The sequence below is a fragment of the Pseudopodoces humilis genome, chromosome 19 (genome assembly GCF_049639895.1).
Source record: "Pseudopodoces humilis isolate 2021_Gansu_Grassland_sample_001 chromosome 19, ASM4963989v1, whole genome shotgun sequence".
Lineage (NCBI taxonomy): Eukaryota > Metazoa > Chordata > Aves > Passeriformes > Paridae > Pseudopodoces > Pseudopodoces humilis.
In genome coordinates, this window is record NC_142218.1 from 10075236 (window position 1) to 10125996 (window position 50761).

Consider the following 50761-nt stretch of genomic DNA (forward strand, 5'->3'; position numbering starts at 1 on the left):
GGAAGGGCTGCAGTGAGCATCCCTGCTCGCAACATCCAGGAGCCAGGCCGGGTTGTTCCTGGCACACAGGTGGAGAACAGGGACAAAACAGAGACCAGAGAAGTGCCAGAGCCAATTCCTGCTGCACTCCCACTTCCTTTACCTTCAGTTATTTCTATTTAAACGTGGGGTTTTTGCCTGTTCACAAGAACGAAGGCAAAGCACAGCCAGCCAAGGGCAGCGTCCTTTGCTCCTAGCACCTTCCCATCTCCGCAACCCTAAAATCCCATTCAGAGAGCCCCGGCTGGGGGGGAGCAGGGGAGGAGTGTCCGGCACTGCCTGGGCAGCCTCGCATGCACCCAGCCGGGCGGGAGCGGGACCGGGAGCGGGAGCGGGACCGGGAGCGGGACCGGGAGCGGGAGCGGGACCGGGAGCGGGACCGGGAGCGGGACCGGGAGAGCGGCGGGAATGGGAGCGGAGAGAGAGTGGGAGCGCTGCGGGAGCGGGAGCGCTGCGGTCGGTCCTGGACCGGGACCGGGATCAGGAGAGCTGCGGGCGCTGCGGGATCGGGATCGGGATCGGGATCGGGATCGGGATCGGGACCGGGGGCGGTCCAGGAGCTGCGGGATCGGGATCGGGATCGGGACCGGGGGCGGTCCGGGAGCTGCGGGATCGGGATCGGGACCGGGGGCGGTCCGGGAGCTGCGGGCCGTGCTGCGGGCTGGCAGTGCCGCCTGCTGGGCAGAGCCGGGCCGGACCGGGGCCGCTCCCCGAGCGCGGGGGATGAGGTTCAGCCTCCCCAGGGCACAGCGGGTTTGCCTCTGATGGCCGTGGAGGCACGGGCAGGGGAGCGGGGACAGCCGGCAGCTCCAGCAGCCGGGATGGAGCGGCGGGAGTCCCGCGGGGCTGCTGCTGCTGTCACGGAATTTCACAGGAGCGAAACTTTCCCACGATGAAAGATTATTGAGACAGCCGTCATCTTCCTCCCGTCTTCACGGTTTGGAAGAGCTCGTTGGATGACGAGGAAGGAGCACGGATCTGCTGAGGGAACCCGGGGAGCTGGGCAAAAGGAGGTTCAGGGGGACCTTTTCCCTCTCTACAAGCCCCTGGAAGGAGGCGGTAGCCAGGTGGGGTTGGTCTCTTCTCCCAGGTACCGAGTGACAAGAGGAAAACGGCCTCAAGCTGCACCAGGGGAGGTCTGGATTGGAGGTTAGGTAAAAATTTTCACTGGGTGGGTTATCAATCACTGGAACGAGCTAGCCAGGGTAGTGGTGGGGTCACCAGGGTCGCAGGGCTGATTTATCCCAGCTCGAAGCGTTCACCATGGCCATGGGAAATGGATCAGGACCATCACTGATGCCTTCCCCTCTCAGCCCTGGGCAGACAGCACAACATCTGCCCCTTAGACCAGCCTGGAGGGGAGAGCAATAACCCACTGAACACGGTGGTGAATTGGATAAATCTGTGTTTTAAAAATTACCAGCAAAGAAAAGAATAAAAAAGGAGAGAAGTTGAAATGCAATCCCACAGTGAGGCCCCTCAGACTGTAGGGAGGTTGCTTGGGATCGGGAGAAATGAAGGAGGGAGGGAACTTTCATGGACTATAAAATAATCGCCTCCCTATGACAGTCCCTTGATAAGCAAAATGTGCAGAAGTCCTGCCAAGAATAATGAAGTCCTCAAATCCTTTTCTTCCCACAAAGATCTCTTTCCCTCACATTGCACGACATCACCACAGAATGCACCTTAAATTCAATAATTTTAATACCTTTTATGTTGCCTTTTTTCATTAGACATTGTCATCTGTATCTCATGCTGGGTGTGTTTGAGGGGCTGGCAGATACACATATTTCACAGTTAGGGCAACCCCATATCTGAAAAAAACAAAAACTAGTTTTGTCAGCTCTGAGCAAAGTGCTCCTCTGAGCAAGTTGTTGAAGTAAATTAAACTTTACATGCTGTACTTGATCCAGCCCTGGAATTTCTCTGCTCCTACCATTCCCTGGCTTGCTGTTACCTCCTCACCATGCTACAGAAAGATGGATAATTGCTGAGGTCCATTAATTCTCAAAATTATGTTTGTCAGTCTTTTGTTCAAGTCATTCTTGACAGGTAATTGCATGTATTGATTTGGTGATATGCAGGCAGCCTCAGACTTGAATTATTCTGCTGTAAGGAAGAAATCTGAGCCCTGCAAGCAGCTCTGGATCTCCGCAGAGGTTTCCATGTGAAGGTTCAGCCCTGCCTGAGGTGCCGTGTTTGCAGGAGCACACATGGCAGCGTTCAGCAGCCTTTAAATAACTGCACAGGAGTTTGGTTCGTGACTCCAAGTGGCATTTGTGTACCAGAACCAGCAGTCTCTGCTTTTTGCAGAGTTCATCCCTTTTGTTGCCACGCTTCCATTCAGTACAAGAAGGAGGTTTTACACAGTAATCTTCAAAAATGCACTGAAATTACCCTTAGAGTGCATGAGTTACATCCCACAGAGCAATGGAGCAGAAGGGAATCTGTCCCAAGAGCAGATCAGTTCTTCTGGGAGGCTGGAAACTCACACTTGTTTTGTTCAGATAAATTTCAGCTCTGATGTCACCAGTGCTGTGATGTAGGTAGGACATCTGGGCCAGCGCAGAGGTTTCCCAGAGCAAGGGGTTCAGAGCCCAGCTTGGGCTCACACAGGTCAGGGGCTGGATTTGAAATTGCACAGGAATCTGAGAGAGAGATGATGTCACCATTTCTGTTCACTTTTAGTCCATCAGAAACAGCAATGAGTGGTTCCCTTATTGCCTGGCAGACCAAATGATTCCGGTAACAGACCCCTGCAACTCCTTTGCTTCCTGACACTTAAAAATCTGCACATGCTGAATCATCCTCACAGCACAGAACACTGATCTCAGCTCTCAGACCCTCCAGGCCTCCCCAAGCCTCAGCCTCCCACCAAACTCACTAGTAAAATTACAGTCTCTGTTTCTCTCAAGGCTTAATTTGTAAAATTTTGTAAGAAGTGAATTTGTGCAAGTTGAGCCATAAGTATAAATCTCCATCTCAGGGGGAGAAAAAAATCTCCCACCACACAAAGGTTCTTCTGTTGCATGTGTAAGGGAGACAGGCAGAAAAGGTAGGAAGTCCCACAAGCTCAGAGCAAGAGGGAACTGTGCTGGGAACTCAGCTGGCTGCAATGCAGGATCCAAAATCTCCAGAAACAGAGACATGCACATCAGATGTTTCCTCCTCACAACCTTCTGCTGCGGCATTGCCTTCATGGCAATAGATAATTTGAAGGTGTTTTAATCCATGCCCTTTTCATGAGCCTGAGCATCACCTTCTCTGCAGTGAAATGCTTTCAGCTGCAATCTGGTCTGTAAGCAGTGCCCATTTATAGTGCTGGCTTTGGAAACACAGCTTCACTCCTCAGTCCACCGCAGGAAAACTCATTCCAAGCATTACTGAAGTCTTGCTTCAATCCTCTTTTGGGGTTTTAAGTGGGATGGGCATTTTGTGTAGGTCCTTCCCAGGATTAGATGTGACCTGAATGTGTGAAGAAGGCAGAAAAAGAACCCTGGCAGTCTCACATGCAGCTCTGCAGTTCACAGCCAGGAGCTCAGAGGGAACGGGGACAGGGACAGCTTGGGTGTTCAGAACAGAGCATAGGGACAAGCCTTCACACTTTTGAAAGGAGGCTGTGAAGTTGTGGATAGATTTAGCAAATCCAGCAAGCAGAAGCGATTCTTGGAAGCGAGAAATTTGGGGAGTTCCTTTGCTCCTTTATCTCAAGCAAAGTTTACTGTAGAATTTTTGAGCCAAAATGCAAGTTCCTTTTGCATCACTTGGGTACCACAGCTTTCTGCTCTGCCTTGAACATTATCACCAACACTTCAGGAGTTCCCTAGGCTGTGCTGCACACCCTGCTCATACCAAACTTGCTGCTGAATGTGCTGAACTCCAATGGGACCTCTCCAGAAAGCACATTTTCCAAGATTCTCCAGTGAAAATTACTGATTTATTAATAATAGCATTTAATGCAGCACCATGTGCTTCAGGGAAGAGAGTTTGATCCATTCATTCACAAATCCTCCTGTAAACAGTACACAGCATTTTCCTGACTGGAGCACAGGGCCCTTCTAGTGCAGAGAGATGTGATTAAATCAATCAGCTGTGTGTTTTTTACATACTCTGTGTCATGCAGGAGAACCCAAGTCATTCTCCACGGCACACAGGGCTGCTGGCAGTGTTTGCCTCCTGAGGAGCAGCAGCTGATTTTGCTGTAACTGTGAACATGCAGCAAGAGCAGAGGATTGTGTCACCCATCAGGGTGAGCACATGGCAATCCAGGGAATACTGCTACTCTGCTCCAGCAGCAGCCAAAAGAAACCAGGACTCCCAACTGGAACCCTCTGGAGGCAGATTAAAACCATCACAGGCTGCACAGCTGGCGGCACTGACAGCTTGAGTCAAACCTGTCTCACGGGTTTGGGATGCAGGAGGAGAGCAACAGGGATGGATGTGCCAGCAGGGAGCAGGAGTGGTCCAACATGTGAATGTGGTTAGGAAGGGTTTCACCATTCCCTCCACATGTAACACAAGCAGGGAATGGCACCTGCAGGTGTTTTCTCAGGCAGACCGAACAGGAGGGAGAAGGTGAGTTTAGGAGAATGTGTACTCCCGAAAAGGTCAGTGGCTGGTCTTTATATGGATATGGTGAGTGTGATGCTGAGCTCCAAAGAGTGCTGGTGCCCCCAGGTGTGCTGATTTCAGGAGAGAATTTTAAAAGGGTAAACTATGACAGAAAGTTTGTGACAAGAATTAAAGCCTGTTGAGAAGGAACAGTAAGTTCTAGATGCACATTGCATTTCTGTGTCGTCCTCCAGACTTCCAGAGACCTGCCTGGTCCCTGTGAGGTCTCTTGGATCCCCTTTCCCACCCTGCTTAGGCTGGAAAAATGTGTGCAGCAGCTTCTGGTTCCTTATCTTAAGACCAATAGTTCCTCCAACTGGAAGCTGCACTTCTGGTTCCCAGCCTAAATATACTTATGACCTGTTTATCTTTGCTTGATTTGGGGCCATGATTTTGCAAAAATGTAACAGCCAGCCCACATAAGTATTTTAAAATGCTGTCTCATCTCAGATGCTTAGACCAGATCCTGCAGTTCTTGCATGGAGAAAAATCCTTGTGACCTTGGTGACTCTACTCCCCAAATAGTATTGGAAAAAGAATTTGCAGGCTTGTCTTATTTCACACCAGCTCCTTATTCCAGAAGCCCCTGACTGCTCAGACATGTATCCAAACAACCCAGGGCTTCCTTTAAGGTAGAGCAGAAGTTCCAGGAGCAAAATGAGTGAGTTGAGTATTGGTGGATCAGAGTAACGTTTTACATTTGTGCAATAATATCATTGTAAGAGCAGAACTCCCTGCCTTTCTCTTTGTCCAGGGATTTCATGGTGGTTAAGGTTGGAAAAGGCTTCAGCCAGAACTTGAAGCTGCTGTGCAGCAGCAGGGTGGAGAGTCCAGCCTTTCTCCAAACCAGCATCTCTGTGTATGAATGAGAGAACATACATGAGCATGGGCTTCCTTCATTCCCCGCTCCAGGGATTCCCTCACTGCAGAAGACAGGGAGAAAAGGTTGTTCAGGGTTGTACCCAATCACTGCCTTTTGTGGGGGTGATGCTGATGTGCCACTCATCTGTTTCAGCATCACATTCTCTGAAACACAGCACTGTGCTCACTGTACTCAAACACTGTGAGTTGTCAGACGCAGATAAAAGCTCCCCAACATTAACAGCAGCAACATTCCAACCGCTAAATTCAGCTTTGAAGTTAGCAACTCACTAAGCCATGGAGGCTGCTCCTTTCTGCGCTGACTCAGTGGGACGATTTACATCCCACAGCTATTTTTACAGAGAAAGAATGAGAAAAAAGCCACACATTTATTTTTCAAAATCCAGTCTTGGGTTCTAGAGAATTGTTTGCAGCAAGCCTAGATAGGTTTCCATTCCTATTCATCCCCTGGCTTATTTGATGAGCTTGCCAGCAGGAAGGATTTTAATTCCTTTTTATCCCAAACTATTTTTTCCACAGCTGTGATATGAAATGGTTCTGCCAAATAATTTAGGCTAAAAATCTGACCTATATTGAATAGTATAAGATGCTGAGCATGTTCTTAGGATTTTAAGGGCAGAATTTGTATTTCACTGTAGGATTTTTAATGGAAGCCTACAAGAAAACATTGTCTCACATCTCCTTAGTCTTATTATTATTATTAATAGTATTATTGTTATTATTATATGTTACTAATACTATAAGACGTGTTGATGGCTCACTTGCAACAGCATACAAAAAAGGATCTTGTGAAACAGCCATATGAAAAAACATAGAACCTGTATGTGTTTTATAGGACAGTTTCAAAACCTGTCTTTTACTCGGTGCCCATATTTCAGGCCATATCATCAGACATTGGTTTGATTGCTGGTGTAGACTGCAAGCGTTATTAAGTGTTGCCACGTGACTTCTTTAAGCCTATTTGGCAAAAGCATTCACCACCCTAAGGGTCCCGTGCTGCAAATACAGTAATTGCAACTTTTAATGGCAAACATCTCGAATGGCAAATTTGGTCTGTACTTTAAAATATGTACTGTGTGGGCAAAATCCTGCTTGGGAGCACAAGCTGCTTCAGGGCATGAGAGGTGGGAAGCACGGGAAGGCTTCATTTCGGTTTCAGAGGAACACAGAGGCCACCAGCACCCACACACTGCTGTTCTCAGCTCCAAAGGCTTCATCACACCCAGCACAGCTCCCAAACCTCCCCTTCCAGGCCCAACGGCATGGACATTGTCAGTGCACATCAGCATCCTCTGAGGAAAGGGCAGAGCTTTCTGCCTTGGCAGGCGGTCAGAGCATCATCCCGGGATGTGACAGCCGTGGGTTCAAGTGCCTGCGGGGAATGTTTATCCCGTGCAGTATAAACACAGCCGGCCGGGAAGCAACGTATTGCGCAGAAATGCTTTGAGTCACTTTGTGGAGATAAATACTAAGTTTATGTCCTCCCAGCCCCGGGTCTGCCTTGCCCATATAGGGCCCAGGATCAGCGCTGCCTTGGCTTTGCTTCAGGAGCTGGAAGAGTGAGCATCCATCCCTCCGCACGGGCTTCGGGGCTGCTGCTGGGGCTGGGGGCTGTGCACGGGGGTCTGAGCCCTGGGCTCCACCTCAGCCCTGCCGGCCGGGGCTCGGCTCCGGAGCCGCTGGGATGGAACGAGAGCATCAATCACCTTCATCCGCTTTTAGAGAGCGCTTTGACCTGCTCAAACGCCTGCTATGCGTTTAGCAGATGTGTCCTCCTGCCTCCAGGAAGGTCAGGACCTCTTGGGAACTAGCGGCCACCAGTGTTACTGATGGTTTGGGTGGGGAGCTGAGGGGAGGAGAAGTTTTTTTAAAGTAACACAAAGGGACGAGGTGAGTGGTCGTGCGGGGACACTGTGGGCTGGTGGCTGCGGCAGGGAAGTCGCCCCGGTGGAAAGGGGAGGTGCCGGGGGTGCCGGGGCCGCCCGCTCCCCGCGGGGCTCCCGCCGCTTCCCCCGCCGGCGGCGCCAGCACCCGGCACGGCCCCGCGGCCCGGGGGCGGGGCCTCGCGCTGGCAGCCAATGGGCGGGGGGCCACCGCCGGGCTCATTTGCATTCGGGCGCGACGCAGCCAATGGGCGCGCGAGCCGCCGGCCGCGCTGCGCTCCAGCCGCCCCGCCCGGGCGGCCGCGGCCCTTGCGGAGAATGGCCCCGGCCTCGGCGTGCGGCTCCCCGCCTCCCCGCCCGCCCCGCGACCGCCCGCCGCCGCGCAGGGGGGGCCACTCCCGGCGGAGGCAGGCCGCCCTCTTCTTCCTCAACAACATCTCCCTGGACGGGCGGCCGCCCTGCCCGCCCGCCGAGAAGCCGCCGCTGCCCGCCGGCCCGGGCGACGGGGAAGAGGCGGCGGGGGGGGCGGCCGGGGGCCCCCCGCGCCTGCTGCCCCCGCCGCCCGTATGCCAGCCGCCGCCCGCCCTGCTGCTGCCCGGCGTGCCCGCGCTCGCAGCCGCCGGAGCCAAGGGGGATGCGGACCCCGCCCGCGGGAGCATCTTCCTGCCGCAGCTGCTGCTGGGCGGCCCGCTGTGCCCGCCGCCCCCGGCGCCGCCCGCCCTGCCGGGGATGCTGGCGGCCCCCAAGCCGGGCGCCCCGGGGCTGCTGAGCCCCACGCAGAGCGCGGCGGGCGGCGGCTTCGCGCTGGAGGCGCAGCGGCAGAGGTGAGTGAGGGGACGGGGCTCTCCGGGCCAGCCCACAGCCCCCGCCCCCGCCGCGCTGACCCCGCGGGGCGTGGGAAGCGCCGGGACCCCCGCGGGCCTGGGAAGAGCCGGACTTTCCCAGGGCCCTCGGCCGGCCGGCGGCTCCGGGAGGGGGGAGCGGGGCATGGGAAACGGGCGCCCCCGGGGAGAGCGGCCGTGGGAGGCGGCGCCGGCCCCGCGGTGGCCCCGGGAGGGAGCACCTGCCCCGGGGCCCGGCCGGAGGTGCGCGGGGATCCGGCCGGAGAGCGCTGCCCGGCCCGCACCGCCTCGGCAGCGCCGCTCGGGCCCGGAGACGCGGAGGATGCCCCGGCCGGCGCAGCGGCGGGTGAGGGGAATCTGCGGAGGGGATCTCTCGCTGAGGCTCTCTTTGCAGGTCTGCGGTACCCTGAACCCTGCCTTCTGCTTTTCCCCAGCCCGGTTTCTGCATTTCTCTGTTTCCAGATGAAGCTGACAGGGTCACTGCTAGGCAGGACGCTTCCTCCGTGCACTCCGGCCACACTGCTGGTGTCGTGCCTTCTCCTGCTCTGTGCTGCTTGTCGCTGCAACTTGTATTAATGAATGCTTGTGCACAGGGAACTTGGAGTCAGCCTCGGGGGAGGATGCTCTGGCCTTCAGAGCAGTATTACCATTGCATTTCCAAGGGACTTCTGTCAGGCTGAAAGTGCTGGTTTTCTAATCGACTGGAAGGAAGGCTCTTGCTCAGATCATGGGGATTTGAGCTCTGAAAGAACTCTTTTCAGGCCGTTTCTTGCATAAACAGTTCTGTAAAGTGAGCTGGCCCTCTGAGCCTGCAGATAGGCAGCTGTATCAAAGGCTTTAAGTCTCTGTGGTCTTTACAGCGGCTTCGAGAGCTTTGTTAGTGAGCTGAAATAGAGATGTTGTCAGTGTTTGAAAGCTGGGCAGTTTGCTAATGCAGTTGATGGGTATCCCCTTTCAGTGTGCATCCCACAGTGGAGAACCCTCAGCTTGGGGGTTCAGGTGAATTTGAAGAGAAGTAGCTGTTTGTCCATAATGTGGGGGGGTCCTCATGTGTTGTCCCTCCTGGGGTGTTTTCCTCTTGAACCCTTATTTACCACTCATTGCTTTTCTTGTCATGGACAAAACCTTTCCCTCCTTGTTTGTTGGAAAAATGAAGCTGTGGCTACCAGCTGGGTGCCCTGCATTGTGCACTTGTGTGCCGCTTGTTGAGCAGGAAAGCCTGGAGTGAGGGTGCTGCTGTGGAACAGTTCCTACCCAGCACTCCTGGTCCACAAAAGCCAGCACAGGAGGTGCTGTGTGATTTAATTTCATTGCTTTAATATTGTAGGCGAAGCTCTTGAGGGCAAGTTTTGCATTAAGAGTTTCAAAGCACATTTCCCTTTGTGGATATGGCTTTCGTTGTGCCTGTGTGTACGGAGTTCTGGAGAGATGATCCTTCCCCTTTCCCATGCCAAGTCAACAGGACACTAAGAAAATATTCCTAGGATCCTCTCATTTTATGTCCTTCCTGCCTCTTTCCTTGGCATCAGGTTTGAGTTGTTCCACCACAGTAATTCGAATCAATCTGGCTGAAAAGAATGATGAATCAGAAATAAAAGGTAGAGCGAAATACAAGAGGCAGTCAAGGGAATCAAAAGGCTTCTGTCTGAGTAATGACAAAATAAACCATGATTTTTTTGCTTGGAAGATTTGGCTGGAACGGTATATTGTATTGATCAGTTTGCATGCTACTTTTGAGGGTGATTTGGAGTGAGAGTTCATCTGGTTTTCATCTTGAAAGAAAAAGCATCCACTGAAACCATCAGACAGAAGATCCACATCTTTACATGGACACACACATCTTCTGACAAAAGGACAGTTTTGTGCTGCCTGTGGAGATGTGTTAGATCCAGTGTACCACATCCCAGTCACATTGGCCATGGGTGAAATGGACCATCCCTCTGTAACAACAGTTTCACTGTCAACTTCCAGGGTGAGGGATTTGTCACTTTATTTTTCACTGGACAGTTTCATGCTTTGGTCTGTGGCAGAGTATTTCTTCATCCCCCTTGAGCAGAGGCATCTCTTCTTGTTGTAAATACACAAGGAATGATTCGGGGAATCACTGGAGGAATGTCCTGCAGGACAGTGGTGCTTTTACTCCTTCCCCTTCTGTGTTGGGTGAGCTATTTGCAATCTGAGATTCCAAAGTCAGCAATTACAAAATGGATCTTATTGGGAGATGGGAATCTGAGAATTGTTTTGCCATACAGCAGTGTTTCTATTCTAGATAATTAACTGCCTGCACCATGCAGAGGTACAGGCGAGTGAAGTTGGCGGAGAGAAGGGGGAAGCGGAATCTGCACTGCCATTCTGGGCTTTTCATCCTTGGAGCCCACTTTAGGCAGCTGTTCTCTTCAGAGTCCTTTTTAAGTCACTGACAAGAGCTGCTTTGAATTTTCCTCAGATGCGTGAGGATCACTGGCTGCAGGCTCCCTCTCTCTGTGTTCAGTGACCAGTCTTGTGCCATGTCTGGGGATTTCATCGTGCTGGGACTTGCCCCAATCATGGAGGTCTCTATCTACTATCATATCTCTATCTCTACGTACTGACAGTATCATTGGGCAGAGTTTTATTACAAAACTTGATCTTGTTTGACTTGATTGAGAGGTTGCAAGAAGCTGATGACACCGGCCAGCATGGCTCAGGGCAGGGTGTGACGGCACCTCTGCTCGAGCTGGGGGTGGGTTAGTTATTGGTAACAGGCAGGATCTGCACTGCAGCCCAGGGAACAAGAGATCTGCTCACCTGATGTAACCTGGAGTTCCCTGGAGTTCCTCCTTTATTGTCAGGTCTTTTAGGATAGAAACTTAGCAGAGGAGACACCGTTCAAATCTGGTTGCTCAGTTTCATTGTGCTACTGGCTGAGCATTGTAAACTTAATGACTTTAACCTTCCACTTTCATTTTCCTAAGGAGTCTTCTGTTTACAGGATCTTAAATTACAATGCTGTGTTATGCCAGCTTGCCTGATGTGCTTGCCATCCCTCTTCCCTTCTCCTTTTCCATCTTGCTCTTTTGTTCTTTTAAAGAACGAGCCTCACAGAAAGCAGTGGAGGGAGGCAGCAAACAAGGAACAAATCGGCATTCACAGATTTTTAATGAATTTCTGCAGCTGGGTCTGAAACTGACAGAGCTTTTTGGGAAAACACAGATAGCAGAGAGCCTTGGAAATAGCCAGGTTATGAAAGCATTAAAAATGGAAACAACAGCCCTGAATGTCAATGCTTGTTGTGCTTCTGAGGTTTTGTTACAGTGTAATGTAAAAGCAGCTGGTTTTGCCATAATTTGCTGCATTTTGCTGCGCCTAAGAATAAACACAGAGACGAAATTATTTGTGACTGATGCTTTAATGTCCTTGGAGTTCAGTGGTCAGGGAGCTGAACTGAGTGTTCGTGATAGCTCAGTCATTTCTGATTTATCAGCAAATTTAGGTCATTTTGAAAGTGGGAGTTTAAACAGTAGTTGATAACAGCAACACTTTGGACCTACTCTGTTTTTGAGTGTTAATTGGATGCCAAATTGCTGACATAGGTGTGATCAGATTAGTTCTGTGGGTGGAAGAGCAGAAATGCTTCGTCAGGATTTTGTACTTATGGTAGTTAATGTGTTGTTTTGTCCTACTGTCAGCTTAGCTTGTGGTCACTTCAAGAAATATAAATATTTTTATAAAAACTCCCCTGCTAATAAACAGATATTGTTGAAATGGATGAAATAAAAAGTCTTACTTTAAATTTTGAACCTAATTTGGAATAAGCTGGGCACATGGTGCTTTTCAGGAAGCAGCAAGCTCTGTCAAAGATGGCAAGCTTTGACCTTTCAGAGGTGAACAGTAGACTGGAATGTGCTGCTCGAGGCTGAAAATGAGCATATTCTAAACCTGAACTTCATTTAAAAGTCAGCTGAAACGTTAAGGCCACAGTCTCCTCCCCAGGCTGCTTCACCACATTTCTCTCATATTCTTGACTGCAGGTGTATTACACGTGTCCAAGATTAATTTTTTTATAGCTGCCTGTAGACATTCCCAGCCAGGTATATTACAGAAGTAAGCTGTATGGCTAGCAGGAAACTTGGAGATCAGAACATCTAAGTCCTTGTATCCTGTGCACTCCTGTGAAAGGGTCTGGGTCAGGCAATCCGAGACACTTCCAACACCAAGGTTATTTGACCTCTTCAATTTAGATAGTCTGGAGGCTTTAAAGTACCTTTGCTCTCCAGGCAGGAGTAGTCTGTGCACAATTAACTGTATTTGCAGCTGATTTTACCTGTGGATGGATTCTGCAGCTTTTCAGAGTGATACAGGAGGCCTGGCAGCAGGTTTTGGGATGCTGCAGGTTTGGGGATTCCAGCTCAAAGCTCTTCTCTGCTGGAAGTGTTGAGGGTAGTCAGAATGATGTTGTCTTGCTTCAAGTCAAGGACTCAACAGCCAAGAATGAAAACGCTACTGAATTAAATATAAAAACCAGAATAACTTAATTTTGGGAATCCCATTTAGACCTCCAGTGAGCAAGTCCTGTAGGAGTGTTACAGTATAGTATATTAAATGTAATTATTTAGTTATATATAGTATATTAAATATATAGTATATTAAATACTGTGTTCTGTTTTCCATCTGTCAGCCAGTTAAAGCTGTGATGCTGTCAGCCTGAGCAAGCTTGAAGATATTTTCGAGCCTTCTTTTGAAGGTTGTTCTGAAGGTGTCTGGCTCTGTAGTTGGAGTTTTAAAAATGCACAATGAAATTTGGGCTCTTTAATGAGCACAAGGTATTGTTGATAGAGGAGGTGACTGCAGATGGAGGGTGCTCAGCTAAAGCCACTCAGTCAACCCAGTTCTTCAGACAGAGCTCCAAACTCCTGGCCTTTGGTTTACAGCTGTTGAGTATTTAACCTGCTGTAATTGGAATTCACCTGGAATTACTGTAGCCTACTGTAATAGGAATTTACCTATTCCCTGAGAAGGAAGAACCTTCAGCTGGCCCTCTGTTTCACAAGACACAGCAAGCCCTTAAAGCTTGCTGTCAGCTGCCCCTGCTGCTGAGGCTGTGATCCCGGGAGCTCCTCTCCAGGGAATGCTCCTCTTGTGCCAGCTCTTGCTCAGGTGGTGGTACCCAAGCTGCCTCAGAGTTGGGTAGCTGGTTCACTTTGGAATCCCCACAGCATGGACTGAACTGCTGCTGGTCAGGGCTGCTTGCTCAACAGCGAGGACAGATTTGCACTTGCCCTGTTGTGGTTGCTGCAGTTTAAGCATAAAATTTTGCCCTAGTAAAGCTACACCCTTTTGGCTGTGCGTTGAAGGGGATGGCTGATGCAATGGGGAAAACCAGGTGCCCATAAAAACACTGTGGGACCTCTCTAAACTTGCTTTGATTTGGTTTCCTCCAGTCACCAGTTTTAATTTTCTCCTTCCCAGTTAGGATATTCTCTTTTTTTTTTTCCTTCTTCCTTTATTTTGCAGCTTGGCAGTTTATTGTGCTGAAGGCTTTTATTTAGCAAGGCACATGATGAAATGACAGCATCATCTCTCAGTGAAGTGCATGAATATTTCTAGCGTAATGCCCACGGTGTCATCAAGGACACACTTTGCATTTCATGTGCCTGTTTTGGTCAGCAGCTCGGGGCTGAGTAAGCAGAGCACAAAGCACAGGGGGCAGCCAGGTTGGTGAGCTGTGAACACCTCCAGAAACTGGGAGAAATTTGGAGAAATGTTGGTAGTGTTCTGGCCGGCACATCTAGTCTGCTTTGTGAGAAGCAGCAGGGATTTTAGGAGTGAGCTTCAGGAGAGGGCCATGGGCACAGCAAACCCTACATCTGGCTTGGTGGTTCTGTTGCAACAGCTGGGCTTTCACAATACTTACTGGAAGGCATTATTTTCTCTTTGCATTGTCTAAACACTCTGAGCACCAAAAGAACGTGATTTATGAAACTCAATGAATATAAAGCTCATTCTCTATTAGGTTTTAATCATATGTGGTTGTGAATCAGCAATGAAGTAGCAGCTGCTGTGAAGATTATCTAATTTCTTTCCTTGTTAGTATTTAAAACTCTCCAGGCTTAGTGAGCTTCCCACTTACTCGGCCTCCACCTTCATTCAAATTATACTTCATTTCTGTTCATTCTCATCTGTTCCACAGGCTATGTGACACATTCTTCCCTTGCATGTGGCTTTGCTGGTGTTGGAGAGTGCAGGATTTTCTCCTGGCTGGAAAGCCCCTGGTGCCCTTTGAGTTTTACAAACAAACCTTGAGTAGGAACACAAAGGTGAAAGAATTAGGCCTCCTCCTTCATCCTGGGCTCTCACAGAGGGACCTGTTCTGTAGCCTAAAAGTACTTCTCATGCTCATGTGGCTGATTGCAGTTTACCCCTTAAAATGAGGATTACTGGATGAATAAGTTAAACTAGCCCTGCTGTGAGACTTGTATTTATTTTCTGGCATGTTGGTACTTAAATGTCAGAAAAGAGCTCCTGGGATGGTGGCCTGCAATCCAAATGCACATTTGTGGTGCCATAAAACAGCGAGTAGCTGACTTTGTGAAGAAGCAGCACTGAGCTGTACACTTACTGTTGGTTGATGCCAAGTGTCTTTCTTCTCTGCCACTGCCTCTCAAGGAACATCTGAGCTGAAATCATCCACCCATGGAAATGGCCTGCTTGGTGCTGGGCACTTCATGGTACAGATCCTTTGTGAAGTCATTTGTTTTACCAAAGACGTGGTTTTGGTGTGATTCAGTGTAAATGCAGTCTTGGGCTTCTTTTGGCTTTAATTACTGAGAACTTGTTGCTATCAGCGAGCTGTACTCAATCTGCTTTTGAGCAGGAAACTCATTAGTGTGAGCGCCGAGGGTGGTGAGGCACAGGGCACTGATAGCGGAACAGGGATGCTCCCGCTCAGGATGCACTGAAATCAGTGAATGTCTCCTGGGCTGCAGAAGAAATGGCAGCTGCTAAAAAGCAGGCTTAAATACAAGGAGTAGCTTTCTTAATCTCCTAATGCCTGTATTTTGCCTAGTGAAGCTCAAGAACAGTTCATATCTGTTTGTTGTCTTCCCCATAAGGAATAAAAACAATACAGCTTAATCTTTAAAATAGGTCTTGGAAAAACAAAGCTGACAGGTATATCTTCCTGTTGTAAACAGGATTTAGGATCTGGATTTCTTGTGCAAATTACCTTTGACAGTTGTTTCTAAGCTAGTGCTTCCAAAAACCAGTAAATGATTTTTTTGTCCTTGTTATATTAATAACTCAGCCTCTTGACAGATGGGATCATACTGAGACCTGTGAAGGACATTACAAAGGGACATCATATTAAAATAAAACTCAAGTGAGAAACAGGAAACCAAATTCTATTAGGCCCTAATTTTACACAGTAATTAAAAATCCTTGACCTCCCCCATTCCACTCATCTGTTAGCAGTATGGATGGCTAAAGAGCAACAGAGGATATCGGCCCTGCTGCTAATTTTAGCCCAGTGCCCGGGGTGCGTGCATGGGAAGGGCCACGGATGCAGCTCCACTGGAAACAAATCCACACTGCTGGGCCCCTTGGAGGAGGGCTTGGGCCATGTCCAGCTTTGGCAGTGGCTTTGAACACTCCTGTTGCAGGGCTTGGTGATCCTGGAGGTGATGAGAGCAAGAGATCACAGCATGAGATGAACTCGGGGTGCTGTGTTGGTGGAAGCATTTCAATGTTGGTTGAACTCTGGATGTGTGGTGGGCTCAGAGTGCAGCCCTGTGCCTGAGAGAGAGGGGGATTAATCAGGATGGGGGAGAAGCACTGTGAGATTTTAGAAACTTCCAGTTTTACCCTTCAGGAAGCCAGCTCGTTTGTTCACCTGCTGTGGCAGAAATGCAGGAACTAGAAGGGCAAAATGGAGGGAAGCTTCAAAGTGCACACAGGCTTAAGAAAAACCATCAGCCACTGTCAGGCCCAGTATTTGGGTAAGGCCCAACTTTAAGGGGTTAAAATGAGATTTGTGGGGGCTGTTTGTTGCAGCATCTGTGAGTGCAGACTGGGGTCATGGGTGCCCAAAGGAGTGCCTTAGAGGAGTGTGAGTGGCCCAGGAGCAGGAGTGAAAGAGGCTTGTCTGTTCCTGAAGTCACATCTGACAGCATCCCGTGCATTCAGTACCTGCTGAAGAACGGTCAACTCACACACTTGCAACTGCAGGAACATCCCAAAGCTTTACCTGTGTCCTCCTGAGTGTCTGCAGGTAGCCCAATGCAGGTGGGAAGAGGGAGAAAACTCTTGGCAGTCCATCAGAAAGGTCAGTGTTCTCTAATCTGGAGCAGCGACTTAACAAGCTTTCTCCTTTCCATTCGGAAGACAGGCCATGCAGGGATTACCACTGCTATACATAGATTGCTCTTAGCTGTGTCCTGTCCTGCTGGGAGCACTGTAAGAGCTGTGTCAACCTCAGGGCTGGGGATCCCACTGCTGCTTATCCAGTGTGCAGTGTCTGCAGAGAGATCCAATGGAAGCACTCAAACACTGGGTTTCCTCAATGGGAGATCCATCAAAAGAATAAATGTGTGGGCTGGCTGGTGCTTCCCAGGGCAGGAGTCAAAATGTAGCTCTGAAGATAATTTGTTGGGTTTTTTTCTGGACACAAGGGGTTTGTGTGGGCTTTTTGTAAGTGTGTGTTTAGCTGGTTTGGAGATTTGGCAGCGGTGTTGGATTGTGTCAGCCCGTGTGTGCACATGGAGATAACGAGCCACGGCGTAATCCAAAATTCCTCTACTTGATAGCCCCTTATCTCGGGGCATGTGCTCTGTGTGTTTTCGCTCTTGATGGCTCCCCTTGAGGTGCTGGCTCTGTAAACACAGTTGCTGTTTTTAATGGTCTGGGAGTGTCCTGCTTTGGCCTTTATTGGCACCTGAAATAAAAGTCTGGGAAGTGCCCAAAAATGAGCTTGTGGTCAGGGACGTATAAGCACCCAAACCCTCTATAACTTGTCAGAGCAATGGCTGGTGCTGGCAGACAGGCATGTTTGAACTTTCTGTTGGAATTACAGCCTGCTCCATGGAACCCATGACCATTTTAATATTGGGTATTTCAGTTTCTATTTGCCAGGTCACACATGGGTAAGGATGCATAATGTAACTCAGCATATGTAGAGATGTTGGTATTAGCATTTGGGTTGCTTTCAGCCACAAACACACTGTATAAACCACTTAAAATCCTTCAAATTCCATGGACCATAGCAAGAAGTGTTATCCTAGGTGAAGCTGCTTGGCACAGGATATGTGACTTGACATTTTTTTGTCATCAAAGTTAGCAGTCACTGGAGTGACCCTGTGCAGCCTATTGTGCAAGTGTGAGTTGCTGCATGAGAAGAGCACTCAAACTAAAGCAAATATATGTGTGTGTGCATTTATATAAGTGCAGACTACTCAAAAAATGTCAGATTTTGCTGTGTTCTCCAAGTACTGCATTAGTGACTCTCTCAGAACATGTTGAGGGTGCTGGCTTGCTGTGAAGTGTTGGCTTAGGCCTACAGACTGTTTCAGGTGCTCTGGATTAGTGAGAATTCTTCACTTACACCCCGTTTTGAGATTGGAGGGAGAGTGTCTGCCTCAGCGTCAGGGATTCCTCCAAGGTGACAGCTTCGCTGAGGGCAGAAATTATTTACAAGTGTAGCTAAAAATGAAGTTTCCTGTTGGCAGAGTGGGGATGAGTCATTGTGGTTCTGAGTCAAGGGGTGGGATCTTCCCTTCACTGAGCAGGGCTTTACTTCCAGATCTGCTTTCAGTTCAGGTGTTTGTCACTCTTGTCCCTGTTACTGAGAAAACAAGGGGGAATTCAGAAGGTGTAATGCCCTGGATGAGTCTCCACTGTGGAGTTAGCAGTGAGGATCTAGCCATGGCTCTCCCAATCCATCCTGTTACTCACATCAAGCATCCTTTTACAGAACTATGTGCTTTTGTTGTACCAGTGCCCACTGGCATTAGCTGTGTTTTTCCTCTGCTTGCCATACACAGCGTCTTTCTGTCTCCATCCAGCCAGGTCTCCCTGGGAGGGGAGGAAGACTGTGGATGTTACCAACTGCATTAGAGCCAGGAGGTTTGCAGTGACTTCCTCATTTCATGAAGGGTTTTTTATTGAATTTTAGATGCCAGATTAGACTGGAGAACCATGTAAATGTTAAAGTGTTAAACATACCTATGCCATTCTTGCTGAAAAGCAGCAGACCAGTAATAATTTTAAAACTGAAGTGCTGGTGGAGGGTGTTGAAGCTGTGCCAGGAATGTTCTCCAGTTGCACCTTGTGGATTTGTAGGAGGCAGTCTCTAGCAATACTGAAGGTGTTAGTCCTGTGGGAGGGTTTGCCTCCCTTGTGTCTGCAGAAAGGGGCACTAATTTTTCATCCTCCTACCTGTTTGAGTTCTGAGCTTTACTTCCTTTTAAGAGTGCCTGAACAGTGCAGCTGAGAGTCTGCTCTGCTGCAGCTCGAGGTTTGATTTTTATTTTTTTTTGCTAGAAGCTGATCTTGTCAAACCAGAGTCCTGCAGCTTTTGTCCATGTGCTGCTTCTACGTTGACTTCCATGGCAGCACTGCCCACTAGTTGAGTTCCTGTGTCACTTGGGAAGAAAACCTTGGACTGGAACACACATGGCTTGTGCTAAAAGTGTAGCACAATGCATGCTTAAACAAAGGCAGAAAATGTGGACTCTGATAGTTGTAGTGTCAGCATTTTGCTGATGGAGTGCATTGTTCCTATGGAAATTGCAGTCAGAGTTGCACAATTAATTTGTCAATCTCTACCATCAAAGAAAGACTTGACTTGGACAATAGTAATGTATCTTATTTTGGCAAAGTCTATTTTCTTTTGCTTGAATGTAATATCCTATTACTGTTACACTAACTCGCATGAGCCCTACTGTTATTCTTGCATCTTCCATTCTGGGACTTCACATGGGCACCAAATACTTTTTGCTTCCTCTAATAACCCTCTCTATTGTTTCTCAGAGAGATCTGTCAGTTTTATTGAGCTGCAGTCACAGACTCTCAGTCTGCTGACTCCTGCAGCTGGAGACAGCTGTTCTGAATGGAGAATGCACACAGATCTTTGGTCATCATACAGTATCTGAACTTAAATTGATATAAAATTATTTATTCCCCTGTCTTGATGCGGGCATCTTTTTGTGACATTTTTGTCAGATTTTAAATGAATATTTGGAAGCTGTTTTAGCTGTTTAGCTTATAGGTAGGTGTTCTTCTGTGTGGCAGATAATGAATGGTCTTGTTGATGAAGTTGGTATAAAAATGTATTTCAAGGGTCCTAGAGGGGGAGACAAGTTCTTGGCCTTTTAAGAAATTTTAAACTCTTAACTAAGCACTCTTGCAACAAAACAAAAATCCAGAAAACCTGCCATGCATCCTAAGAGCTCATAGATCTGTTGCAGTTCATAAACTCGGAGGCCATGGACTAATACTGTTCACTCTTCGTGGTGTTGTACATTTTGCAGAAGGCGTTTTATCTCCCAGCGCTGCTCTCTAGACTTTTTAGAAGACATAGTGGAATATGCCAGTGTACGAAGGTACTTTTTTTCAAAAGCAGCATTAACCTCAACTCGTTGCATGCAGTCCTCTCCTCCCTCCACCCTCTTCCACGCCAATATCTGAGGTCCTGCATGCTGTTGCTGCCATCTGATCATACAACTGGCATGAATTTTTCCCAGAACATTTAACAGATTTGGCTTTTTTGTTTGTTTTTCTTTTTATCATTGCAGAACCAAGCATATATCTGGGTCTCCAAGACACAAAAGTTTGAAGAAGATGCACTTCATCAAGAACATGAGGCAGTATGACACCAAGAACAGCAGGTAACGTGTGGAGATCGAGGTTCCCTCTGTACTTGTGTGCAATAAGAAACAGCCCCCAGTTCCACACAGTAAGACATTTAGTATCAGTGAGAATTAGAGGGTAACAAGGCCTGGGACCTAGTTAGTTTTATCCAGTCTTCTATCAAAAGGGGTAGGTGCTCATATCTGCTACATTTGCAGCAACTGATGATTCTGCCATCCTACTCTGAGGAGGTTAAATCATTCTCTCTTTTCTTCTCTCACATTTCTTATTTCTCACCCTTTCAGGCACACAGAGAGGTCTGAGTTGAGGAGGATTTAAGGAGGATGACTTTGTTTAGCCAAATTCTTGGTTCATGGTTGCTGAGCAGAAGAGAAAGGGAGGCTGCATTCATGTTTATTATTAATAGAAGTGTGAGGTTTCATCTAAATGTAGAATATTATCTACATCTTTTCACAGGGTTTATGTAAAAATTACATAAATACAGATATATGTTAAAGGACTAGGATCTCCTTTGAGGAGCTCCCAAGGTGATGGCAGGTCCTGAACACTGGGATTTGACAGAGAGCCCCAAAGACCTGCAGGGTGAGCATGAAACCTCTGCTCTTCTGCTGCTTTCTGAAAACATTAAATCCACAGCAGTATCTATGACTTGCAGAGCAAGATAAGAAGAGCCTTTTGTTAACATCCCATAAAAAGCTGCTTTGTAACTTCTGGATCTTATTTCATATCCTGATCTTTCCCCATCTGCTTACAGGATTGTGTTAATCTGTGCTAAACGAACACTGTGCGTGGCGTTTTCTATCCTACCTTACGGGGAGGGGTTACGGATCAGGTGAGTCTCTTCAACTGCTTTGTGAAATGTCTGCTCTGTTGTTTCAAAAGATCTTCTGAAATGAGTGTGGTTGATGTGGGTCTCCTGTTCTGAAGCAAGTGAACCTATTTAACCATTCAAGGACAAGAGCTTGCTGTCAGAGCAGTAAAACCAGACACTACCAGTGTCAAAGTGTTTATTGAAACTCCAAGAGAAAAATAGTGGAAAAGGCAGACTTTTCATCCAGTGTTTATTCACATTTTTTAAAGCACTCCAGCCCTGTGAAATCTCTGAAATCAACTTTGAACAATTAATGTGATTGGCTGCTGTGTAGGTCAGAAATCAACTGTCTTTAGTGCCACAAACAATGGTGTCAGCAAAAAAGTGCAGGGAGTTTCAGGGAAGGGTTCTGCTGCCTTCAGTGGAGATCCTCAAGGTTTTATAGTGAATTTACACCTAAATAAGGTGAAGATGCTCTTCTGTTTCTCAGCTTTAAGCCTTGAATGTCACTATTTGCAGCCTAAGAAAAGCAGAAACAATTTGGACTGATTCACACTGCTTTTAGTGTTTGTTTTATTGTTTTTTGTTTACAACTGTGGGTATGATCATTTATGAGAAACAAAACCCACAAACTGGATTTCCCTGCATCTTTCTTCAGTCCCTTGTGAAGTTTAAGTCCATTCTGTGAAGGTCTGTTATCTACAAATATACCATAGAAAACACTAATTCTGTTCTGGCAAAACAATTGTGTTGTCACTTCTGTCCTGTCCGTAACTTATGGACAAAGGAAACGGATGCTTAGTGGTGGGAATTGTATTGTATGCAAATACATGCCATAAAAATAGTTGATGGGAAAAAATTCTCCCACATAATAGAAAGGCAGCAAGGTCACTGGAGCTATTTCAGAGCACTTTTGAGCACTGTGCTGTTCTGGTTGCAAGCTGGCAAGGTAGTTCTTCACTTGAAAACTGCTTTTTTGTATTGGAATATTGGTGACAAAGCCATGTGCTGCTGTCACTGACACAGAGATCTGCAGCTTCATTCTTAACTTGAGCTTGTGTGCACAGGGGTTGCAAAATTGCACTTGAAAGGCAGGTTTCTAATCTTGGAAAACAAGTAATGTAAATCATGTTTTCTGTTAGGTGTTTGAGCATTAGAGGGTTGAGAACGGTGTGGTCTTGTGCAGAAAGATCATATTAAAACCAGCTTGTTTCCAATAGGTAGATTGGTAGATTAGTGTTAAGCTGAAATGAAATCTGGTTCTTTGGTTAATGAACATCTCCACATTTTGAAAAAAGCAGTAAAAGCTGATGCGGTCGTGGAGGTGGCATTGAGGGGTTGGCTTGTTTCCACACAGGAGAACTCTGACCTGGTGGTGTTGGTTGGTGTTTACCATGGGAAGCTGGGCTTGCATTTTGTGATAGTTCTCTTTCTTACCTGCATTTAGTGATCTGAAAATGGAAGGACAGAAACAGCGACATCCTTCTGGGGGAGTTTCAGTTTCTACTGAGATGGTGCTTGGACTGGAAGGAGTAGAGCTGGGTGCTGATGGCAAGGTAAGGACATTTCTTTTTTCACCCTGGGACCAATTTATGCTATGACAAATCAATTTATGCAGTGCTTTGCTATCCATTCTGTGAGAGCTGTGGCTTTTCAGAGCAGTGGAAGTTTAAGACCCATAGTTTGAAATTATGGCTTGTGATAATGCTTCTTCTGAAGCATTTTGAGGAGGCTGCTGAAGCTTGTGATCACTTCTGCCTCTGTTTCTGGAGAGCTGAGTTGACTTTGCTATCTGAGGTGACATGTGAGTGAAGTTTTGATAGAAATATGGATGAAATTCATACTGCTTTAGTTAAATTTATATGCCAGAATTTTACCCGTGATTCTCGCCTTTTCTTTCATCACACCAAATCTTCAACATCATTTTAAAGTTGTGGAAACAAGGCACACCTCATCCAAATTTCCCTTCCTCCTGTCTCACGGTTCCAAGGTCCTCACTCCAAATCCCCAGACTCTAGGGGACTCTGGAAAATCCTAGATGTCTGTAAATAAGCTTTTCATTAAATTTCCCCCAATAACCACTGACACTTTCTTTTCTTTCAGGTTGTGTCCTATGCAAAATTCTTGTACCCGACCAATGCTCTAGTTGTTCGCAAAGCTGACGCCTACGGTGCTGTTCCCCCGTGTCGAGCCAGTGCTCCCCGGAGTCTTCCTGGATCAAGATACAAACCTGTGACAGCAAAAACGATACCAGCAGGGACAGACATTGGTAAGGACAGGAGCCAGCTCTGTCATCACTCATGCACACAGCAGAAAAGGCAGAGATTTGTTGAGACAACTGCAGATGGTCAGTGTGTTACTGGGATGGAAGTGCTGCAGCTCGTTAGTGCAGTGCAAATGATGAGCTTTTAGGACTGAGGCTTTCACAAACTCCTTACTTTCTCCATCTATCTAGCCTAGTTCTGCTTATGCCATTCAAGAGGCAGAAAACTTTTCCTTGGGAATGTAAAGTTTTGTATTACCAAGAAACGCCTGGTGTACGTGGACCCAGGTGTTTCTCCTTGCCTTCTAGCACAGGAACAATGCATAAGCCAGAGTTTGTGCCAAGAATCGCTTCTCTTGTGTAAAAGAGCAAACATGACAACTCTGCTGTCTGTTAGACTACAGGCAAAAGACTTCAGTCTTGTTTTCTGGGTATATTTGTAGGTGCAAACTCAATTTGCACTAAATCTAAAATGGTGTGTGAGGCATGGTGTGTGTGTGGTGGAGAAAGAGTTTGTGTGGTTTATTTAATCATTCCAGTTTGTGACTGGTGCATTATGAAATGCAAACATGTGCCTGTAGCTGCAATTCGCCTGTACTGTGAGATCTGCCAACACTTAACATTTGCTATTTGAAATTTTTTTTAAGGAGGAAACAGGGAATTTAAAGCTCTTTATGTGGTGATTGAATGTGCTTTCCTCTTTCCCTCAGGAAGCGAAGCTGGAGAAGCTGCAGAGTATGATCCAGATCTTCTGGATGATCCTCAGTGGCCCTGTGGAAAACATAAACGTGTTCTCATCTTTGCCTCTTACATGGTGAGTGACTGGTATACCTGAACAGAGGAGAGACTCCCTGACAGATCCTCCTAGAAAGAGGTTTTTGAAGAAAAAAAATTCCTCTAGGAAAAAAAAAAGTGGTTTTCCTAATAATTGATCAGGAAAAATACAAACAGTTGAGTTTGTGCAGTGAGCTTGTCAAGGGCCAACCTGACACATGTCTTCATGTTATCATTTACTTCTTGTAACCATTTCTTTTACTGGTTTTTTAAAGACTTTGTCTATAGCTGGGATTCAGCTTTGGGACATTTCAGAAAGGTTAAATTGTGAATAATAAAATTTAAGTTTGCTTTTGCATTAGTGTTCTTGGAAGAGTTGTTTGGCTGTCAGTCCTGTTTACAAGACAAATGATAAATTTTGCTTCTTGCATTTCAGACTACAGTCATAGAGTATGTGAAACCCTCAGACCTTAAAAAGGATATGAATGAAACCTTTAGAGAGAAGTTTCCTCATATCAAGTTGACACTGAGCAAAATTAGGAGGTAAGAAACAAGCCTTGAATAACAAGAACATCGTCCACACTGTCTGAGGCTGCACTTGTATGGAGCAAATACTAAATCTATTAATAGCATATATGATTAAACAGTAATCTCCTGTTGTCAGTTGAGCTGACTGTAGGATGACAGCCCTGTACTGGAATGTTTAGGATGCTGAGAAAGGGTAACAGTTGGTTTTCAAAGTTCCACCTCAAGGGTTTTGTTTCACCAACCGTGGTGTACTAACACTAGGAGCCAATTAACAGTGGAGTAGCATTAGCTTTGAAACAAACACTTGTAACCTGATTGCTTGTCTGCATTGCAATCCCACTCCAACTGGATTGGCTTTCTGGGCCCTCTGGCTATTTTTGCCTTTCAATTACCAGACTCACTGATGACCACAGACTCTAACAAGACTGTAGGATAAAGAGTGTTAGATCCGGGAAGACTTGGTAAAGAAAAGATTTTTGTGGAGGCCAAACAGAATTTCTCATCCTTGAGTAAATGCATCTGGTCGCTCCTCACCAAGACGCACTGTTGCACCTTCAGAGAGCTGTAATCTTGCTGGTGTTACAGGGTGTTAATGCAGTCAGGGCCTGTTGAAATAGCCAGCTTAAACACAATTCTGCTGCGTCACCAGGGCAAGGTGTAGCTCAGCTCCAGGGGAAGGTTTGCTTGGGCAGTCTGAGTCCTGCATGCTCCTCTTTGCAGCATTTCAGAGCAGTGTGCTCATGCAGGGATCATGCAGGCACAGTGTGGATGGTTCCTCTCAGGGCTGCCATCCACACTCCAAGCCTGCCTAAATGCTGAGGTGAAGGGCTGGCTATGTGGGAAGTGTGGAAAGCAAGGCTGCCTTCACCTCACACATGGCTCTTACACGATGTGTGTACTAGACTGGTCTCTACGCAGCAGCTGCTGACATCTGCAGGGTTCTGATGTGGTTTTCTGTAGGTCACAGTGGTTCACTCTTATGATATGAATCACAAACCAGTTTGGGAGCCCAGAAGGAATCCTACAGCAGTAGCCTGTGTGTCAGTGAGGCAGCTAAGCTCTGGTGTTTATGGGCAGATGGGGAATTGTTCTATTACAGTGGATGTTGTCAGCCAGGTGAAATCAGTTTGTGCATCAGCACCAGTTTGCTGCCAACTGGGCTTTTCCACTCTAGGATAATACTTGTGATGGTTTTCCAAATAGGGGTCTTGCCCATATGCTCCTCTGAGTTGCTGTGCTGCAGTATTTATACAGCATTTAATAAAATCTGTCATGTCGGGTTGGGGGGGTTGTCTTTTCTCCTATTCCCAGTTTAAAGAGAGAGATGAGAAACCTGAGTGAGGAATGCAGTCTGGAGCCGGTGACTGTCTCCATGGCTTATGTTTACTTTGAGAAGCTTGTCCTCCAAGGCAAACTCAACAAACAGAACCGCAAACTGTGTGCTGGTGCTTGTGTTCTGCTCGCAGCCAAGATCAGCAGTGACCTCAGGAAACATGAAGTTAAACACCTAATAGATGTAAGTGCTATGAGCCTTGTTGCAGCTATTGTCAGAACCTCCTCCCTAGCTCTTAGGAAAAGATTAAATGCAAGGTTTTCAGTGGCATGTGCTTGCATGGAAGACCAGCTTTTCCAGACAGTTTTGTCTCATTAGGGCTCTTCCTTGCTTTATTATTTTAATTCATTAAAACTATCTGCCTGGTGCAGGCTAGTGTCTTACTGATGCTACAGTAAAGTTATTTTTGCACTTGCATATGTTTGCCAGAGAAGCAGTCACTGTTGTGTGGGTGTCACAGCTGAGCTGATAAGCTGGTTTTGATTCTGAAGATACAGCTCAGGCTGTGCATCACTGACTTAATCTAACAATGCTTTGAAATCACCTGGATTAACTAATCCCTTCTCCCCTCCTTTGTTTGGTTTTGTTACCACTGTCGTAGAAACTAGAAGAGAGATTCAGATTCAACAGAAGGGATCTCATCGGTTTCGAATTCACTGTCCTCGTAGCTTTGGAACTGGCTCTGTATCTCCCTGAGAACCAAGTTTTACCTCATTACAGACGGCTCACACAACAGTCTTAACCAAAGCTCCGTCCCAGGCGGCATGCAGCCGTGCTGGGAGCCCATCCCAGGATGCTGCTGGTGGAGGTGCCACTGGCTCCAGCTCGTTGGGAAGGCTGCAGGGTGTTGGGAACTGTCAAGGTCTGTGGACACAGATGCCAGATCTGGGGGATGGTACGAGAAGAGTTACTGAACTTTTATTTTCTTTTGGACATTTAAAGCACAAATATTCACCAGTCAGCTGTCATGGCTGCTTATTAATCTTTATTTATCTTCCTGGTTTTATGAAAACTGTTCTTCCCTATGAAGAATACTATGGTATTGGTTCTTTTTCTTTTGTTTTGTTTTAAGCCTTTATTGTATTCCTTGAAACTGAAGGAACATCACTTCCATTCCAGTGCACCATAAAGTTCAGATGTTTCTAAGAACCTTCTCACATTTTTACATTAATGAAATGCATACTTTATTTTTTTAAAGATGTGCCTAAATCTGGCTGGTCTGGTACCAGTGCTTTTTAAGTTAGTTCTGTTATTTAGTGGGGAATCCTGAATTTGTATAGCCATTTATTCTTTACCTGCATTGGCCTTGCAAACAAGGAAAACAATTCCAGTATATCTGCACTAATAATACACAGGGCATCTATTCTATGATCTGTAAGTAGCGAGACTGAAATTACTCCATTTCAATTTATTTACTATAAATACCTTAAAAATATACATTTCACTTTAGAAGGAAAAGTGGTTTGAAAACCTGTCATGAAGTACCACACATTGAGTGAGGTAGCTGGGAAGTGATTGCCGTCCTAATTCACTTGAGTGGAAGATGAGCACTTGACTAAGAGCAGTTTGCTGTCAAATGTATCATTTAGAGGCTTTATTTGTTTCACTGTTCAGTAGCCTGAAATAAGCACCTTTTTTAGGATGACTGTATTATAGATGGTCTTATCTGAGCAAATATGAAGCCAGTGGAGTTACTGCTGCCAGCCGAAGCCAATGAAACAAAGCATGCTCGGTATTTAAAATGCTACTTTTTTTACTCTCTGTTCTTCCAAGCGTTGCATCACTGTGATGGTCCTCATAAAACTGGCATTTCTTGCACATCTGAGCAGCCACTACTGGCTGGTGCCCAGCAGCTCTCTAGTGCATACACAGAGCTCAAATAACTTCTCTGCCCCTTGGCTATTCCTTCCTTTATTTTTACAGTATCCAGGTTGGGAATGAATTCTTGATTATACCTGGAACCTTCTGTGGTATTGGCTCTTGGGTTTATTTTCTGAAGCAATATTATGATACAAGTTTGCAAGGAACAAAACTGATACTTGGTTATTATAACTGAGAAAGTAATTTAAGTTTGACTCATAAACTACCAGACCTCATGCTGAGGTCAGGGACTTGCTATCCAATATGTAAAGTAATGTAAATTCCTGTTCCTTGTATTAAATATTGGTCGTAGCCAAAACCAAAGCTGAACCTTTGCTCTTCAGCTGTGTTTTGTCTGAAGCTAATTTGGCTTCATTAGAATTGCAGCAAACTTTACTGGAGCCACTTCCTCTCTGAGTGGGGCTCAAAGTGTATTTTTCATATATAATAATTACAGTGACTATCAAACCTTTTGTAACTGTGTTCAGCTGTATGTAGCTTCAAATTATTTGTGGAAAATTTAATATGCTCGTGATTTCTCTAACACAGAAGGACTTTCCAGTGTCCAGAAGTGAGATGGTAGCTAATAGCTTAGACAATAAGCTTGCCAGTTATCTTCCAAAAGGTTTAAAAAATTGTGTACTAGTTAAACTTTCTACTGAATATAACTGTCCTTGCATGCAGAAATAGTGATGTACTAAACATCTAGTGTGTAATGAGCCTCCAAATTAGCAAACAGTGGTGCAGACATCTGAGGTGGTCCACCACTTCCCAAGGCATTGTGGAGGGGACAGAGGTACAACAGAGCAAAGAAATTTCTCACAGAACAGCTTGATCAGTATGAATGAAATCTGAATGTGTCTTTCTCTGGGAACTCCTTTATTTAGTGTATAAAGAGTTTTCTGTAACAAAATTAACTTTCCCACCATCTAAGGGAACAAAACACACTTTGGTTTGCAACACTTTGCAGTCTCTATTCAGTGGAAGTTTGTCTAGTTCAAGTGGCCATTTGGGCTGTAATTACACTCCCAGAATCTGTGGGTTTACGTCATAAAACCGGCAAGCTTTTATTTTCTTCCAGGAGAACAAATTGGGATAAAGGAGCATTAAATTACAGAAAGCTGGATGTTGTCTAATAGTTACTCTAGAACTTGGCTTGGGCACACGCTGGAGTTGGGGAGCACGGGCCAAGGATGATGCAGGGCAGCGAGGGCCGTGCCAGCCTCGTCTGGCAGAGCTTGGGCTCGGGGTGATGCTGCCCAGAGCCTGGGGTTTGTGCACGGGGTGCCTCGTGTGTCTGTGCAGGAACAGCCCTTCTGCAGGGATCCACCCCCACCTCCGTGTGCTTTGCCCGCTGCTTTTCCCGTTTCCAGAGCGCAGCTCGCAGTCCTGTGTGGGAATCTCTCTCTTTTCACCTAAAAGCTGCCACCATGTGGCAAAGGACTATCAGTACCTTGTCTGTTCACAAACTCAGCTCGGGACCCAAAGCCTGACCCAGACCTGCTGGTTTACGTTTGCACAGCCAAACTCCTCTTGCTCTGAAGAGAAACAGGTTTACACCGAGGAGGGGTCTGGTGCTTTGTGAAGGTGCTGCTGGGGTGGTTCAGCACGGAGAACTCTCTTGAGAAGAGCCTGTACACTTTCCTGTAAACAAAAACCCTTCTAGTTTTGTCATATTCCATTATTTAAAAGTCTGAGTTGTAGCCTGTTTTGGGTTTTGTTTGTTTGGTTGGTTGTTTTTATTCTTCTGTGAAATTAAGATGCTGTGAAATAAAACCTGTTTTAGTACGCGGTTTGTAACCGAGTGTCTCATTTTGGAATAACAGAATGGATGGTGTTGGAAGGGCGCTCTGGAGATTATCCTGTCTGACCCTGCTGCTAAGGCAGGTCACCTGGAGCAGGTGACACAGGAAGGTGTCCGGCTGGGTTTGAAATGTCTCCACAGATGGAGACTCCTCCATGTCCCTGGGCAGCTGTTCCAGTGCTCTGCCACCTTTAATGGAAAATTATTCCTCAAGTTCAGGTGGGGTTTTTGTGGTTTAGTTTATGGCCATCTCCCCTTATCCAGTTGCTGGGCACCACTAAAAAAGAGTCTGGCAACATTTTTTGCCACCCCTTAGAGATACTTGTATGGATTGAGGAGATCTCTCAGGTCTTCTCCAGAATAAACAGGCCCACTCCTCCAGTCTCTCCTCCTGAGATGCTCCAGCCCCCTCATCACGGCCGGGGCCTCCCCCGGCCCCCTCCAGCAGCTCGGAATGGTCTTTGGGGTGTCTGCGAGGGTTCCGGGCTGCTCTGCTCATGGAACCACACAGGCGTTCAGGATGGAAGGGACCTCCGGAGATCCTCCAGTCCAGCCCGCCTGCAGCAGGTGCCACGGGGCGGCCCAGGTACGTTTGGCATGTCACCTGAGAGGCCCGCTCAGATGTGCACCCCCTAAGGAGGGGAGGGACGCTCCCTCAGCCGCACGCCAGGCCCGGCCCGGCCCGGCGGGGAGCGCTGCGGGGCGGCCGCCGCCTTGGTCCGGCCCGTGACGTCACGAGGTGGCGCAGGAAGCGCTCGCGGGGCTGTGACGTAATTCCGTGTCCGCTCCTGCCCCTTCCTTTCCGCCCGGCCGCGCGCGAGGTGGGAGCCATGGCGGCGGGGCCGGGAGCGGTGGGAGCGGGGCCGGGAGCGGTGGGAGCCATGGCGGCGGGGCCGGGAGCGGTGGGAGCCGTGGGAGCGGGGCCGGGAGCGGTGGGAGCCATGGCGGCGGGGCCGGGAGCGGTGGGAGCGGGGCCGGGAGCGGTGGGAGCCATGGCGCCGGGGCCGGGAGCGGTGGGAGCCGTGGGAGCGGGGCCGGTGGGAGCCATGGCGGGGCCAGTGGCGGGGGCGATGGCGGCCGGGCCCCAGGAGCGATGCTGAGGCCGGGGACGGTTCGGCTGCAGGGCGCAGCCCGCGGGTCCGGCCGGCCTCCGGCATCCCCTCACGGCGCGGGCAGCTCTGGTCGCTGTGGCCGACAAGACCCGATGGAAGGGCTGCAGCTGTGTCAGGGACGGTGAGGGTGGATATTGGGAAAAGGTTTTTTCCCCCCGAGGGTGCTGGCACTGCCCAGGCTCCCCGGGGAACGGGCACGGCCCGGAGGCTGCCAGAGCTCCGGGAGCGTTTGGACAGGGATGCTCAGGGTGGGGTTGTTGGGTGCCCGCGCAGGGCCAGCACTGAGACTCGGTGATCCTTGTGGGACCCTTCCAACTCGTCATATTCCGTGGTTCTTTCAGGTGTTTCTGCTTAGTGCCTCTGCAGGGACCAGGAGGAGATGCAGAACGACGCCGGGGAGTTCGTGGACCTTTATGTCCCTCGGAAATGGTGAGCAGGGACCAAGGAGCCAGGGCTGGAGTGGCTCCTGAGGCCTGTGCAAAGGGGTGAACTTTGTAGCATCAAATATCTGGGGTGGGGGAAGGCACTTTTCTGTCAGTTTAAAAAGTCATTAAGTATAAGCCACTTGTATGAATTTTATTAGATTAAATGAAATATGTTTTACAACCTGTGATTCCTGAGCATTTCCAACCTGTCTTTGACAGCTGTAGTGGCTCTCGGCAAAAGAGGCATAGAAACTAATTTTATCAATTACCTTGATGACTGTATTTTTGCATTTTAGAATAGAAAATAACGTTCTGTGTGTTTTGAAGTCCTGTGCTGCCCTGTACACTGTATGAAGGTGAACTGGGCACATAGAAACCAAAGTGAAAGGATAACTGGCTAATTAGTGTGATGCTACTGAGTGAAAATTTCCTTTGAATTTACTTAAAACTGCACTTTAATCTTCTAAGTAATGAAAGCTTAAACTGGTACTGTCTAAATTTCTTGTGCAGTTTTAATTTGCCTGTAGAATTGGATCTAGTAGCTTTTTTTTGTAATTGTCACTGCCTATTTCCTTTTGTTTAAATCTATCCTGTTTTATTCCTTAGCTCTGCTAGCAACCGAATCATTGGTGCTAAGGATCATGCTTCCATTCAGATAAACATTTCTGAGGTAAGTTTATTAACAGAATACATGAAGAGAGAGCTAAACCTTTAAACTTTAGATAAAGGTTACAGAATTAAACAGCTTGTGATGTATCTTCAGTAATTCAGTAAAGAATGTCACAACAGACCATGACTCCTGCAGGTTCCCAGTTAATACATGTGGGTTCTGATAAATTTAAGCTCCTTATAGCACGGTTTGGGTCTTTTTTCCCAATTGTTTATTCAATTCAGCTTTTAGGAATTTTGTGGACACAATATTCCTGTAGTTTATGAGCTACAGAGCTTGGTTTGGTTCTTGAATGGGAGACCACATTCCCATATCTCTTAAAAAATATGAGTTATCTCACAAAGAAAAACAAAACCCAGCTTTAAAAAACCACCCTGATTCCGATTTCCTGTAGTTGTTAAGGCAAATACTTTTCTTGTCACCCTGTTTCATTCCTTCAGTGATTCCTATTCCTTGTTTTCAAAGGATCAGCAATTAACAGAACATGGAAATGAACCCATCTGGTATTACAGGATTCACTGCACTGTTTAATTTCATGTTTTATATTGTTTAGCCTTTTTCCTGTTAAAATATCTCAGCAGCTTGAGAAAGCGAGACCATTTTATGTCTCAGCTTGGACATTTTCCTGCCCACATAACAAGTCTGTCCCCTTTCCTCTTCAGTTCAATTTTCCATGATACGACCTTAGTTAAAAGAAACAATAAAAAGAGAAATGGTGGGAAAATCTAGTTTACACAGAGCTTTTCCCTTTGTTCAGAGCTCAAATACTTTTTTCTTTTAGCTACCATGTCCTGTCAGTCTATGTGATCCACTAAATTTTATGGCTGCACTATGTAGCTACAAATTTGCTGTGCAGAGATCATCGTAGTTGACTTTCTAACTCCAGTATTTACCTTGAGGTGTTTTGGTTCATTTTCTCAACACAGCAAATATTTTTATGCAGTTTTAACTTTGGGTGCTTGGCAAGTGCAATGTGAGAGTGTAAAATTTGTAAGGATCTGTGTGTGCAGCAGCTGTGCTGTGATTGCAGGTGGACAAGGTGACAGGCAGAGTGAATGGCCAGTTCAAGACTTACGCCATCTGCGGCCCCATCCGGAGAATGGTGAGTGCCTTCCTGACCTGCAGAACTACTGTGCTGCTTCTTCTGGTCATTAGTAATTAATTAGATGTGGATTTGGCCCTGAAAACACTAGGAAGAGTGTTTTGGGGATAATGAAGGTAGAGTGAAGATGTGAACAAATTCACAGAATCACAGACAGGTTTGGTTTGGAGGGACCTTAAAGATCATTCCACCCCTTCCATGGGCAGGGACACCTTCTACTGTCCCAGGCTGCTTCAAACCCTGTCCATCCTAGCCTTGAATACTTCCAGGGATGGGGCAGCCACAGCTTCAATGGACAACGTGTGCCAGGGCCTTGGATTAACTTGGAATAATCAATTTCTTCTGGAGATGTTTCTTGGTTTTTTTTTAAGTTAAGGACACAAGTGATTTTCTTTCTTTTAAGAATGTGTACTAAGGTACTAATCCTGGCTTTTATCTGTTGTTTATAATTACTGGAAATGATACTACCTTGACTTAAAAATGGTGTGAGGAGTTTATCACAAGTCCATTTATCCATAAATACACGTTGCTCATGCAAATGCATATTTTTATGCAGTCAAATAAATTTCTTACCCTTAAGGATGACAAAAAATTAACAGTTTATTTGGAAAACACTAATCTGCACTAACTGCTGCAGCTGCCTCTCTTCCAGATGTGTCAGCAATTATTTGGACACTTGAGAATATTCTTTTCTCTTTTTACAGGGTGAATCAGATGACTCCATTTTGCGTCTGGCGAAAAATGATGGAATTGTTTCCAAGTACGTATGTTTATCTTATCCTCTAACTCTTGCAGGGGGAACTTGCATTCCCAAATCCAGCTTTAAGGATGACAATCTGTACGTTGTATTTATAGGATGATTACACAGTTGGTCAAAGATATTTACTTCAGCTGTTGAGGCAAACTCATTTGTAAGAATGTTTGTTTCGTTTTCTTCTAGGAACTTTTAACTGAAGAAACTCCAGTGTGGAACATGTGAAATAAACAGTTCAAAACTATATTATGCTGTGTCTTTTGTTGAAGTCATAAACACAAGTAGGTTTATTCTAGTTAGTCTTAAAAGACTTGGAAATGTGTCTTGAAAATACACAGATTCTGATTGTGAATTCTTAAAATCAGCTTGTAAAACAATGCCAGAGTTGGAAGTCAAGGATTTCCACTTTATTCTTGGCTTCACTGTCATTGTTCTTTTCCAGATTTAATAAGTTTTGCATCTGTAATGGAATACTTGCAATGTAGCAATCTAACTGAGCTGGATGCTTTTTCACTGGAAAAACTAAGGGGGTTCTACTTGTTAGGATACAAGAATGGGTCTGTCCTTTTTCCAGCTGCTGCTTTTGTGTTGGTGGATTTTGTTGGCACACAGCAGGTTTATTTGTCACTTTGCAATTATAATTTAAATAATTAATGTCATATATGGGATTGGGTTTAAAATAAAGTAATAGGGTATGACTCATACGGAAAATTCCCCCTGCATTTTACCAGTTCCATAATACCCACAACTACACAGGGACTGTCCTGGTGCTGTGTCCTGATCTGCACCTTCTCAGGCATTACTCAGAGATTATCCAGATTACACATCCCTGCTTGTGGTCATCCCTGGGTTAACATTTGCAGTTGTCCATTCTCAAATCTCTGCACAGGCCCTCCCAGAGCTCTTCCAAGTGACAGAGGCTGTTTGGTGATGCTTTCCTGTTTATGCTGCAAACTGTCACCATTGAGAGGGGCTTAGCATGTGCTTTATTTCTGATTTGTTTGCAAGTTACTGGGGGTGCCTGTCTGTGTGGGAAACAAGGCTCAGGCCCCTCTCAGGACAGCCTGGAACAAGGATGATGTTGCCTCTGGACTGAGGAGAACGGCTGAACTACCTAAGTGTGGTATCTTTCTCCTTACCTACATTTTTCTTCTCAGATATGACCAAGTGCAGCATTTTTGTTTGGAAGGTGCTGGTTTGGCACCATGGATTCCTACTGAATATTAGCAGAGCAAATCAGGCCATGTTAATGTGTAGTTACTGTGTGGTGTGGGTTGGGGTTTTTTTATAATTTTGGGGATTGTTGCAAATCATAAATTAGGATTTAGAGTATCAGCTACTGTGTAGATACAGTGAAGTCCATAACTAAACCTCTATTCCAGGAGCAGTTGCAGCAGAGAAGTCAGAACTCAACAGAGCCATAACCTGAAACATCTTTGTCTGCACAGTCTTCCCACTGATAACACTTGAATTTACTACTCTATTAATTAAAAAAAAAAAAAATACTCTGTGCTGATAGAATTTTTAAAAGATGAAGTCCTGGGTGTTGCAAGCTTTGGCTAAAAGCTGGCTAAAAAGGCCAAAATAATTGTTTCATGTTGAATTCATGTTGAACTTAATACACAACACACATGAGAGAAACCTTTTAAATATTAGAACAGGGCAGGGAAGTTAATCCATACTTTATTTTTGAGCTATTTTCTTCTGACCTCTAAGTTAACCATGAAAGATGCATAAAAAAAACAGGGAGGAGGCATGAAAATGTTGTGATTCTCCTAGAAATAATTCATTTTTACAGGAGGTAAATCTCTGAAAACATTTTCTGGAAAGAAAAAAATACAGTCTTCAAACCAGAGAGATTTCAGCTTGGCTTATGTCCAATCCTTATTCCTTTCCTTTGTACATAGTAAGAGGAGGTAAGTTTTAATTGGACTTGATACTTTTTTCTGGCATATCTTAAATTAGCTGCTTCTGCCTTGGCATTAGGGTAGAACTTTAAATAAAACCCTTAACTGTTTGCTGCTGATAAATGCCTGGTTTACCAAAGAGTTTAAATATTGTTGACTCGTTCCTAATCCCCTGAGACTATGTTCATCCATGTGGATTTCAGTGGAATTCCTCCATAAGGCACAGTGTACTGACAGCTTAAAAGTTCAAGACGAAATTGAGGTCTCTCAGATGTCTTTTTAAGCAGTACAACCCCATTAGTACACAGCTGACCCAAATTCTCACTTCTGGTTTGAGTATTTAAGGATTATGTTGTAATTTAAAATGTACTGTGCTTTGTAACACTGATTGTTGCCATTTGGTTTTCGGAATTTAAAAAAAAAAACTGAAACAAATTATTCTCTCATTAATTTCTTGTCAAAATATGAAATGTTAATGGTGCCATATCCTGAAACAATTCAGTTGGGAATGGATTAGTGCTGTGCTAAAGGCTTCCTGAAGTTCACACCATCATCACCAGCAAGACTGCATGTGAGTCCTACCAAAATTTCTGCAGAATCCTATCAAGGGAGAACATGTGTCCCTTTAAAAATCCACTTTCAGTTGCATTTTCTAGTATTGTGATGTAAAATGTTCTTTGTTTTCCTGGAACAGGAATAGTTCAGATGTTTGAGGGCCATGAAAGGGAATGAACTGTACTTGTACTGTACAAGATGGACAGAGTTGCCCTTACATGGTTACATTGCACCAAGTCGTGAAATTCTTTGCTGTTACTTACGAGGACTTGGCAGTGGCATCCTAAAGACATCTGATTTAACTGGGGCTATTTTAGTGTCTTTGGCCAAAATTCTGCTGCTCAGACAAGAGCCTGAAACTCCTGAAAACACCTGGGAGCTTGGTGGGAGTTTGTAGATGTCTCCTAATACTGATTTTTCTTTCTAAACCTTGACATTCTAATGAAGTACACAGGGCTAGAAAGCTGTTTCAGTGTGTCTCAGCTGTGAGCCTGTTGTGATCAGAGCCCGGGTTAGGAGGTCACTACTGCTCCTGTCGCCGTGGGCAGAGTTAACAGCTCTGAGAACATCAGCCCTGCTCCAGGTGCCAAACAGGCACAGCCCTGCCAGGCCTGGGAGGGGACGAGAGGCAAAAGTGCTCCCCTGGCACTGCTCATGGTTCTCTGCACCGAGACTGAGGCTCAGGGTGGGGGTAAAAAAGGCTGAGTCTCCTTTTCCTCCGTGTGTGTTTTGAGTTTTTGGAGCAGAGCTGTCTCTCCAGTGCTCCCTACAGAAGGGAACCTGGGACAGCTCTGTGGGATATAATTTATTTTCCCAAAGCACATGCTGTTGTTGGAGGCTGCTGAAAGCCTACCTAGAGGACTGAGATAATCTAGTTCCACTAGATTTGGCAGCAGTTCTGTTTTCCAGTTGGATGTTATGGAGAGCTGTCTATTCCCAGCTCCTGTTTTGTTTAATTGCTGTCACTCTGAGTAAATCACAGAGATAAATATACCTCTGCTGCAAATATTACTTTAAGCAGGTTAAGGGCTGTTTGGATTTTAGTTAATTTATTTATGGCTGTTTGTGTTGAGGCATCCCTAGGGAGGCAGCTTCCCTGTACGTATGTTGGACTAATCAACCATGGAAAAAAACCAAAGAAAACTAATTAGGCATTTTTTTTCCTGCTAGGAAACACACTATTGTTTAATATCAGACAGGAGTTCTGCTTGGCTAAACCCTCAACAGGAACTGCAGGTACTGAGAATTTAAGAATTAAGAACAATTGATAAGGTCAATGTAGGATTAATTTTTTTAATAAAGTATGATGAAAAAGATATTATTTTAACATAATTTTCAGATAGCTGATAATGAGTAAAACTACTGTGACCAGGCTGAACTAAGTGTATTTTGCAATGTACACACCTGAGTGTGTTAACAAATGAGCAAACTTAAGAAATTTGTTAACAAATCCTCTTCTATGGCTTATTTCTAGAGGACTGGGCCTGTGAAGAGCAGGTATGTGCCTGTTCTGCTGAGGATTGGGGCCCCTCTGGCTGCTGTTTGCAGTCCTGAGCTCACCATGGCCAGCTGCCAGTGCCCACCCAGCTGCTCCCTTCTCCCCCTCCACAACAGGGCAGAAAACAGGGTGGAAAAGCACATGGGTGACAGCAGGGAAGCCACTTACCAATTACCATCATGAGCAAAACAGGAAAATCTATTTATTGCTTCTTAAAACAGGCCTGGATTGATAGCACCAGGATTAGGCTGCAGACTGTGGGAGCCCCAGAGCTATACATACATTATCTGTTAATTCAGGTGCTCTTCCAAGAGGGTGGAGAATAATCCTCGTGCAGGGAGCCAGGGTTTGTGGGGCATTGGCTGGGGGTTCCTGCAGGAAAGGAAGTGACAGTCACACTTGCATTTTGGGGAGCCAGTTGTAAGCTGTGTGCTGGGACACAACACATCCATCAGAATTAAGTTGCTGTTTATCTGACCCTAAATAATCTTTTTGCTGTTTCACAGGGCACCAGAGTCCAGAAAAGCACCTCCATCCATCCACCCATCCATCCATCCATCCATCCATCCATCCATCCATCCATCCATCATCCATCCACCCATCCATCCATCCATCCATCCATCCATCCATCATCCATCCATCCATCCATCCATCCATCCATCCATCCATCCATCATCCATCCATCATCCATCCATCCATCCATCCATCCATCCATCCCAAAATACAATGCACTGCTGAAGTCACTCAGACCTTTCCCTCTCATAACCTGCAGTGTCTGTCAGATAAGTCAGACTGAGCAAAAATGCTAAAATACTGCATGTTTTATTTCACAGAACAGTGTTTTCATAAAGTGTTTAGCACAACTCTGTGCTGGTTGCTCATCGAGCTGGGAAATGTGATATTTCATGCTCCAGGCAAAATGTTTCAAATGTCTGAGGCTGAACAAAAATAGCACTTCAAAATAAATTGGGTAGTACACAGGGGAGGTGGCAGAGATCATTACTTGCTGCTCTTCCCAGCTTCATTCAGTTATTTCCCCTACAAGGGCTGGAAAGGCTGGGGATTTAAGTCTCCCTTTGACCAGTTTGAGGCTAAAAGAAAGGGATTTACACGCCTGATTTCTGTTGAGGCCAATGGAGCCATGCTCGCAGCAAACTCCCTCTGCATTCCTGGGAAAATGGGGTCATTTGTGCTGGATCACTCAGCCAAGCGTGGATGTGTGACAGTGCAGCCCCCAAGCCAGCTGTGCTGAGAAAATAACCTTAAAAAGTTGGTGCTGCAGCTAAGTCCAGTGTCTGCTGATGGGTCACTTTTGTTCCTGTCTTGTGTCTGCTCTGAAGTGCTTGGGCCCCTTATCCCAGTCTCCAGCACATGAGCTGGGAATCTCAAACTTGGAAGAGTTTCCAGGCAGGCTGACCAAAATCTGAGGGTCTAAGACCGCCTGTACCCCAAAATAAGTAAATAAAAGGAAGCTAATCCCAGATTGATTAAAACACAGACTACAAAGGCAGGTGTTGGAGGCAGCTTTCAGGCTGCAGTGTGCATTACCTGAGAGGGAGCTCACTGTGCACAGAGCTCACATACCTGGGAAGCCAGCACATGGTGACACAGCCTGCATCCTCCTGCAGATTAACAGAGCCAAATTTGGGGCTTTGGATTGCATAGGGAATGAACATCTTGGAGTCTTCCTGGAGAGTGATACAAGTGTGACCACAGCAGGGATAAACCCCTTTCAGGTTAAAGGGAGGCAATTTTATAAGTTTTTTCTGATCTTCTCCCAAATGCTGAACTTATCTAGGAAACAGGAGGCTTTGCAGGTGTGGACAGGTGGCAGTGTACCTGCCTGCCACACTGTGGCCAGTGCTCACTTCTGATCTTGGCTGGATGGTTGGTAACAGATCTGCTTTGGTCTTAAGGCCCCAGGTGCTGATCTTTTGTTTCCCAAAATGTATTATTTGTCACCTATCTCTGTGGTTTTGCTTTTCAAGCTTGTTTGAGACTGTCCTGACAGGAAGGTTAATCCTTGCTTCAGTAAAAACAGTGCTGACTCACTGCTGCAAGTCATATTCCCTGAAAACTTTGAATATCCAGGAAAGTCTCATACACATATCACAGCTTTCCATACGGTTACATAAAAACCTCGAACTTTATAATTTCATCAGACACCTTTGTGGCTCGTGCCTGCTCTGTTACTCAGCCTTCACTGCTCTCAGTGCCTTTAAAAAGAAACAGAAAAAAAAAAAAGCTCTGTTTGCTTCTGCAGAGCAGGGAACTGTTCCTGGTGTGCTTCCCATTAAGTGTGCATCCCAGACATTCCATAGAACTACAGCACTGGCACCAAGGCTCAGGAGACTCGTTTCTGCTTCCAGCAGTGACATTTGTTTTGAGCAAGACCTGTCAACTGCTGCATCCTATACCAGAATTTACCCATCTCTCAAATGAATGTGATTTTTAAAAGTAGGAAGCTTTAAATCAATGTAAGGAGTGCTCAGGAAATGCAGTATGAGGTGGCATAGTTCTCTAAATAGCTTCTACAAGGAGGGTAAACTTTAAAGATCTGCAGTGAACTCAGTAGAGTTGAGCCAGAGGCAGGTATGCTAACTTACTGGTTTAACCCCTGCTTTTATCCTCTGTCCAGCAGGGGAATTTTACACCACCGATTTTCTGGACATGCAAATAAAATAGTGTCATTTTTGTCTTTTTGAATCAAGGAACATTTATGGGGGTAGGACCCTTAGAGTGTTCTTTCTTCCTTTAGGGAGTGGGTAATGACAGGGAGGGCCATCTCAAAGCTGACTGCTGGGAAGAATCAACTCTGATTTACAATGCTCTGCAGCTTGAGATAATGCCTCTGGTATCTGGAGACTCTGAAATGCAAAATGCAGTGCTCATGGGGAGCCTGCTCTCACTCACCCCTTGCTGGTATCAGTAGCTGGCACCCAGGAGTGCAAATCCCACCCAGGACTGGTCACTGTAAACCCAGCCCAAGGCACAAAGCTGGAGCTGCCAGGTCTGCTCCTACTGCTCTGACCCAGCCTAAAGACTTCCTGCATCTCTAAGGTCAGTGCAGCCTTAATGCAAATTTACAGGATACCATTAGCCTTAGATTCCCATCTTCATCAATTTGCAAGAGACACTCTCCAGAAGTGCTCAGAGCTGGGAACAGAACAAACCAAGAGAAATTGCAGCAAAGGGGGTGGGGTCTGATTCCAGCCCCAGATAACAGTTCTTATCAGAAAAGCTCATAAATCCACCCAATTTAAACAGTGTCAGCAGCATCCCCTGCTGCTTTGTGTGACCCCTCAAGGGATCTACAGCTTCTTGTTCCGATCAGCAATTTCCATTCTATCCTTCAGGTTCCCAGAAGCCACTACTTCCTGTAAAACGTTTGTGGGAGTGCTAATTCTGAATATCTGTGTGACCTCAGAAGGAACAAAACATGTTGCTGTTCTAATAAAAAGCCCAAATTACTCTTTGGCTGTCACTTGTGATTCAAGCAACAAATACTGGCAAAACCAACATGCCAGAAGCAGGGAACTTGTTTAAGTTTATGTTTAAGGGTTGGAGCTTCAAGTGTCCGGTGGAATATGAAGTCTTCATTAAGGCAACATCAGTGTCTCTCCTGGGAACTGTAAATAGACACCTGATAGCCCTTCCCTTTCTGAAGCACAAGCACATGGATAACACCACCTCCTCTGGTCACTGTCACCCCTCTGGTGTCATCACTGCCACTGCAGATGAAGATTATTTGAGGAGAAGGACAGAAGACCACACCATGGTCTTGTCTCTTAGTTCTAGTTTTACCTCAAGCTTAGTTTGGTGGTTTTTTTAGGTATTACATCCTAATACAAACAAGGCAGAAAATATACATTTACTGTCTGGAAAAAAATCCCACAGCTTCTTCATGGAAAGGTGTTTCATGGAAAGGATTTGGTGTCAAAGAATGATGTAGATGTGAGAAAATGAGCATCTTGTCAAAGAGTTGGTCTCAAGTCAAATATCAAGCTGACATTCATGTGCTCCAAGAGATTTCTCAACAACTAAAAAAATATTTATATTGTGATCAGCCATCCCTTTTAGGGATGTGCTGCAGCAATTATGAGAAGTGAGAGGGAGTCGTGCCCTTGCTATTATTCTAGCAACTCTATTAGGGGAAAATCTGTGGATTTATTTCAGCCACATTTTGTCTCTTCCAGCAAACATCCTGGTAGTTTCCAATAGACCAAAATGAGCATAAGGGGATTTTTTCTCCAGTGTTGTTACTTTTGAATGACCTTGTGGAACAATGACCAGATGATGAAGTGACCATATAAAATACTCTTTTAGGAAAACACCATGTCATACACTGCTGGGACAAATTGTCCAGAGCAGGATGCTGGGAACAACTTTGATGCTTTAGAGGAACCTATAAAACAAAACTCTGGAGTTATGCCAGGAGAGAGAGAGTATGGAATGGGGAAGGATTGGAAGAAGAATTTTTCTACTGCCATGGGAAAAAAATCTGCATCTTGGCCAGCTTCACAAGAGTGTAACAGCCCCTTCCTGACTTGTGTGGTGAGGAAACCTGGGTCACAAAAGCTGTGCCCTACTATTTATCAGGTAACTTCTAAATATGCTGTTTGTGCCCAAGCAGAAGGGTTGTTGTGTGCTGTAACAGCTCTGGCTCCAGGGGTGACACAGTGCAAAGTGGGATTCCCAAAGAGCAGCCCTGGGAAGCAGCATTTAGGGGAAGAAATTCATAAAATGAGAAAAAAAGCACTTTTTTTTTTTCTTTACTCCTGTAAAAAAACAACGGAATATAAGAACAGATGCAAATGTTTGGTGGTTAGTGAAAGGTGAATACAGCAGCGAGCTTTTCTTACCATCCTGAAAGGAGCAGCTCAGGTGAATGCTGAGCCCACGATCCTGTGTGTCCTCCTGCAGTTTCGGAATGTGCTGCACAAGGTGCAGGAGATGCTCCACAGCTGTGTGCAACCCTCTCCTGGCCAGGCAGGGAGGGCAGATGGACCCAAAGAGAACACAAGAGGTGAGCTGTGAGGAGAGACAGAGTGGCTTGGTAGTTAAATAAAGAGCAGAGAACCATGGAACCGGAGTTGATGCCACCAGAGCAGGAGATACCTGAGCATCTGGAGTGGGTCTGCTTGTAAGGAGGGATAAAGCAGGATACTGCAGGAGCAACAGGCACATTTGGGAGCAGGGGGAGAGGAAGGAGTGAACACCTGGCAAGACTGAGGTGCTCATGACTTGGGGGGAATTTCAAGGAAAGCCATAAGAGATGTGGAGGGAGGCACTGCTGCCTGCTGGAAGAGATGGGGAAGGGCCAGGTTTTGTGTATTTATGCCCTCTGTGGGGCCCAGACATTGAGATCACTGTCAAGCACTGCACTGCCACGTGTTCTTTGTAACTGTGTGGGCAGCTGGATGTGTCCTTTTGAACCAGCAGCACCGTGCTCATCTGCCCTGTCTGGCACTGATTAATCCTGAAAAGAAGCAGTACTTCCCTGTCTGCTCCTTAGAAATGACCTGGGCAGCAGCAGCGTAATCACTTGCACTGAACACATGGCTGGAATCCTTTTGATAGAGTCCAAGACATGGGACAGCTTCCTAGGAATGGCCTGAGGGGCAGAGCTGACCATCTGACTCCCATTGTAATGACATTTCAGAACAGTTTTATTTGTTCCGGTCAGCTTTAAGTGAACATCTGGGTTCGTAACGGGGAGATTCCCAAGGCTGGCATCAGAGTCGGGAAGGAAAAGGAGTAATTTTGGAGTCCTTCCTTAATCCCAGTTCCTTTGTTAGATGTGTTGGTGTTATTTAATTGACTGTTAAATCCCAGTCACATGAGCACCCTCGAGTGTAATCTCCTGTGATAAATTGCCCAGTACTCGTGTCAGAGGCACATTCTGGTCTCCAGCCGGTGCAAGACTCCGTGTCCTGTGATTACAGCTGACTTTTGCATAGGCAACGAGGGAGGAATGGATCTTATTTCAGTTTAAATTGATTCACGAAGACAGTCGAGTCCAGATTTGGATAAAGACACTGTTCTCTCACCTGCTTGAGGTTGTTGTAGATGCAGTTATTTTTTCCATGCTTTTCAGCAAAGGTTTACAGGGTCCAGGTCTTATCAGAAGGCAGCAGACAGGCCTTGGGGGGGAAAAAGCAGACAATTGCACAAGGACTCATCTCACAGGTGGGACAGAAGGGAGGGAAAGGGCTCAGTTAGGGTTAGGGGGGAGCTAGCTATCTGTCAGAAGCAGCCTGCACACAATAAGATCTCTAGCATCAGCAGAGAGAATTTGAAGGTGGAAACGGAAACTAGATATGAAGAAGGAACTAAGCAGATAAGAGGAGGATGGCAAGGAAAATCTGTAAGATATCAAGAAAAGCTTTTTTGTCCTACAGTCCTCTAATATTTCCCCATCTGATTCTGCTCATTCTCCCCTATTAGAGATTTCACCCTACGTCTTGTGGTTGAGACCAACCAGAGGCAGAGAGACAGGCCAGAGGCAGAGAGAGCAAGGTGCTGGCATCCCTGAGGGACACAGAGGCTTGCATGGAGTGTGCAGGGGACAGTCACTGACTTCTGAGATGCTCCTGACCCCACCAGCACTGCTTTCCCCAAACCTTGTGAATTAGGAAGGTGGCAGCATCTGTGAGCTGTTCAGAAAGGTCTCTGCTCTCAAACCTCCATGCTTGGATTCATTGTCAGAATTCATTGTCTCTCAGATGCAGATTTTCACCCCTTTTTCAAGCCACTTACATTTACACCCAGCTGAGAGGGCAGGTTTAACTTTGCTCAGCCAGTTCCACTTAGAGATTCCTCACCTGATGCTTCATTAATTCCCAGGGCAGCAGCAAAGCAGCACAGGGCTCCTGCCGGCCCTTGGGAAGGTTGTGGTGTACAGCAGCAGCCTGGAAGTTTCCTGGGAGCAGAGCAAGGATGTGCAGCAGGGGATGTGCAGCCTGCATCATGGACTGGTGACGGTAGGACAGGAGGTCTGGCTGCATCTGGGTGCAGAAGCTTCTGGCAGAGGTCTGGGGGAACTGGTCCTGCTGTCAGGCATCTGTCTCCCTCCTGGAACACAAGGCTTGTGCTGAGGCCAGCCCATGGTGGTATTTTGCTGTACTTTTGAGGCTGTGGCACAGAGGGAGATGGCAGCATGCTGTGGTGTGCTCAGGGAACAGCCTGGCTGAGCCCCTGTCCCACCACATACTGCTTGTCCTCTGGCCTGGCCCTGCTGATCACAGCCTGTTCCCTCAGCCCTCTGCAGACACATCACAGCCCATCTCATTTTATCCAAATGCCATTTCCCCCCTCCCCAGCCCTGATATCAGTGATATCAGTGCCCATGTGTCAGGACCAAAGGAATGCCTGATAATATCCTGGTTTTTCTCCTCAGCTTTTCCCAGCTCTCTTCCAATCCAGAATCATTTGTGCTTCCTTATGACCCCAAAGGCACCACAAAACAAATGTATTAACATGGATGTAAGCACTTTAATCAGTAAAATGCAAGATTAAAAAAAAATATCTAATAATAATAACAGTACCCTGCAGGGAGAGAGAGTAAGAAAAGAAGAGCAAATAAAAAGAAATGCTCTGTATGTTCTGGCTGGGAGCCAAAGGCCCTCTGGGCCAGGTTTGGATAAAATAGGGCTTAATTTCTGGTGTGAGAAACCGCTAGAGTGAATCTGTAGCAAACAAAGGCCAATTCACAAAGGGACATAGGCCAGGGCTGGAGGAGGAGAGGGCAGCCTGCCAGTTCTGCCAGCTCCCGTGATTTTATCATGTCTTGCAGTATCAGATGTTTTACTGCTAGCTTCCTTTTCCTCTTGCATTTTTTAAAAAAACTGCATTTCTTCTCATGAAATCTGTAGGGGAAAACTTAGATACACTCCAAGATAGTCCAGAAAGAAAAATGAAGATAACAAACAGTAAAGTTCATTAACTTAATGGAAATTAAATTGAGATTTTTAAACAAGACTAAAGGAGAGGAGGGTTTTTTTTTAAATGTTTGGGCTGGGCAGTGTGAAACTCTTTCTTGGACCATGAACAACTGTTTACATTTGAAAAGAAATGCTGTGTCAGCAGTGCTAGTGGGCTCATCGCTCAGTGACAGCATTATCTCCCTGGAGAGCTTCCAGTGCCAGAGGAGTGTGAGATCCCCCAGATCTCACAGGGCTCAGCTCTGCCCTCTTCCACACCACCAAAAGCTCTGCTCTGCACATCCTGGGGCTCAGGGAGGTGACAGAAAGCCAGCTATGGTAACAGGGTACTACAAACCTACCAAGGGAACTCTCTCCAGAATGGGAATCCTGCCCAATTCTTAAAAGTCCACTCTTTCCCTTGGGAGCACAGCAAAGAGCTTGTACCCAGAACAGTGGGATTTCCATCTCATCCCACAGCAGGGGTGGTACTGACAGGAATGAGTCGTGATCCCGTTATTTCTCAGATTCTTCCCAACAAACGGAGCAGGGAGAATGGCTTGTCCTGAAAATCCAAAGCTTTGCTATTAGCTGCACACTGTGCTTAATACCCTCAATAATTAAGCAGTTGGCTGGGAGAATATACTTCTTTTTCTCTCTAATTGCTCAGATCCAGGCAGGTTTTTTTGGGATTCTGCTCTCAAATAATTCAGCATTTTCTGCAGCTACAGAAACCCACACGCATTACGTGCAGTGGTGACGTTTTAGAGTCACTCTCAAGAAGGCTGCTGGGGATACAGGATTGCTTCCCCAGGGGTCATCCCTGTATTTTCCCATGGTATTATCTGATTTTTGAGGCCAGTTGTGGATGCAGGAATTCTGCCCACGCACATTTCTTCTGGCTGCTGTAGGTCCTGGGATGACAGTGGGTCGGCCACACAGGGCAGCCTGTGCTCAGTTGCCAGCCCACACCAACATAAGCTCAGCCCTCATTTCTGAGTTTGAAAACACCGTTCTGGGAGTGTACACAACCCTGGTGTCACCATGCCCACTTTGGCTTCACCTCAGGCCACCGTGGCTTGGGCTTTCCCCTTAAGATTTGTGATTGCACACAAGCAGTGTGGGGAGCATTTGTGGAGTGGTTTGGGCTGTTTGGAGGTGCAGTCCCAAAGGAGGAACTTCTAGAAACTGTTGCTTGAGTTGCTGCACTTTTGCAGGCAAAATAATTAAGTTTTCAAGGAGATACTGAGCTGAGGAGCTGTCATGGCTGAAAAGAGGCTGATGGCATTTACATCAAACCCCACTCTGTCAATGAAGGATTTATGCCTCATCCCAAAAGAAGTGAGGCCATATATGCAGAGGGAAGGCAAGGGATGAAAACTGCAGTTTTCAAGACTGCAAGCTAAAAATTTGGAAAATCCAAATTGCTCCATCCCCTCTGAGCTGGAGGGATGCTGCCAGGCACATGTGGATACAGGATTATCACCCAAGGCACCAGTGACAACCAGTGGCTTCAGTGACAGCCAGTCTTGGAGCACTGGTGACTTGCATTTCCCTCCAACACAAGAGCACTGGGAGTGACTGGTGAGCCAGTAGCCCTCTCCCAGTTTTCTGGTGCCATGCCCAGGTGTCCCTTGCTGGGGAAGGGAGCCAGAGCCACAGTGTGCTTGGCCATGTGCCACCACTTCCAGCATGCCCAGAGCCCAGCCCTGGCACTGTGGGGAGGGTCCCCTCTGTGGGCACAGCCCTGCTCCGTGCCCAGAGGCAGGTGCAGGTTTTCCACTGTGCTGCACAGGCTCAATGGCACTAATGGAAGGGACACAAGGAGAGTTTGACCCTCGTTAGTGTCATAATTTCAAGTGATGCCCACCCCTTCCCTGAGGAGTCTTCTACACCCGCAGGGCTCTGACAAAGAGGGCTGTGTTCTTGCTGTGGATGATTAACTAAATCCTGTGCTGGGTGTACCAGGCTGACTGGGGAGCTGGGGACCCTGTTTGCAGAGATAAAGGACAAGAAACTGCACTGGCACAGGCAGTGCCTCTGCAGGAGTGGGTTTGGAGAGGAGAGAGACTGGGTCCTGTTTTCATCTTGTTTGTAGCTGTGGCACTTACAGTACATGAAATTTGAAAAATCCCTTTGTTTGGCCGCCCTCAGGCTTCCCACATGGAAAAAGGGTGTGTGGGGATGGGAGTGCACAGGCTGTGAACACAGTGTGCTCTCTGACCGAGGCACTGGGGAGGGAAGGAGAAGTCATTCCCCACTTAATGGGAATTGTTTGGTTACCACCATCATGCAGGAGAGGCTCTGCAGGTCGCCCATCAGGGAACTCCCCCAGGGTTTTAAACCAATTCTCTTCCCTGCCTCCACCCCAGTTTCACACTGTTTAGACACAGACATGCTCAGACACCACATATTTCCTGCTGCTTCCACTTGCCTCTTCTTCTGAACCAAGACCACATATATCAAAATATTACAAGGGACGGGTGCTTGCAAGGTGAAGAGGTGCAGAGAAGTCCCCAAGACTTCACATGTTAATTCATTTCAGCATCATCTGTCCCCTCTGCTCACCACCTAACACTGTTTTTATTGCTCATAAATTTTCAAATGGAGCAAAGAAGTTTGGGCAGCTCAATATGACTGAAAATGCTTTTGGAGATTGACAGGAACAACACTTAAATTGTCACATTCCAGCATAAGCATACTTTTCATTTCAGATATTGGGATAAAAGTGATATGTTATGATGATTTTCCGGGTTTAGTTTCACCTACAGCATCTTGCATGGCAGCAGCTATCAGAAATGAATGATGCCAGAACCAGACAGAGCCTGTGCTCTTAATTGTAGGGGCCATTTGTGCTGTGCTGATGACAGACAGTGTCTGCCTGTGTGCTCTGACTTCACCTGCTCTTGTGTTTCTAGTTTTGCTGCAGTGTTGAGAATGGAGGCAACTGGGAATATCCTTTTTGTACCATCTGTGGTGTGTTTTTCCCCCCCAATTGTTCTGAAAGATCAACTTGTACTCAGACAAGTGTGATGTCTTTGAGCTGAATGGAGAGATGCCTGCTTCAGGAACTGGTCCAGGGGACAGAAGTCAGAAATTAATATTAGAGTCCACCTCATCCTGGTATGGCTGTGTCTCAGAGCAGAGCTCCTTCCAAGCAAATTCACTCAACAGAGGAGCAGGTGTGGAGGCAAATGTGATACAGGAGCCTTTATTGCCCAAATATGAGCCCTGTGCATGTAGAGGCAGCTCAGCACATCCTGGTGTGGTGTTCTTTAGCACACAGGCCACCACTTTTAATGGGTTTATATTGAGGTAAATATATACAGCATGGGCTAGGGAAGCCAGTGGGATTGGGCCAAGAGGGAGATCTACACTAGATGCTTTCTGAAAGGGATATTAGGACAGTCTATTTTGCTTTGTTTGATTTCTGTTTGCAAATATTTTCGTGTCTATGTCTGCACACGGTGAGTTTCTTTTGTAATGAATCTTCACCTGTTTGCTAATTGCTGCAAAGCAAAGCCCTGCTGCATTTAGCCTCTGGTTTCCTATGAACACCTTCACTTCTAGATATTACTTTGATAATCCAAACAAAACCAACTTGACAGCTCTGACTGATTGTCCCCATTCATAAAACTGCATCTTAATACCTAATCCTCCCCACCACTGCCAGCCAGGCAGTTCCATTGTTAAAAAGATTAAACTATTATCCCATGCAAACACCAATCTCTAATTTTTAAATGTCAGGCTGGAGTCTTCCAATGATAGAAGATGCCAGGACGTGTACATGTACATAATACAGGACACTGTATTCCCTGGAGTTTCATGGCCAATATGTTTAAAACTCATGAAATATAAGCCACTGCCTCATTCATTATTTCTGTAGGTGAATCAGTGTCCCCTCCCCCAGTCTAGTCTCAGCTGCTTTGTAACTCAGAAATGAAAGTGAAGCATCTTTTGTTTTGCTTTTAGAATGCTTTTGTGGTGGTTTTCTTTTTTTGTTTGGTTGGTTTTTTTTTAATTCTGCTTGAGTCACAGGCTAAAATTATAGTTGATTTTGGACTATTTACAGCACAAAGATTTTAATAGCAGGCACTCACTGAACACTCAAAGAACAGTCCCCAGACTTGGACAAGTTAAACTCTTTGCTACTGGGCCTTGTGCTAATACCAACTTTTTCCCATGGATTGGTATCAGACATGATGTAAGTGAGGTGCATTTGGAGTCAGATTCTCGCTCTCTCAGAAGATCAGACTGCTTGGCTGGCTCAGGCACCTTCCTGAAAACTCATTTTTACCACACTGGGTCTTGGAGCACTTCAGGTTTTATCAAATCTGCTCTGAAAGCTGTGATAAAACCCCAACGTAAGTTCTAAATTAACCCTCTTTGGCTTAGGGAAATCTAATGTAGAACAGATTTAAGTAGCTTGAGCTACAATCAGAGAGCCCCATGAGGTTGTGTTTGGCCAGCTAAACACTTGCTAAAGAATGACTCATTTAATCTTTGTCATCATGGGAGATGGTGCATGGTAAACCACACAAGAGGATGTATGGAACAGTAAAGCTTTGTCCAGGCAGTGGGGCACTGCTGTGAGCCCTGACCAGGAGCACAGGGTGGCTGCAGATGCCTGTTCGTGTGTGTGAGCAGAGGCAGCAGCAGCCTGAGCTGTGGGGTGGTTCATGGGGCCCTGGGGTGGTACATGGGGTGGTACATGGAGTCTTGGGGTGGTACATGGGGTTGTGGGGTGGTTCATGGGGCCCTGGGGTGGTTCATGGGGAGGTACATGGGGTCTTGGGGTGGTACATGGGGTTGTGGGGTGGTTCATGGGGCCCTGGGGTGGTTCATGGGGTCATCACTCATTCCTGTCACTTGCTGGAACTGCTGAGCTATTGCATGTAAGACCTGGGAAGTCAGCAGGGTCTAGAGACAGTGATTAAACAAAGGCATGGGGCCTAAGGAAATGCCCTGCTTAGCTGAGATTTACGAGCCACGGTCGGATATGTCACTTGAAACTGCCAAAACACAGGGGGATGGGCACTGCTCCTCCTGGATGTGCTGGAGAGCTGCAGGCTGTCCTTTCCCATCATCTTGTGTCCCTGCTGCAACACAGCTGAGAGATGCCTGCAGCTTCAGGTGCTAGGCTTTCCTTGGTGTTTCTTGCTTTGGATTTTTCTATAGGAAAAATAATTCTGTAGTCTTGTTTATTTCACAGCTTCAATTTTTTTTAAAAAATAGTGTTTTTCTATGTGGACTTGGCTTTTTCTGTATATTTTTTACTGAGCTGGGGAACTGAGGCTTCGTGGTTGGAGCTGTGCAGATCCCTGGGTTTGATCCATAGCTGCTTG

General features: G+C 46.3%; 2 protein-coding genes and 1 long non-coding RNA gene across 3 annotated transcripts; 2 read left to right on the forward strand and 1 right to left on the reverse strand.

Moving 5' to 3' along the window:
* Positions 1–7610: 7610 nt before the first annotated feature.
* On the forward strand, positions 7611–29455 carry CABLES2 (Cdk5 and Abl enzyme substrate 2). Its single transcript, XM_088064656.1, has 10 exons — positions 7611–8239; positions 19759–19830; positions 20023–20115; positions 20853–20930; positions 22357–22465; positions 23013–23178; positions 23883–23986; positions 24383–24489; positions 25786–25990; positions 26409–29455. Exons 1-10 carry the CDS (start codon positions 7611–7613, stop codon positions 26547–26549), a joined length of 1704 nt encoding a protein of 567 aa, XP_087920782.1. The 3' UTR covers positions 26550–29455.
* Positions 29456–30251: 796 nt separating this feature from the next.
* On the forward strand, positions 30252–33778 carry RPS21 (ribosomal protein S21). The gene is given in 7 exon segments (XM_005524816.3): positions 30252–30292; positions 30925–31012; positions 31615–31678; positions 32709–32780; positions 33485–33521; positions 33524–33540; positions 33721–33778. Coding segments are annotated over 6 exon segments (279 nt in total). The 5' UTR covers positions 30252–30292; positions 30925–30962; the 3' UTR covers positions 33760–33778.
* A 9361-nt stretch (positions 33779–43139) lies between these two features.
* LOC148182819 (uncharacterized) lies at positions 43140–44231 on the reverse strand. The gene is made up of 2 exons (XR_015774165.1): positions 44118–44231; positions 43140–43637 (listed from the first exon to the last, which is right to left on the reverse strand). It is a non-coding gene; the product is annotated as an uncharacterized LOC148182819 (long non-coding RNA).
* Positions 44232–50761: the final 6530 nt, after the last annotated feature.

Coding starts and splice junctions, on each gene's coding strand:
- CABLES2 (XM_088064656.1), top strand. CDS start 7,611: ATGGGCGGGGGGCCACCGCCGGGCTCATTTGCATTCGGGCGCGACGCA. Junction 19,831..20,022: donor GAATATGCCAGTGTACGAAG/GTACTTTTTTTC, acceptor TTATCATTGCAG/AACCAAGCATATATCTGGGT. Junction 20,116..20,852: donor TATGACACCAAGAACAGCAG/GTAACGTGTGGA, acceptor ATCTGCTTACAG/GATTGTGTTAATCTGTGCTA.